Below are 72,089 nucleotides of genomic sequence, written 5' to 3'. Positions count from 1 at the left end.
GAGGAATTCCTGTAGGAACTTTCGAAGGAATTCCTAGAGGAACTTCCGAAGGAATTCCTGGAGGAACTTCCGAAGGAATTCCTGGAGGAACTTCCGTAGGAATTCCTGGAGGAACTTCCGAAGGAATTCCTGGAGGAACTTCGGAAGGAATTCCTGGAGGAACTTCGGAAGGAATTCCTGGAGGAACTTCGAAAGGAATTCCTGGAGGAACTTCCGAAGGAATTCCTGGAGGAACTTCCGAAGGAATTCCTGGAGGAACTTCCGAAGGAATTTCTGGAGGAACTTCGGAAGGAATTCCTGGAGGAACTTCGGAAGGAATTCCTGGAGGAACTTCGAAAGGAATTCCTGGAGGAACTTCCGAAGGAATTCCTCCAGGAATGGCTTCGGAAGTTCCGCCAGGAATACCTTCGGAAGTTCCGCCAGGAATTCCTTCGGAAGTTCCGCCAGGAATTCCTTCGGAAGTTCCTCCAGGAATTCCTTCGGAAGTTCTTCCAGGAATTCCTTCGGAAGTTCCTCCAGGAATTCCTTCGGAAGTTCCTCCAGGAATTCCTTCGGAAGTTCCTCCAGGAATTCCTTCGGAAGTTCCTCCAGAATTTCATTCGGAAGTTCCTCCAGGAATTCCTTCCGAAGTTCCTCCAGGAATTCCTTCCGAAGTTCCTCCAGAAATTCCTTCGGAAGTTCCTCCAGGAATTCCTTCGGAAGTTCCTCCAGGAATTCCTTTCGAAGTTCCTCCAGGAATTCCTTCCGAAGTTCCTCCAGGAATTCCTTCCGAAGTTCCTCCAGGAATTCCTTCGGAAGTTCCTCCAGGAATTCCTACGGAAGTTCCTCCAGGAATTCCTTCGGAAGTTCCTCCAGGAATTCCTTCGGAAGTTCCTCTAGGAATTCCTTCGAAAGTTCCTACAGGAATTCCTCCGGAAGTTCCTCCAGGAATTCTTTCAGAAATTCCTCCGCAAGTTCCTCCATGAATTCCTCCGGAAGTTCCTCCAGGAAATACTTCGGAAGTTCCTCCAGAAATTCTTTCGGAAGTTCCTCCACAAATTCCTTCGGAAGTTCCTTTACGAATTTCTTTTAGAGTTCCTCCACGAATTCCTTCGGAAGTTTCTTCTGGAATTCCTTCAGAAGTTTTTCCTGGAATTCCTTTGAAAGTTTCTCCTGGAATTCCTTCGTAAGTTCCTCCAGAAATTCCTTCAGAAGTTCCTCCAGGAATTCTTTCGGTAGTTCCTCCAGGAATTTCTCCGGAAGTTCCTTCAGGAATTCCTTCTGAAGTTCCTCCAAAAGTTCCTTAGGAAGTTCTTCCAGAATTCCTCAGGAAGCTCCTCCAGGAATTCCTTCGGAAGTTTCTCCAGGAATTCCGCCTGAAGTTCCTCCAGGAATTCTTTCGGAAGTTTCTCCACAAATTCCTTCGAAAATTCCTCCACGAATTCCTTCTGAAGTTCCTCTACGAATTTCTTCGGAAGTTTCTCCTGGCATTCCTTCGGAAGTTTCTCCAGGAATTCATTCGAAAGTTCCTCCAGGAAGTCGTTCGGAAGTTCCTCCATGAATTCCTTCACAAGTTCCTCCAGGAATTTATTAGGAAGTTCCTCCAGGAAATCCTTCGGAAGTTCCTCTAAGAATTCCTTCGGAAGTTTCTCTAGAAATTCCTTCACAGGTTCCTCCAGGAATTTCTTAGGAAGTTCCTCCAAGAATTCATCAGGAAGTTCCTCCAAAAATTCATTAGAAAGTTCCTCCAGGAATCCCTTCGGGAGTTCCTCAAGAACTGGTGGAGAAACTACTGGAGGAATTTCCGGAGGGATTCTCAGAAAAACTTTAGGAGAACTAACTGGGGAAACTTCCGAAGGAATTCCTGGAGGAACTTCCGAAGGAGTTTCTGGATCAACTTCTGAAGGAATTCCTGGAGGAACATCCGAAGGAATGCCTGGAGGAACTTCAAAAGGAATTCGTTTCATAATTTAAAATTTTTAAATTTTAAATCATTAAATTTTTTAATTTTAAAATTATTAAATTTTTAAATTTTAAACATTTTAATTTTTTTGAATTTTAAAATTTTAAAATTTTAAAATTTTAAAATTGTAAAATTTTTAAATTTTAAAATTTTTAAATTTTTAAATTTTTAAATTTTTAAATCTTTAAATTTTTCAATTTTTAGATCTTTGAATTTTTTAATTTTAAAATTTCAAAATTTCTAAATTTTAATTTTTAAATTTTTAAATCTTTAAATTTTAAATTTTTGAATATTTAAATTTTTGAATTTTTAAATCTTTAAAATTTTAAATTTTTAAATTTTTAAATTTTTAAATTTTTAAATTTTTAAATTTTTAAATTTTTAATTTTTAAATTTTAAACCTTAAATTTTTAATTTTTTAATTTTTAAATTTTTAAATTTTAAATTTTAAATTTTAAAATTTTTATTTAAAATTTTCAAATTTTAAATTGTAAATTTCAAATTTTAAATTTTTAAATTTTAAATTTTAAATTTTAAATTTTAAATTTAAACCTTAAATTTTTAAATTTTTAAATTTTAAATTTTAAATTTTTAAATTTTAAATTTTAAATTTTTAAATTTTAAATTTAAAATTTAAAATTTAAAATTTTAAATTTTAAATTTTAAATTTTTAAATTTTAAATTTTAAATTTTAAATTTTTAAATTTTAAATTTTAAATTTTAAATTTTAAATTTTAAATTTTAGATTTTAAATTTTAAATTTTAAATTTTTTATCTTTTTATTTTAAATTTTCAAATTTTAATTTTTAAATTTTAAATCTTTAAATTTTCAAATTTTAAATTTTAAAATTTTAAATTTTTAAATTTTTAAATTTTTAAATTTTAAATTTTAAATTTTTAAATTTTTAAATTTTAATTTTTAAATTTCTTAAATTTTTAAATTATTAAATTTTAAATTTTAAATTTTAAATTTTAAATTTTTAAATTTTAGAATTTTTAAATTTTTAAATTTTAAATTTTAAATTTTAAATTTTAAATTTTTAAATTTTTAAATTTTTAAATTTTTAAATTTTCAAATTTTTTAAATTTTTAAATTTTTAAATCTTTAAATTTTTAAATTTTTAAATGTTTAAATTTTTAAAGTTTTCAAATTGTGATTTTTTTTTGTTTTTATTAAAAAATAGTAAACTTCCATATAAATTTAAATTATTAATTTTAGATTTCAAATTTTTAGTGCGTACGTGTTTTAATTGACAGAAAACTTGAATTTCGCCTGCTTCTCATATGCGGGTCCGGCGGAGCACTTCACTTGAAATAGGTTAACATCACAATATTCTTATTCATTTCGAAAATATCGGCAAATCGTTTACAACACGTAGGTATAAACTGAACAGTCTGAACAGCTGCTTAGATTTTGCATGACCATGTGAACAATTCAAAATAAACAAATACCTAGCACATTGATTTTAGATCATTTCAATTATTTCCTGCTATGAAGAAGTTACCCGTTAGTTGCTGGTTCGCATTGGCAATCCGATGGCTTTGTCTTCGTTTCATCTGCCTCACTGGGTCGGTTTACCCGTACTCAGTCCGTTTCCAACATTGTGGTTGGATTTCATTCCACTTCCTTCCTTGGAATTGGGATCGACAAATGATCTACAGCATAATTCCGCCGGATCATTGTCCTGCAACGAAAATGGAACCACCAGTTTGAAAATAACAAATTGTAAATTTGTAGGTGCTTCCGTACATCGAAGATAACTTACCTGATGGATTCTTTTGTACCGGAAGGGATTCTGATGTCTCGCTGAAATTATCGATCGAGTATCCATACAAAATAATCCAGTTGATAATCTTTTCCGCAATAACATTTTCTTTTTGCTTCCGGCGACCGAAATACTAACAATTAAAAGTGAGAACTTATCGCTTGACTGACTGACAGTTCTGATTCGGTTACGTAATATTACATATATTTTGCACAATATATCGCCTCTAATGTAATATTTTGTAAGTAAACAAGTAATATTACGCTAGTTTAGCGCAGACATAGAAACATTTTCACCAATCAGATTTTACGTTTGCGCGATGTATAAATGGATCAATTTGACGTAAAAATACGTTAAATCTAGTTTTACATAGAAATATTAGGTACATCTCGTGAAGTTACGTCACGGCATATTAATATTTTTTGCTGTGCTATATTTTAAACAGGTCGATAGACTTTTGGTTACGTGTATAGATCATATGGTCTGACTCCAGGGATTTCTTGGATGACTAAGGCCTTACTTCAAGGATTTCCTTATTCCTAGGATGCCCCAGAACATATGTTGTGATCACATTTTATTCTAAAAACCACAAAGGGCTTGAGTTACTTTTGAAACTAGTCGATACACCATTGGTAGCTCGTATAGACCCCAAGGCCTTACTCCAGGGATTTATTGTACAACTAAGGCTTTATCTGAGAGATGCCTTGAAAAGCGCAGGACATATGTGGTGATCACATTCTATTCTAAGGATCACAAAGAGCATGTACCACTTTTGAAATAAGTCGATAGACCTGTGGTTACGCGTGTAGACTTTAAGACCTTACTCCTAATATTTTTTGGATGACCCGGAACATATACTGTGAACGTATTCTATTCTAAGCGCCACGAAGAGCATGTTCCATTTTTGAATTTAGACGATAGAGCTCTGGTTACGCGAGTAGACCTTAAGGTTATAATTCAGGGATTTCTTGGATGACTAAGGCTTTATTTGAGTGATTTTCCAGATGACCCAGAACATATACCGTGAATGCCTTCTATTCTAAGGACAGTAAAGAGCATGTAGCATGTTTGAAAGTGGCTGAAAGGCCATTGATTATGCGTGTAGACTGTTAGGCCTTACTTCAAGGATTTCTTGGATAACCATAGACAACAGCTGTACACCTTCACAGTGAACAAAAAGTTTATGAGTTTCTGTTTCCAAAAAGGCCAAAATTATCTAAATCGGTGGAAAATTGCTGAAGTTATGGAAATATCAATTCCTGGGAACACGGGTACCCTGTCGGCCATCCACGTGTGTTTTTTTTTGTTGGCCGCATAAGGGTTAAGTAACACAGAGTGCCTGACAAATAAAGAAAGGAATAAAAACAACTTAAAAACAGAATTACAAATAAACAGCACGGATTTTTAAAGGTCGCTCAACCGCTACAAATTTAATAGAATTCATTGATTATGCTCTTCATGCGATGGATGATGGTAACTACGTGGAAGCTCTGTACACTGACTTTAGCAAGGCGTTTGATCGCATTGACATTCCATTGTTACTCTTCAAATTGCAAAAAATTGGAATTGAGCCAGGACTCCTTAGATGGCTTTAATCTTACCTCACAGACCGGCAACAAATAATTAAATTTAATAGAAAGAAATCCAATCCCATTCAAGTCACTTCAGGAGTTTCACAAGCCTCCCATCTTGGCCCTCTTTTATTTATATTGTATGTAAATAACATTTCCCTCATTCTCAAAAATATAAAGCTTTTAATTTATGCCGATGACATAAAGTTATTTATGGAAATAAAAAATGAAGGCGATCGTATTCCAAGAAAGAAGTGAAAGAGTTAGGGATTTTGGAGTGATTTTAGATTCAAAACTAACTCTTGTTGATCACTATAACACAATCATTCACAAAGCTAATAATATGCTAGGCTTTATCAAGCTCTTCTGTTTCAACTTTCAGGATCCCTACACAATCACAAAACTATATATTTTATATGTACGATCCATACTGGAGTATTGTAGCATTGTATGGTCGCCTTTACTTAACCACACATGAAGAAAGAATAGAATCAGTACAAAAACAATTTCTACTATACGCTCTTCGTAAATTAGGTTGGACGTCATTTCCTCTTCCATCTTATGAATCACGTTGCATGCTTATAAACATACAAACATTGAAACAGCGTCGAGAGTTTGCAACGGTTTCATTTGTTAACGATATAGTATCTCAACGTGTTGACTCAACTGAAATTTTGTCGAAATTAAATTTTTACATAGGGTCGGTGTACCAATTGACGCCATACATAAGAACAACTATTTTTTTTTTAAATAAGTAAAAGGCATGTGGGTGGACTTTATATATCAAGCGGAAGGTTTTACTTCCTGCTCCTTGGAACAGCTGTGAAAACCACAATAAAATTTGTTATAATCGTCAAAATTGATTAATCCATAATAGGAACGCATGCACCAGTTGTGGCACTATTCTTAATTTTGGTTCCTTATTTGGCCAATCCCATTGTTTTCTTATGGGACTGGCCAAATAGGGACCACTAGTGCGACAACTGGTGCAAAGGACGTCAAAAATTAAGCAAAATCAATTTTTACAATTATGCTTTGCTTGTTTTGGAGGAGATCAAAAGTTTTATCGTATCATATGAATATGCTTTATCGATATGAACTAGGTTTGTGGTGATTTGATTGGCCATTTGGCATATAAAGCACTAGTGCGACAACTGGTGCTATAGCCACAACTGGTACACCTAGCCTACCTTCTCGGCTACTTCGACATAGGACATTATTTTTCACTAACCACCGCCGAACAAATTATGCCAAATTTGGACCTCTTAACCGAATGATGGCTGTTTATAATCAACACTGCGAAGCTATTGACTTAACAATGTCTCGGCATAACATTAAACAATATTTTCAAAAAACAAACATAAGAAATTCAACAATTTAAATTCATAATTACAAACAACATTAGCAAAAAAAAAAATTTTTTTTATGTTTTTTTATTGTATTTCATAATCTACTATAGCATTACGAAAGAAAAAAAAACATGTATATGTATTTGTACTAGTCTACGTCGGTTGATGAAATAAATAAATAAATAAAAAAATAAAATAAATAAAACTGGCCATAACTCCGAAGCCCATAGTCCGACTGGGCCAGTTTTCGATACGAAACAATGGGACAAGATTCCGCGTCGAATGCAACTTGTTGCGAGCAAATCGGTTGAGGATAAATGCCTACGAAATGAAATGGTTAAGGATAAGTGCCTGAAAAATCAGTGAGATTATTTTGCGCACACACATACACACACAGACATCACTTTAATTCGTCGAGCTGAGTCGATCGGTATATAACACTATGGGTCTACGGGCCTCCTATTTTTGGAGCGAACATATAGCCTTTAAGTATACTTTGTATACAAGAAATGCAAAAAGAATTTTGGTCATAACTTCTAAGCCCATAGTCCGACCCGGTCAATTTTCAATAGGGAACAATAGGACAGGATTCTGCATCGAATGCAACTTGTTGCCAGCAAATCGGTTGAGAATAAGTGCTCAAAAGGTGAGCTAGCTCACCTAGCGTATACTTTGTATACGAGAAAGGCAAAAAACCTTTCAGAAATCCTAAAACAAATGTTACAGGAAGCCTTCTCAAATTATTAAGGGAAAATTCTTTTTATGAATTTCATTATGAGTTCCTTTGAATTTGCCTTAGGAATTCCAGCAGAAAATGCATCAGGAGCTCCTTCAAAAATTTTCAAGTGATTGAATCAGCATTAGACTGGCCCAGGAAACAAAAAGTTGTCTAATTCCACGGGGCACCCCCCAGGATTGTGTCTTTTGGTGAGAAAATCAATCTCTGAAAATTTCAGCTCAATCGCTTGTTGCATAAGCTGGCGCATTTGAATTGAAGTTTGTATGGGGATTTCAGCCAAAATGTATAGGAAAATACACCTCCGTCACTCATTCGATTTAGAAATTGGTTCTGATTGCTCGATTGAGCTCAGAACTGCATGAGCGGCAGTTGGTATGCTGCAGAACAATTTCACAGATTCTTGTACGATGGTTAAATGAACTTTTACATAGCTTTCGGCTGATACGATTCGATCAATAAATCCAAAAATACACAATTTGGCTCCTAATAAATCAGCCGAAAACTATATAAAAGTTCATTTAATCATCTTTACAATGTTCTGTGAGATTGTTCTGTAGCATATCAACTGCCGTTTTGCCATTCTGAGGTCAATCGAGCAATCAGAACCAATTTTCAGATCGAATGAGTGACGGAGGTGTATTTTCCTATACATTTTGGCTGAAATCCCCATACAAACTTCAATTCAAATGCGCCAGCTTATGCAACAAGCGATTGAGCTGAAATTTTCAGAGATTGATTTTCTCACCCAAAGACACAATTCTGGGGGGTGCCCCGTGGAATTCGACAACATTTTTTTCTCCCCATACTAAACTGGGCCAGTCTAATCAGCATATATTTCAGGATATTATCAAACAAATTCTTCAAGAAATCCCTTCCGAAACTCTAAAATGAAATTCTTGGAATTCCTTTAAAATTTTACTAACGATTTTCTTCTGGAAACATTCAGAAATTCTTTAAGGAATCCTTTGGAAATTACTTCAAGAGCTCCTTAGAAATATTCTTCTGGAAATTCCTTCGACATTTCCGTTAGAAACCTTCCGAAAATTCCTTTAATTCCTTTAAAATTCCTACCGTCGTTCGGGGTGACATTGGGTCTAGGGGGTAAGATTGGGCCAAAAACTGTTACGAATTTTGAAGAAAACTTCAAACGGTTCGAGATTATATTAAAATTCACGTCTAGGAAATCACAAAACAAATTCCAAGAACTAATTGTGCTCGTACGATAATGCTGGGAATTTGAATGTAAAACTATTGAGCGAATGAACCCGTATTAAAATAGTGTCAGTAATGCCCCATAAATCTATTACATAACTAGTTTTTAGATCGATGGATACCTGGTTATCATGTTACGATAATTTGTTGTTGTTGTTTTATCGAATTTCATTAATATTTATATAACGGTTCTGGTTTTTCGTAATAACGAGCAATGCACGCAAAAAAGGGGTGAGATTGGGCCAAGCCTTCAGTTGATTTGCCTTACATAGTGGGTAAGAGCCGTAATTATTTTGAATGAACGATTGAATCGTTTCATCGTCACCTATTTCATTTGGCCCAATGTCACCCCCTGTGCGGGGTGATAATGGGCCAATTTTAAACAACATATAACTTTTAAGAATTTCCATAATTCATTATTTTTTCCCCACACAGTGGTAAATTTATTATTTAAGCTTGTACCAAACTAATTAAAACATGATTCCAATGTTAACTACTAGAGCTTTGTAACATTTATTTGGAGCATACCACATTTTGGCCCAATGACACCCCGTTGGCGGTATCTCATTATTTAATAAATTAACGGGAAAAAATCTTTCAACAACATTTCCGAAATAATTCCGGCATGATTTTTTTATGGGTTTAAGGAATTTATGGATGAATTTACAAAGGCCCTTCATGAGAATTTTCTGAATAAATCTCAGGACGAAGGTCAAAAAATATTAACGGCGTAGTATACTAAATTGTCTGTGCAGGGAATTCATGAAGTGGAAAGAATGTCTAAAGGATTTTCAGAAGAAATTTTGGAAGGCATTTCAGAATGGAATTTGCGAAAGAATTCTTAGGGGAATTCACGATTGAATTGCCAGAGAAATACCTGTTTGAATGTCTAAATAAATTCCTAGATTTTTACGAAAATATCTCTAAGAATTCCTTCGGAAGTTTCTTCAGACTCAATTAAAAGTGTAGGACGGTTTTGGCGGATATAATTTAATTTCTGGGAAAAATTTGATTTGGTGGGGCCACCAATACCTCGAAGCCACCTATCCCTCCAACCTCAATTGCGCCCTACACTCGCCAAGTCGTTCTGTACCTGGTGAACCCACCTCGCTCGCTGCGCTCCATGCCTTCTTGTACCTGGCGGATCATTGCATGGATGCTGTCCGACATTCTTGCAACATGCCCTGCCCATCGTACCTTCTGGATACTGTGTTTGCCGTAGAGCTGGGCGAGCACCCATCTCTTGAATACTCCGAATGCTTGCAAGTCCTCCTCAAGCATGGTCCGTGTTTCATGTTCGAAGAGAACTACCGGTCTTATGTGCGTTTTGTGCATGACACATTTGGTGCGGGTGTTGGTGAGATATCGTAGAGGAGGCGAATATCGCCAATTGTTGCAGCTTTCTTCCCTTCGTCGGCCAGGGACTCCACCTACGCTAGCTTGTCCCGTCTGCAGCAGCGTTTAACTTCCTTTTCTAGAGCCGAATACCGTTCACGGGCTAAAACTTCGGCTCCTCTGTTTTTTGTTCGCTCTATGCCACGACGTCCCATGATACGCTCGTAGTATGTGTTGTCTTCGTATTGAATTCGCCAATATGGATCTTGATGCTGGAACTTTATACACGGTGGCATTCAGTTTACTGTTGAAATTCTCCTTGTCCTGTAACTCGGCAACATCGATCGTCGCATAACATTGAATAATCGTGAGGTTACTCACCCATGTTCTGAATCTGGAAATGATTTTTCTCTCATTAATTGTTTTCCACTTGATAAGCAGCTCAAGTGCCTCTGGACGTTAGGCAGGACACCAACTCCTGCCTCTGGGCGTTGTTCCCTCGAAATTCGGAATATAGCAATACCTGTCCCGACGGTAGTTAGTGTTTGGCCAATGGCTTCACTCAGTCCCAGGATTACGAGCTTCACGCGTCGTGCTTCGCTGGCGAGTTTTGCCAGCTTACCTTTCAGAGCTAACGTTAAAACATCCCATGTTCCAATTCGTGTCTTTTTTGTTTCATGCCAAAAGTCGTCACCGTTCAATCAGTTCTCATTTTTTTCTTGTTGATCAAACCAAGCGACTAGCTAACCAGAAATAACTATTTATTTAGGTATTCATATGTTTCCCAGTCAATAAACGATCGTGTATATGATATCATATAAAATTCTAAAGTGGACGCGATATAGATTACCTAATTTTTTTTTTTTATTCCTTTCTTTATTTGGTAGGCACTCTGTGTAACTTAACCGCTACTGTGCCGAAATCTACTGTGGTATTCTGCTGCCAGAATCCACACAGAATCTATTTTTAGATTTTCCATTATTCATTGTTGTTGTCGATGCTGGTCCATCTCACCGTGAGTCCATTGTGTCCATTTGTCCGTGTCGTGAATTCAATGATCGTTGCGCATTGTTCGGTTGCCATTTATCCAGGTACTGTGGAGGAATGCCTCCGAGAAGAACAAGTTGTCAGTCGTCATCAGGCAGTCGTAACGGTATGGGCGCTCCCCAATACGCCACCGTATAGGCTGCGTATCCGACGACTGACGAGGGTTTGGTGGAGGGGCTGGGAATCGAACCCATGACCATTCGCTTGTAAGGCGAACGTGTAGCCAACTACGCTACGGGACCCCCATTACCTAAATTTAAAAATATATAAAATAAGACAAATTTAGTATGAACCTTCCAAATGAATGAGAGTTAAAAAAAGACAAATTGATCAAAACTGTTTAAAAAATGTTTAGGAAATTATAAATACATACTCCCTCGGAATGAAACTTTTACCAAAAAATCCGAAGTATAGAGGACATATTTTTAAAGAATATTCATACCCATACTTTACCTTGATTTCTTATGGGCTACAGAATGACGTATCTTTCTGCACTGGAAACGATCCTGGGCCAATCCATTCTAGGTAACCGCCCTGGACGTTAAGCGTCCTTAGGTCCTCCTCGTACTGCAATTGGCCATCGTGAGCATCGTGACGCGACCCGCAACAAATTTATTTTACGCTTGGTAATCGATAATTTTTGTTCTCAAAATCTGGGACGAAATATCCGTGCAGACCGTGCGTGCCGTTTGTGATGCGTTCGAGAAACGTTTAAAGCTCGAGAAAAAGTTAAAAAAAAAGTGGCCACTCATGTGGAATGTTGTAATCGTTTCTTATAAACAATATTTGCAACAAATAGACATAGAAAAAGAAATAATTTATTCTCATTTTTCAAACATATGTATTTTTAAAAAGTATCCGACTTATTGAAGGTGTCCAAAACTGATAGTATTAACAATTATCTTTTACATTCCTAGAGAGGGCTAAAATAAAAAAAAACACTAAAACGCACTCCTTATTTAGTTCTGTTACCAACATCCGCATACTGATTTGGTGATCAGTGGTTGAATTAAAAGTGTTACAGCTAAGTTAGTTTAACTCCATCATATAATTATTCTACTTATTCCAACCCATTATTCCGTGTCACAGTCAGACCCAACTGGATGTACCACTAAAGCAAAAATCGAGGTCCTGAAAAAAAATCCTTTTGAGTTCTCCAACAAATGTATGTGTTTTGTAATGTTCTACCTATTCATGAAGCAATCTGCCTTTTTATTTCTTCATCTCAAAACAGTCCTACAGCAGCCCATATCATGTGTGTTTTTGCGATTATGCAGTTCCTCCCATCCTCTACTCTTCGGCAAATCTGTTCCAATTCATCTTACTTAGCCATGAAGCGACACAAGTCCTCCTAAAGGACATTCAGTCAGGGCCAGTGGGCGCGGAGACAGTTTCCTTTCCCGATTGCCCGTCCCCATATACAACGAAATAGAGTCGAGTTCGCATCACTCCCAGTTTCAGCATGTAATATCTTATTTATACAAATTGTCAACATAAAAGCAAGTACCTCAACTTCCATAAAAAAATAAACGAATTGGACGGCGAACAAAGATGAGCTCATATTATACGATTGAGCGAGAGCGAGGCGAAATCTAAAAGAAAATGTTTGAAATGAGGACATAGAGCCTTTTTTATCGAATTCCTTGTGCTGTCCAGTGCTTGGTATAACGAAATGCACTTCATTAGCGTTACAGCAAAGGAACCAAATTCAGCGTTGCAACAAAAAGTCCTTATTCGGGTATGAAAAACTCGCCCTGGAGGACATTTCCATTAAAATCCACCCTTTCACGATTTTATTTGATGTTCCCTGTATAGAGTATAAGCTGGAAGTTATTTGTGAATCACATAATTAGGCTAGTTAGGGTAATAAATTATCATTCGACAAGCCGGTTTTATGCTTGCTTCCGAAACTTTCCCTCAGGACAAACTCGTATGTAATATTCATCAGTCAAGAAAGGAAGTTGACGTCTTTTGAAGATCCATAAACTCATCACACCGCCAGTAAAACTGTCAAACGATAGCGGAACCGCTGATACATATTACCCTTTTGAATCCAAATGTGGATAAATTAATTGATTAGTAGGCTCAACCCGCTTGACTTAAGACGTTTTACGACCGTCCTCTCCTAAATACGAATATCCAAATAAGTTTCCCAAAACTACTTTCAATCTTCTCGTGGATATCAGTCCCCGATTTTCCACATCTACATGCCGCACTATAAAAATGATTGATTATCTTCAGAGTGTGACAGTTTGTCAGTGCCGCGCGGGTGAGGGTTCAAACAGTCGAACAAGTCAATAAAAATCGCACTGGAGACGGTGCTTTACGACGCTGAGACCCCCGAAACCACGGCAACCCGACTACCGCAGCGCTGGAATTCGGAATGCGCTGAGGCTGCTGCCGGTTGCGTTGCCGCTAGTTGCACATGTCACTCAACCCAGAGAAAACCAGAAGGCGAAATAAAATTAATGCAATTTCGTCATGCACTTAATCCGGCGAACAAATCAATTACGAAACGAACAAATGAGGGTAAAATAGTTTCTCATGTGCGTTTCTTCCACATTTGTGTCGCAGCGTAAGCATGCACCACCACCGCCGCCACCACTAAGAATACCTCTTGCTTGAGTTGTGCAACCTCTCGGGTGCATAAGGAGTTTGTTTGGTTCTCAGCTCAAGTGGATGCATGCATTATTCTTACGGGTTTGGTCTGGCGTACTGACTGACGCAGATGAGGAACATTTTCTTCGGATACTTCTTGTGCCATTTGTTTCAAAGGTCTCTGCTGCTGCGGTACTTGATGAATGATGAATGAATGATTGACAAAGGGTTTGTAGGTCAATGGGGTGTTACTTCATTTAGAATCAAAGCGATTGTGGCGTGAATTTTGGATATCTTGCTTAGCAACCCTGGGAAGAATTGTTCTGAATATTATCCACAAAAAACTTATGTTGGAAGTATTTTTACACGAAGTACACGCATCATGCACAGCGCCATCTTCTCCCGTCATGTGCAACGACCAACAAGGAAATTTGCTGACAGATAAAACCGATGTGGCTGCCAGGTGGAGCCAACACTTCGAGACTTTGTTGAATAGTGGAAGTGTAAAAGAGCTGAAAACAATAAGGCAGTGAGCAGCTTTATGAAGTTCTGCATATTATGTCGAAAATATGGGATGGCGAGGAAATGCCTGCTAGCTAGTTGGGCGGCCCCATTTGCCCTCTCTTTAAGAAAGGGCACATACTGGAGTACGCCAATTACCGAGGAAAGACTCTCCCTAATTCGCCGTACAAAATTACGTCCCGTATTTTGTTCAACAGATTGAGACCACTGGAAGAGTCTTTAGTCGGCGAAACCGAAGCAGGATTTCGTGAAGGCCGATCAACGATGGATCAAATATTTACCCTGAGACAAATCCTTGATGAATTCCTGGAGTACAACTCCTGGAGTACAAACAACACATCATCTGTTTATTGATTTCAAGGCGGCGTACGATTCAGTGGAACGGAATTAATTATGGCAAATTATGCTTGAGCATGGTTTTCCGACGAAACTGCTACAGCTGATTCATATAACGTTGGACGGATCGGGTTGCGGATGAAATATCGAAGTCATTTAATACCTCAGATGGATTTTTGCATGGTGATGCACTCTCGAATCTATAGTTAAATATTGCGCTCGAGGGAGCGATTAGGAGAGCTGGTGTACAAACAAGCGGTCCCTCCGGAAGTTCCTCCGGGAATTCTTCCGGAAGTTCCTCCGGGAATTCCTGCGGAAGTTCCTTCGGGAATTCCTGCGGAAGTTCCTCCGGGAATTCCTCCGGAAGTTCCTCCGGGAATTCCTCCGGAAGTTCCTCCGGAAGTTCCTCCGGGAATTCCTCCGGAAGTTCCTCCGGGAATTCCTCCGGAAGTTCCTCCAGGAATTCCTCCGGAAGTTCCTCCGGGAATTCCTCCGGAAGTTCCTCCGGGAATTCCTCCGGAAGTTCCTCCGGGAATTCCTCCGGAAGTTCCTCCGGAAGTTCCTCCGAGAATTCCTCCGGAAGTTCCTCCGAGAATTCCTCCAAAGTTCCTCCGGGAATTCCTCCGATAGTTCCTCCGGAAGTTCCTCCGGAAGTTCCTCCGGGAATTCCTCCGGAAGTTCCTCCGGGAATTCCTCCGGAAGTTCCTCCGAATTCCTCCGGAAGTTCCTCCAGGAATTCCTCCGAAGTTCCTCCGAATTCCTCCGGAAGTTCCTCCGAATTCCTCCGGAAGTTCCTCCGGGAATTCCTCCGGAAGTTCCTCCGGGAATTCCTCCGGAAGTTCCTCCGGGAATTCCTCCGGAAGTTCCTCCGGGAATTCCTCCGGAAGTTCCTCCGGGAATTCCTCCGGAAGTTCCTCCGGGAATTCCTCCGGAAGGTCCTCCGGGAATTCCTCCGGAAGTTCCTCCGGGAATTCCTCCGGAAGTTCCTCCGGGAATTCCTCCGGAAGTTCCTCCGGGTATTCCTCCGGCGGCGCCCCCCGGGATTCCTCCGCTAGCCCCTCCCGGAATTCCTCCGGAAGTTCCTCCGGGAATTCCTCCGGAAGTTCCTCCGGGAATTCCTCCGGAAGTTCCTCCGGGAATTCCTCCGGAAGTTCCTCCGGGAATTCCTCCGAAGTTCCTCCGGGAATTCCTCGGGAAGTTCCTCCGGGAATTCCTCCGCCAGTTCCTCCGGGAATTCCTCCGAAGTTCCTCCGGGAATTCCTCCGGAAGTTCCTCCGGAATTCCTCCGGAAGTTGCTCTGGGAATTCCTCCGGAAGTTCCTCCGGGAATTCTTCCGGAAGTTCCTCCGGGAATTCCTCCGGATGTTCCTCCGGGAATTCCTCCGAAGTTCCTCCGGGAATTCCTCCGGAAGTTCCTCCGAATTCCTCCGAAGTTCCTCCGGAATTCCTCCGGAAGTTCCTCCGGGAATTCCTCCGAAGTTCCTCCGGGAATTCCTCCGGAAGTTCCTCCGGGAATTCCTCCGGAAGTTCCTCCGGGAATTCCTCCGGAAGTTCCTCCGAATTCCTCCGAAGTTCCTCCGGGAATTCCTCCGGAAGTTCCTCCGGGAATTCCTCCGGAAGTTCCTCCGAATTCCTCCGGAAGTTCCTCCGAATTCCTCCGGAAGTTCCTCCGAATTCCTCCGAAGTTCCTCCGGGAATTCCTCCGGAAGTTCCTCCGAGAATTCCTCCGAAGTTCCTCCGGGAATTCCTCCGAAGTTCCTCCGGGAATTCCTCCGGAAGTTCCTCCGAATTCCTCCGAAGTTCCTCCGGGAATTCCTCCGAAGTTCCTCCGAATTCCTCCGGAAGTTCCTCCGAATTCCTCCGGAAGTTCCTCCGAATTCCTCCGGAAGTTCCTCCGGGAATTCCTCCGAAGTTCCTCCGGGAATTCCTCCGAAGTTCCTCCGAATTCCTCCGGAAGTTCCTCCGGGAATTCCTCCGAAGTTCCTCCGGGAATTCCTCCGGAAGTTCCTCCGGGAATTCCTCCGGAAGTTCCTCCGAATTCCTCCGGAAGTTCCTCCGGGAATTCCTCCGGAAGTTCCTCCGGGAATTCCTCCGGAAGTTCCTCCGGGAATTCCTCCGGAAGTTCCTCCGAATTCCTCCGGAAGTTCCTCCGGGAATTCCTCCGGAAGTTCCTCCGGAATTCCTCCGGAAGTTCCTCCGGGAATTCCTCCGGAAGTTCCTCCGGGAATTCCTCCGGAAGTTCCTCCAGGAATTCCTCCGAAGTTCCTCCGAATTCCTCCGGAAGTTCCTCCGGGAATTCCTCCGAAGTTCCTCCGGGAATTCCTCCGAAGTTCCTCCGGGAATTCCTCCGGAAGTTCCTCCGAATTCCTCCGGAAGTTCCTCCGGGAATTCCTCCGAAGTTCCTCCGGAATTCCTCCGGAAGTTCCTCCGGGAATTCCTCCGGAAGTTCCTCCGAATTCCTCCGAAAGTTCCTCCGAAATTCCTCCGGAAGTTCCTCCGGAATTCCTCCGGAAGTTCCTCCGAATTCCTCCGGAAGTTCCTCCGGGAATTCCTCCGGAAGTTCCTCCGGGAATTCCTCCGGGAATTCCTCCGGAAGTTCCTCCGGGAATTCCTCCGGAAGTTCCTCCGGGAATTCCTCCGGAAGTTCCTCCGGGAATTCCTCCGGAAGTTCCTCCAGGAATTCCTCCAGGAATTCCTCCGGAAGTTCCTCCAGGAATTCCTCCGGAAGTTCCTCCAGGAATTCCTCCGGAAGTTCCTCCAGGAATTCCTCCGGAAGTTCCTCCAGGAATTCCTCCGGAAGTTCCTCCAGGAATTCCTCCGGAAGCTCCTCCAGGAATTCCTCCGGAAGTTCCTCCAGGAATTCCTCCGGAAGTTCCTCTAGGAATTCCTCCGGAAGTTCCTCCAGGAATTCCTCCGGAAGTTCCCCCAGGAATTCCTCCGGAAGTTCCTCCGGAAGATTCTCCGGAAGTTCCTCCGGAAGTTCCTCCGGAAGTTTCTCCGGAAGTTCCTCCGGAAGTTCCTCCGGGAATTCCGGAAATTTCTCCACGAGTTCCTCCTTAAGTTCAGACCATTCAGTTATTTGTTGAAAGTCTGTGTTAATATTCTCAGCGATATCTGCAACTGACTTTTTCGAACCTTTAATGTAATGTCAATTTGTAAAATATCTGTGCATCATTCGCAAACAGATGAATTTTGCAGTACGTCACTATGGATGCGGAACCGTTTTTGCATTCAATTTGAGATTCTTCACCACGGAACTAAATTCGACAACCATCAATGTACAACGTAATGGTAGCATTTGTACATCTATTTTAGTAATTCTATGGCTGATAAACATAGGACAGCGAGGAAGCCGACATATCGAGCATTGGCATTCATGTCGTCCCATCAGTAGATGACACAGGAGCAGGAGTCATAGAAGCCAGGAAACTATAACACTATCAAGTTTTTTTTCTGTAGCCCTTTATGCTCGTTCACTGTTTTTGTTTAGTTGTTTAGCTTTCATTCTCGACAGTTTCCCCCTCTCGCATTTCCCTAAAAGAATAACCGTGAAACGTTTTCCCTTGATTGGATAGATCCACTCAACGTGGCTGTGATTTTTGCTTCCTCCTTCCACAAACACGCGATCTGTGCCATTCTATAGTTGTGGAGATGTTCCTTCACATATCTCTAATGACAAGTGCTCGAATCACATTTTGCCTCAAAGTGAAGGGAAGCCACAAAAGTAAGTCATCTAATGAATAAATATTCCTCCTCTCGTGTACGCGCGAGCGGTTGGCCCCCTCATCCAACCGTGCCGAATTCCTATAAAGGGTGAAGTCCCGTGAATTGGTTGTTTTTACAACTGTCAACTGTCAGTGGCAAGGGGTGGACAGTTAGCTGACTTCCGGGGAAAATCCAATCAAATCTAGTGACGGCGATGACGACGACAACGGTTGCGATGATGCTCACATATTCGACCGTAATTTGATTATCGACACACGTTGGTCTTCCGAAGAATGGCAAAATAATCGAATCATTCGGCTGTTTTAATCAGGAGCTCATTTTGGGACGCACTTTACCGAGCTACAGATCTGTCAACGTACATGGTGCATTTAAAAATTGATATTAATAGTCCTGTACACGATGGGATTGTGATGCCAACATTGGCACCACCCCTTCGTCATGATTGAAGCGGCAAGGCATTCCATTCCAAGAATGATAGGTGATAATTGAATTAAATATCCATTTAACGTGCACTTACATTATCCGTGAAAGAAGGGAATGGAGGTTGCAGTGTTTCTCAATTGAATGGCAAAAAGAATAGATTCTACTTGTTCTACTCGCCCTACGTTTTCTGCTGGTTGTATTCACATCAGTAGTTCTCCGATTTCGTTCAAATATTGTTCAAACCATTGGGAATACTCTGGTTGGCTTTCTCCCGAATACATTTCGCTAAATTGATCGAGAACCATCATGAGTCATTAAAAACCTCCAAGCACGCGTTTTTTCGTCACTATGTTTTTTCCCGTGTGGGAGCTCATTTCAATCTTTTTACAAGAAAGCTTAATCCTCTTCGACGTAACAGCAGTGGAGGCGTAAATTTGTAATTAATGATCTACCCCCTATTCGGTATACATTTTTCCCGTTTCCTTCGTGGATCCTTTTAGAATGCAGTGAGCTGTAAATTTGCCTTCTTTGTTTTTTAAGGACAAAAATCCGGATTGATGCCAAGCGAAAAAAAATGCGGGAGCGCTAAAAAAAAATCAACCTATCAGCCAGTATCAATTTCAGAAAGCCGTCCGTCTTCTCGGCTATTGATGGGGAACTAATCGAGAGCTGAGTGTCGAGGGAACGCTGAGGAGAGAAAAAAAAAACAGTTACGCTAAGAACCGTCGGCTATGACAATGGAAGCATCAATTTTCTCCTTCATTTAGCGATCAAATTGAAATATTAAAAAGTAATTTACGGATCTCTGTTTGAGATTGCAGTGCGGAAAGGTCAAGCAAGCGGTATCTGGCATGAGCAGTTCATTTTCTGACGAGCGCGGCACCCCTTTTCTTAGTAACTGCCAGTCAGTTTCGTGGCGCTAATGGATTTGTATTTCATCGAATGATTAAGGGAAAAAAAATATTTTATGTAAGACATGACAGTTCAAATCTATTTGATGAGAATTCGCTCATAGTCAACCTCATTCAAATCGTAAGTGTAATATAGGGGTAAATATGAAGGAATGTGGATTTCTATGAAGATTTATGATGCGCTGACTATGACTTTTGATGAGAATTGTGCTCACAAAACCTGTAGTTGATAAGCAAATTAAGACAAAAAAAATCATGGGGGTTGTGTACAAAATACGACCACTCGACGTAAACTACGTAAAACATTAGAAACATCCTTTGATATTCAAATGTCAAAAAAACTGAAAACAGGATAAACGTTCACCATGCGAAAACCATTTGCAATACATGTCATATATAACACACAACTCACGCCGTATCCAAAGCGGAATATTTTGAAACTTCAATCCTCATCGAGTTTTTCTTCAACGAAAGTTAGGTTACATTCCAAACTTTCGAATAAGCGTTGTTTCAAAATACAGATACTCGATATTGAAGGGACCATCGAGATAGGGAGGTATCGAGATTTTGCTTATTCACTTATTCACTAGTGAGAAGTGAGATGTTCGAAGTGAGTACAGAGTAGTGAGAAGTGAGTACTGTGAAACGGAAGTGAGTAGTGAGTAGTGCGATGTGTGCAGTATCATGTAAGTAGTGGGAGGTGAGACATGAGAAGTGATTAGCAAGAGGTGAGCAATGAGAGATGATAATTGGGTAGTGAGAAGTGAGATGTTGAGTAATGAGAAGTGAGTGTAGGGATATAAGACATAAAAAAGGAAGAAGAAGGAAGATGATAAAAAAAGAAATAGAAAAAAATCTCGTTTCTTACTTCTCGTTCCTAGCCTGTCATTTTTCACTTCTTACTACTCCCTTCTCACTCCTCATTTCTCCCTACTCACTTCTTACTTCTCTCTTCTCACCTCCCTCTTCCCAATATTCACTTCTCACTTCGCACTTCTCGCTATTATTTTCTCACTTCTCACTTAACACATCTCACTTGTCACTACTACTTCGCACAACAAATGTCGAACTTCTAACTTCTCATTTCTCATTTCCCACTATTCACTTCTTATTTCGAATTTCTCTCTGCTCACTTTTAACCTCTAACTTTTCAGTTCTCAGTATTCATTTCTCACTTCACACATCTCACTTCTCACACCAAACTTCTAATAATTCACGTTTCACTTCTTACTTATACCTTCTTATATCTCAGTTCTGATTTCTCATTTCTCACTTAATACTTTTACTTCTAACTTCTTCCCACTTCGAATTTCTCGCTTCTAACTTTTTCCTTCCCATTTCTCAATTGCTACTACTCACTTCTCACTTCTTACTTCGCACTTTTCACTTTCTTATTTCTTACTTCTTACTTTTTACTTTCAACTTCTCATTTCTCACTTCTTACTTTCAACTTCTCATTTCTCACTTCTTACTTCTAATTTCACACTGATCACCTTAAACTTTTCACTTCTCATTTCTCACTATTCATTTCTCACTTCTCACTTCACACATCTCACTTCGTACTTCTTATTTTTCCCTTTCCTCTTCTCACTTATATCTTCTTATAACTCACTTCTGACTTCTCATTTCTCATTTTTCACTTTTCACTTCTAACTTCTAACTTTTTCGCTTAACTCGCTTCGATTTTTTCACTTCCCATTTCTCAATTGCCACTAATCACTTTTTACTTCTTACTTCGCACTTCTCACTCCTAATTTCTCAATTCTCATTTCTCACTTCTCATTTCTCATTTCTAACTTCTTATTTCTCACTTCTCACTTCTTCGCTTATTACTTTTCTCACTTCTTCGCTTATTACTTTTTACTTCGAACTTTTTACTATATCGCGCATATGTAACTATTTCAGATAACATCGAGTTAGCGAAGTAAAAATACATTGGAAAATTACTTCGACTCTAGAGAATATCGAGTAAGGGAGATATCGACTTACGGATGGAACACAGTATGGTAGATTCAAGGGGCTTTGAATTTCATCGAGTAAGGGAAAATATCGAGTTACAGAACATCGAGTTAGGGAGAATTCTCTGTATTCTATCGGGAAAAAAATGGAATAAAATTGATTTGAATTTTTTGACCATTTTTGCATTAATATTTCCCCCAATGCAACACATTATGTAGCATATATAATATTAAATAAGTTTTTTCGGCTTTCAGTCACATGAAAATGTTGATAATTTTAAATCATTGCCAACGTTTCGATCCGGAAAATGGATCTTCATCAGGGCCTGTCATTTCATTGACGGTACGGTAAATAATTCACCCAACCGGCGGTTGTTAGAATTTCTAACAATTCTGTATAAGAATCTACCAAAACCTGTATAAGAATTGGGCATATACGAAATTGTTAGATTCTTATACAAAAAATGTAAGAAAACCTTACAAAATTGTTAGATTTTGTTAGAAAATGATTAGATTCGAAGGACAGGGTTCGGTGGCGACATTCGCGAGATGTTTCACCAAGTGAGAATACGTCCTGAGGATCGTCAAGCGCAGCGGTTTCTATTTGGAGGAGAAGTGTACGTGATGGACTGTGCCATTTTTGGAGCATCATGCTCACCAAGTCAAGCGTTGTGCAAAAGAACGCGAAGGAGTATCCAAGAGCAGTAGAAGCAGTAGTGAAGAAGCATTACGTCGACGACTATTTCGACAGTGCAGATACCGTAGAGGAAGCAGTCAAGCAAGCTGAAGACGTTAGAGATATCCACTCCCGTGGAGGATTCCAAATTAGAAACTGGGTTTCAAATACGGAAGAAATACTGGTGAAGTTGGGAGAACGTCGAACAAGTCAGAGATCTACTTCCATCGAGATAGAGAGACGGAGTTTGAGCGAGTACTGGAACTTGTGTGGAATACCAGATAAGATGCGTTCACGTTCTCAACGCAAATCAGAGAAGACCTGCAGCCATTCTTGACCGGTGGCCATCGGCCGACAAAACGGATTGTGTTAAGTTGTGTGATGAGCTTTTTTGATTCCCTTGAATTGCTAGCCTTATTGGGTGGAAGCGGGTGCAATTGGGATGACACGATCGACGAAGAGGCGATGGCAAGGTGGATTCGATGGACGGCGTGTCTTAACGATGTGGCAGCAGTTCGTATTCCTCGATATTACTTCGTAAATGGTGCATTGCTGGATTACGACTCACTTCAACTTCACATTTTTGTGAATGCGAGTGAGAACGCGTACGGTTATTTCCGAATATCGGCAGCTGGGGTTCCTCGTTGTTCGCTAGTTCAAGCCCGTTCCAAGGTTGCTCCAATTAAGCCGCATTCTATTCCACGTTTGGAACTGATGGCTGCGGTGTTAGGAGCCCGGCTTAAGGATACAATACTGACAAGTCACAATCTACAGGTAAAAAGACTATTCTTCTGGACTGACTCACGAACTGTACGTTCGTGGATAACGTCTGATGCACGAAAGTATCTTCAGTTCGTCGCATTCCGTATTGGCGACATCGTCTCGCGAACAAAGGTCCCTGATTGGAGGTGGATACCGACGAAACTTAAGTTGCCGATAAGCTGGCGAAGTGGTCTAAAGAATCGCTCCTACAGACGAGTACCGTATGGCAAAGAGGACCAGCATTCTTGTATCGCCCCGGGAGCGAGTGGCCCAGTGACGCAGTAGTAGAACCGAACATCCCAGAAGAGTTTCGAGCCGCTTGCTTGTTCCATATTACGGAAACGGAATTCCAATTCATCAATGTGTCCAGGATCTCAAAGTGGAATGTGATAGTACGAACTGTAGCGTTAGTCATACGGTTTGTGGCTAACCTACGCAGAAGACTGCAGAATCAAGAAATACTAATGGTTCGATCTCTGCGGAACTTCAATTACCAACATAAGGTGAATGCGGTACGAATAGGCCTGCAGAGAGAAGAGTTCCAGCGCGCGGAGGAGATATTGTGGCAACAAGTGCAATGGGAAGCATTCGCAGACGAAATATGCATTTTGGGCCGTTTGCGGGATAACATCGGTGAGTGCAACGCGAAGACCGAGAAGGAAGTCCTCTTTATAAGCTTTCACCAATCCTGAGCGATAAGGATGTAATTCGTGTAGATGGTCGAACAGCTCAAGCCGAGTTTCTTCCATTTGAAATGCGGTTTCCCATAATTCTGCCTAGGGGACACTTGATAACATCACGAGTGATCGAGGATTATCATCGGCAGTTGGGGCATGGACATCGAGAAGCCGTGGTAAATGAGCTGATGCAGAGATTCTGTATTCCAAAGATTAGAGTTGAGGTGGTGAAGGTAATGCGAAACTACGTATGGTGTAAGGTGTACAAATGCCATCCGGCCGTGCCAAAGATGGCACCACTACCAGTGCAAAGGGTGACACCGTTCCTGCGGCCCTTCACATACACGAGTGTGGACTATTTCGGTCCGATTACAGTCACTGTCGGTCGGCTCAGCAAAAAGTTCACTTGTTTCACGACCAGGGCAGTTCATTTAGAGGTTGTTAGAAGCAAGTTAGAAGAGCAAGGTTTAGTGCACGTAGGTGCTCTGGTGTATATGGCAGATGAGGCGAACAGAAGAAGCTGGATCCGGGGAATAGTGGAAGAAATTTTCAAAGGAGCTGATGGTAGAGTCCGTCAAGTGGCAGTTCGAGCCGGCGGAAAGCTGTATAGGCGAGCCGTGGCAAAAATTGCAGTGCCTGAGATAGGAGACGGAACATCTGTCTACACCAGCGGTTCTCAACCTTTTTCATAAGAGGTACCCCTTCCAACTTTTGCATACTTTGAGGTACCCCCCCTTTTTTGGTGTAAATGAAAATAAGTATAAATAAGGTATATGAAAAATGGACCTGAAAACTAACGGGATGTATAACTCTTCATAAAGTTGGTTGATATTTTCATTAGTACGTGAAATGATTTTTATTAGGTTTATACATTCCTACAGGACTTGTCTCCTAAAAGTAAGCTTCTGCGCATCTTGAAAAGAGCCTTCCGAGCTTCTTGAAGGAGGCTTCCGAAATGCGACTTTAAAGCCCTTGAAAGGGAGCTTCCGAGCATCTTGATGGGACCCTTCCGAAGAAGGCTTCCACGCCTCTTGAAAGGTGATTTTCGAGCCGCTTTCAAAATGCTTCTGAGCCTCATGAAAGTAGGCTTTCAGGTTTCCAGAAAGAAGAATTTCAAGTCTTTTAAAAAAGCTTTCAAGCCTCTAGAAAGGAGGCTTCCGAACCTCTTAAAAAGGGGTCTCCCGAGCCTCTTGAAGGAGCTTTCCGAGCATCATGAAAGAAGCTTTCCCAGTCTTCTGAAGTCTGAAGTCCGAGTCTTTTCGAAGGGAGGCTTCCGACCCACCTAAATAGAAGCTTCTGTGCAAGGACGCCACGGAGCCTCTTCAAAGTAGGCTTCCGCGATTCTTAAAAAGAGGCTTTCGAGCCTCTTGATTTGAACCTTCCAACCCTAATAGCACCATATGGGTTACTGCAACTCATATGTGGCCAGATTTAGTCACACTGAAGTTGCTGCAACCATTTTTGTCTGACTGGTGCTGCTCGAGAAGCCTTTGAAAGGCGGCTTCCGATGTTTTGAAAAGAAGGCTTCTGATCAGCTTGAAAATACGCTTCTAAACCTTTTGAAAGGAAATTCCGAGCCTCGTGAAGGAAAGTTTCCAAAGCTTACGAGCCTCTTTAGAGGATCCTTCCGAGTATATTGAAAGGAGCCTTCCAAGCATTTTGGATGGAGCCTCCCGAACTTTTTGAAAGGAGGACTCCGAATCTCTTTGAAAGAGGACTCTCAGCCTCTTCAAATTAAGCTTCCGAACCTCTTGAAAAGAATCCCTAGAGTCTCTGGGAAGGTGGCTTTAAAAGAGGCTTCCGAGAATCGTAGAAGAATGCTTCCGATTCTCTTGCAACTAAGCAACTGAGCATTTCGGAAAAAAAATCCTTCATGCCTCTTCGTACCTTCAAACTCAAGATTTTAGTTACAAAGCATATATAACCCAATATTTTGTTTTTATGCAAGATTTGAAAATTTTCAAAATTTATTCAGTAGACGTTTTGTCCTTTTGATTTTTTGTCGCACTGCCCTTCATACACTGTGCTGGTTGTGGAGGGCAGGATTCAATAAGTTTCGATTTACTGATAGCCATGCATATTATGTACAAGACAAAGTTTAAATTACCCAATTATTAAAACTTAATCAGTAAGCTTTAAATGGAATTGTAATACATCCGTCATTACGCTTTTGTTGTTTGAGGTACCCTTGGGACCAGCGAAGGTACCCCAGGGTACATGTACCCAGGTTGAGAACCGCTGTTCTACACAGATAGAAAAATCCAATGAAACTAACGCCAAAAATCATGCACATAAATGGAACACCATTATTGTCATAAGTTCACACGGGATACAGCCTAAATGTATAGAATTTTTGACGTGAATCGTCAATATTGCACACAAGTTGTAAGCAATCTTGTTAGGAAGAGGACCATTTCAGCGAAGAATAGCGTAAATTTCCGCATGCCACGTTTTACGCGCTGTTTATTTTCTTATTTTTTTATGTGTACGTTTAAAGAACCCTTCGCCTGAGTTACGGAAGGCTGTTGCGGCACTTGGCAACACGGCGTGATAGTTGGTGAATTGGGTAAATCAATTTGGTAGGTGAATTCATGGAAGGTAAAAATAAAAACAAACAAGATTGGAGGCTGTTGATTTATTACGGCGATTTGTATATTGATGCTACTACGGTGAACTGCTGGGAAACCGGAAAAGGAAATAAATTGTTAATTCAGGGTGTCTACTCATCTGAGAAAACAAAATTCCCTGATTTTTCCAGGTTTTTTCCAGGTGTTTTACATTAATTTCCAGGAAAAAACAAACGTGCCATATATAGATTTTAGCAGTAAAATAATCAATTCAAAAAAGTTAATATTGCGAAAATATTATTTTAAAGAATATTTTGGAGGCTTCACAAAAACAATGTTGTAAATTACTTAAGAAATTCCTCCAGGAATTCCTTCGCAAGTTCACCCAGAAATTGCTTCAGCCATTCAATCAAAATTCCTTCAGGAATCACATAGGAAATTCCTCCAGGTATTCTTTTGAAAATTTCTCCATAGATTCCATCGGAAAATCCTTCGGATTTTAAGAATTGCTTCAAAACTTCCATCAGGATTTAATTTGAAATTTTTTTTTGCTAAATCTTTAGAAAACATCTCAAGGAATTGTTTCGGAAATTTCTTTAGAGATGCATTTGGCGGTTTCTTTACGATTTTAATTTTAATTCCTTTAGGTGTTTGTTCGAAAATGTCTTGTAAAAATCTTCGGAAATACCTTAATAAAATACTTTGCAGATTTCTTCAGATATTCTTCTGAATTTTTTTAAGGAATTTCTTTGGAAACTTGGTTAAGAATTCTATCGAAAATCTCTTTGAATTTTATTTCAGTTGTTTTTTTAAGAAACTTAAGAAAACTAGAAAACTACGGAAATATGTTTGAGAATTTCTTTAGGAAATCCTTCAGAACTTCTTATGAAAACTCCTTCAAGAAATGTGTAGATGCGAAAATATGAGATCGCTGGGTCCATGACGTTAGGCATAATACCTTCTTTATGTCGTAAGCTGTTTTGGGGCATTTTATGCTTAACATCCTTTATGCCTAACGTACTCATGCCTAACAGTAGATGCATAAGTATTAGATTGCTAATGTCGTTCCTGTTCGCTTGACTAACATCTCACTTTGATCTGGCAGCCAAAGTACCGGTACTACAAGTGTGACACCAATGTTGGTAATGAAACGAAACATGCACTACAACATAACATAACAAACCGACAACTTAGGCTTGTGAAAGCATATTTTGGCAAAATACTTTAATTTACTACAGCGCCACTAGCGTTCTAGTACTTATGCTTCTACTTGCCTAACGTTTTTATACCTGTTCGCGTGACCAACATCTAGTTTATTCTAGTTTGTGACCAACATCTAGTTAGCTTGGATCTAGCAGCCAAGGTACCGGTACTTTAAGTGTCAAACGGCCAAATTATAGCCTATTCAGATTACGCCATTTATGATCATAAATATCATGATGGACAACAACCTGATGCCATCACCATACATTCAATTTTCTTACTCCGTTTTAAAGCTATCAGTACACTGTTTGTCATAATGACAAATATTTGTCAAGTCAGCCTGATATCCATGTCGATTTCTAATCGGTTTGATAGATGTCCGGATCAACTTGCCAATATTTGTCATTATGACAAACAGTGGACTGCGGGCTTAACACGATATTTATTACGATAAATAATCTAATCGTAATCTGAATAGGCTATTAATCTTATTGGAGCATATTTTGGCAGAATAATTTTAATAGTTACAGCGCCACTAGCGTTCTATTACTGCTTTACTGTAAAAAACCTTCGGAAAATGCTTCGGATATTTTTTTAAATTCCTTTGGATTTTTTAAGAACTCATTCAGAAGTATCTTAAGGAAAACTTTAGAAAACACCTGGAGGAGATTTTCCGGATATTTTGCTTTTAAGAATTCTTTGAAACTACTTCGAGAATACCTTTAGAAACTCCTTTGAAAAATCCATTCGGGAATTCTTCGGCTATTCTTTCAAGAATTATCAAAAATCCTTCACAAATCACTCAACACTTTTTTTTTAATCCCTTCAGGTTCCCTTTCGGGAATTTCTTAAAGAAACCATACGAAAAATCGTCCGAAAATTCATTTTGAAATTCTTCCGGGAATTCTTCTCGATTTTTATCTTGTAAATTCCTCCAGAAATAATTTAGAAAATTACTAAACTGATCCCGAAATACTTTCGGAAGTTCCTCCAGGAATTGCTTTGAAAAATCCTTAATAATGTAGTATTTTTTAATATATTCCTAAAGAATTTCCGAGGGAATACTCAAAAGAATTTACAAAGCAATCCCAATTGATTTTCCGAATAAATTCCTAGATTCCACCAAGAATAGCTTCGGAAATTTTCCAGGAATTTCTTAGAAGATGGCAAAACGTTTTTTTTGGACCAACAATCACATAACGTTCACTACATTTTCAATAGATTTGATTGGTATATTTATTCAAATATTTTTTAAATCTTTTTATTTCTCACTCATGATCACCGGGTATTCAAATTTCCCTGATTATGTCAGGAATTCCCTGATAATTCCAGGTATTTTCCAGGTGGGGAGAAATTCCCTGATAATTTCAGGTTTTCCAGGTTTTTCCAGGTAGTAGACACCCTGTAATTAGAATTCGGATAAAGTGATTGAGTTGAATTAAATCGATTGTTGCTAGTAAATTGACGGAAGGTATTTTTAGAAAAGCTACTTATTTTTAATACAGTGTTGACCCGATTTTGTCACTCCCCGATTTTGTCTACCCTTGATTTTGTCACGTTTTCGACCCGATTTTGTCACCCCAAAACATTTTGTCATTCTCTTTATTTTCGTAAATGATACCACAAACAACATTGATTTTCATGAAATAACTTTCACCGCACAGAAAAAAATTAATCAAAAGTAAACAGCGCGTAAAATTTGTCATGCGGACATTTACGCTATTTTTCGCTGAAATGGTCTTCTTTCTAACAAGATTGCTTACAACTTGCTGCAATATAGACGATTCTCGTCGAATATTGTATACATTCAGGCTATATCCCGTGTGCAATTACGCTAGTATTGACCATTGCTTAAAATCTGATATTGTGAAATAAGTGATCTCATGAAAGTCACAACCATATAACCATTCAATAAAAGTACACACTTTCTATTTGCCATAATCCAAATCATTGTTGTTTCTCAACCGGTGTACCTTTTCTCTGGTAGCGTCAAAGCATTTAAACATCCGGTTTGTTCATCCACCGTCAACACAACTCTATTTCGTTTACATGGAGCGATGGCTGAATTCGTTTCTGCAACAAATTTATCATCCTAATGTAGATATTTGCATAAGTCCGACATCATCCGGCGAGCAGTTTACGGAGGACCTAAGCAAATGCTTCCCTGTGCAAATCGTCGCTGTTTGGCGAGAAGAAAGCAGCAAGCAACGTCGGAAGGAGGACGAAAAAAAACCTTCCCTGTTTCCCAGTCAACAAGGAACCTTCAATTTTTCTAATCTTTTAATTTACTAAATGCATACGAGTAGAGATTTGCCTGGGGCCTACGAACTCCTTTTATTCGTGCGCTCAGTTTATCCACGTTACAAACCGCGTTTTTTTTTCTCCAGCCAGCGCTGGTTCCTGGCTGGAATACCCTCATCGCACATGTGTGGTGTCATAAAATTATTACTTTCCATAAATCTTACTTACCCCCCACCGCTGTAGTCGTCTCCGGTTGAAATTGCCTCTTCGCTTCCTCCCCTGAGTGGCACCAGTCTTGGTGGGTTCAACCTTCGCCGAAGTCGTCGTTCCTATCATCATAATCCATTTCCGTGAGATTGAGCTGCTCACTTAAGGTTGACTTCAACTCTATTAGCCCCGCATGCCACTTTGGCATATTAGTAATAATCCCAAGTATACACATTTATCGTTTTTCACGACAACAACGTTGCTACGGAAGGAAGATAGTGGGAAGGGGCAATGAAACCTTCGCAGATGAATCCGGGCGGGTAACGGAGTTTTATTGTCCTGTACTGGTTATCGAGAGGGGTTGTTCAAATCTCGGCTTCGGTGCAATCTTTGCAATCGCAAGTTTGCAAACTGCCATTCGTCAACCCCTCTGCCGAGCACCAACCGGTTGAATGACATTCTCTTCCAGGATGCTATCACCCTCCTAGAAATCGGTCGCATTACCACAAATTTTGCTCACTTTCAGGCCATCAATAAACCAATGAAAGGATATTCCGATGATTCACCTCTCTTCGGTTATGCTTTCACTTCCAAGCGCCCAACTAGCGCTTCATGTGAGCGCTATCCGGTGGAAATTGATTTGATTGCCCAAATCACTATCCGTCCTATATGTGCGCGGGCTCTGTCTCCACGGTTCTGGCAGCGACGCGACGTCAAACGAGCTGTCATATGTGGGTGGATGGATATTGTCGGTGTGTTGTCGCACGGTTTGAGTTTGACATTAGTTGGAACGACACGCCAGCCTGGTAGTCAGTCGTCAATCGTTTGAACCCTTGTATGTAGCTCGCTACAAAAGTCGGGGCTTTCCTTCGCGCTGTCACGGACAGAGCGGTGCGGATTATGATGAAGACGATGACATGACGATGTAAATTTATTGAATTCACTTAGCGAAAATGAATTGTTTTGCACCCTATTCGGTTGGGCACAAGCGTGTTCGGCCGAGGAAGTATGATTTATCATAATTATGATGCCGATGAAACTGCGAAAGTGAAGGAAAAACGCGCTTTGAACACCGCGAGATGCTCATTATGACACTTTTCAATATTTGTGGAAAATTCTGATTGCTGGAAATTGTATTCTTCATAAATGTTACCTTACTTAAGTTTACTCGACAAGATTCAAAAAAGATTCATAAGCTCCACGGGAGAACTGTTTTTGATTGTATGAAAAGATATTCAGTTGATTTAAAATTAACATGGTTTTATTTTTTTTTGCGATTTGTTTTTGGTCGATAATGTCCATCAGCTGCATAAAACCATAATATGTGTTGACTCCATGAAAAAAATCACTAAGAAATATTTATTTTTCAGGAACCGATAATTGAGTTTCATCGCTTACAACTTTCTAATTATGTATTTGTTTTTCAAAAGTCGTTTGACCAGAAGACATTCCGCCGAAAGTCATCAAACCCAATAGGAGATTTGGCCGAAAATGTCGTTTAGCCGAAAGCGACAGACGACCGAAAGATGGTCGAGCTGGTCAATTGGCCAAACAGGTCATTGGGCCGAAAAAGTGGTTTGTCCTTAATAGTCATTTGGAAAAAAAAGCCTTTTGGCCGAATATTCAGTTCGGAGGAACAGGTAATATGATTCAAAATGTCATTTGACCGAACGGATCATACGACTAAAAATGTCGTTTACTGAACAGAAAGGTTCAGAAACCCAATAAAATAAAGTTCAGTTTATTATTTTACAATTATATGACTTCACTAGCTTTTCGTAAATTTTATCATCTGTCATCGTTCTAGATTTCATAGTTTTTGTTTCGCTTGGAGTGCGCATAGAAACTCGGTATTAGTATTTCTTCCTCCCAGCTGAAATTTCTGCTTCATAACACTGTAAAAATGGTGTCAGGCCATTTGATCGAGAAAAGAGAAGTGAGAAGTAATAATTGCGAAATGTGACGTGAAGAGTAAAGGATGACACTTTATATAGAACAAAAAGATGTGAGATGTTGGATGTGATTATTGAGGAAAGAGAAGTAAAAAGTTATATGTGACAAGTGGGATGTGAAAACTGAAAAGTGAATATAGAGAAGTTAGAGGTGCGAAATAAGAAAAATAAGAAATGAGTCGTGCAAAATGGGAAGTGAGAAGTAAAAACTACACGCTTAAAATCAATAACTCAGAGATGTGTTTAGCTTCACTGAAAACGGACCCTAATGCAGAACATCACCTAGATGAGCGACAGTTACACACAGTCACAAAAACGCTTCGTACGGTCGTGATAACGAGGTCCTTTTCAACATGTAAACGTTTGTACAGATTCCTTGTTTCATAGAGGAACCAAATACTGTTGAAAATATTGAAAATAAAAAGCTTCAATAAAACCACACGAGGCTATTTTGTGGCTGTGTAACTTGTCGCTTCATCTAAAATGCTGATATATTAAAATCCATTTAACAATGAAACAAAACCTCTCTATTGTGTTTTAAGCGTGTAATAAGTTATGAGTAAGAAATGAGAGCTAAGAAGAGAGAAGCGAAAAATGTATAGTACGAAATGAGAATTGAGAAGTGCGTATTGAGAAGTTAGAAGTGAGAAATCAGATGTGAGAAGTGACAAGTGAGAACTGAAAACTGAGAACTGAAAACTGTGAGTTGAAAACTGAGAACTGAGGACTGAAGAATGAGAACTGCGAACGAAGAAGTAGAAATTGAGAGCGAGAACTGAGAACTGAGAGCTACGAACTCAAACTGGGAACTGATAACTGAGAAAGGATTAATGTTAAATGACAAATAATGAGAACAATCAGAAATGAGAACCAAATGAGAACTGCGAAATAAAATTAAGTGGGAAGTGGGATTTGAAATAAGAAAAGCGCGAAATTAAAAATGAGTATTGAAAAGTGAGAGATTAATTCTTAATCCTTCCTTCTTCTTTTCCTCATCCTACCATTTTCCTTCTTCGTTATTCTTTCTTTCTTTGCTCTTTTTTCTAAATTCGTTCGTTCCTCTTATTTCTTCAATCTGGCGACGGCACAGTCGAAAGCAACCATCAAACTCCATTATGTCTTCATATTTCTTTCTCCTCTGTCCTTCTTTTCTTCTTTCTTCCTTCTTCTTCAAGTCTTCCTTATTCCTTCAACTAACTTGCCTTCTTTCTTCTTCCTCATCCCTTCTTCATTCTTTTTCTTCCTTCTGCCTTTTTCCTTCTTCCGAAATTTCTTTTTCCTCTTCTTTCTTTCTTCTGCATACTCCCTTCTTTTTTCTACCTTCTTCCACCTTCATTCTCCCTTTTTCCTTCTTCTCCCCTCCTTGTTTCATCTCCCTTCCTCCTTCTTTTATCTCTCCTCTTCGTTCAATCATCTCCCTTCTGCCTTGTTCCTTATTCCAATTTCCTTCTTCCTTTTTCCTTCTGCCTTATTTCTCCTTCCTGTACCTTCTTCCTTACTCATTCTTCCTTCTTCTTTTTTCTTGTCCTTTTTTTCTCTTTCTTCTTCCTTCTTACATCTTTCTTCTTTTGTATTCTTCCTTCTTCTTCCATCTTTCTTCTTCCTTCTCCAGCCGTAGGACAAAAGGTCGAAGGTCAAAAGGTCGAAGGACAAAAGGTCGAAGGTCAAAAGGTCGAAAGGACAAAGGGTCAAAAGGTTGAAGGGACAAAAGATCGAAACAAAAAAAACTGCGTCAAAGGATCAAAGGACAAAAGGTCGAAAGGGCGAAAGGTCTTTCATTTTTCTTCCTTCTTTCTTATTTCTTCTTCCCTTTCCTTGTTTTCTTTTCTTTCTTCCTTTTTCCTTCTTACTTCATATATTTCCTTCTTTTGATTATTTTTCCTCCTTTCTTCTTTATTACTTCTCTCTTCCTTCTTCATGCAATATTTAATCTTAATTATTTCTAACTTCTTTTTTTATCTTTTTCTACTTTTTTTGCTTCATCTTTTCACCTTTTTTCCTCCTTCTTTCCATTTTTTTCTCTTTTTCAATTTTTCTTCCTTCTTTCCACCTTTTTTCTTCCTTATTTCTTCCTTCTTTTTTCCTTCTTTATTCCTACTTGCTTACCTCTTTTTCATTTTTTTTTGTTCTGTTCTTCCTCCTTTCTTCCTTCTTTCTTCCTTATTTCTTCTCTCTTTCTTCTTTCTCTCTCTCCCCTTTTTTCTTCCTTTTTGTTTCCTGTTTTTTTTCTTCTTTCTTTTAACTTTTTCCTTTTTTCCTTCTTTACTCCTCGTTTTTGCTTCTCTTTTCCTTTTTTATTCCTTCTTTCATCCTTCTTTCTTCCTTCTTTTTTCCTTCTTTATTCCTACTTGCTTACCTCCTTTTTTCTTTTTTCTTCTTTTTTCCTCCTTTCTTCCTTCTTTCTTCCTTATTTCTTCTCTCTTTCTTCTTTCTCTCTCTTCCCTTTTTTCTTCCTTTTTGTTTCCTGTTTTTTTCCTTCTTTCTTTTTACTTTTTTCCTTTTTCCTTTTTTACTCCTCGTTTTTGCTTCTCTTTTCCTTTTTTTTTTTCCTTCTTTCATCTTTCTTTCTTCCTTTCTTCTCCCTTTCTTCCATTTTTCTTCTTTTTTTTTCTTACTTTCCTTTTCTTCTTCTTCCTTTTTTCCTTCTTTTTTTCCTTCTTTCCTTTTCCTTCTTTCTTTTTTTCCTTCTTTCTTTTTTCCTTCTTTCTTTTTCCTTCTTCCTTCATTTCTTTCTTTGTTCTTTATGCCTTTCTTCCATTGTTCTCTATTTCTTCTTTCTTCTTTCTTCTTTCTACTTTCTTCTTTCTTCTTTCTTCTTTGTTCTTCCTTCTTTCTTCTTTTTTCTTTCTGTTTTTTTTTCTTTCTTCTTTCTTCTTTCTTCTTTCTTCGTTCTTCTTTCTTCTTTCTTCTTTCCTCTTCTTCTTTCTTCTTTCTTTCTTTCTTCTTCTCCTTTCTTTCTTCTTTCTTCTTCTCCTTTCTTCAATCTTCCTTCTTCCTTTTCTTTCTTCCTTCTTCATTCTTCCTTATTCTTTATCTCTTCTTCCTTCTTCTTTCTTCCTTACTTTTCCTTCTTCTTCTTTCTTCCTTCTTCTGTCTTCCTTCCTTCTTTCTCCCTTATTTATCTCTTCTTTGTTCCTCATTTCTTCCATCTTTCTTCTCTTTTCCTGTTACTTGCTTCCTCCTTCTTTCTTTTGTTTTGCTTCATTGTGTCTTCTCTCTTTCTTCTTCCTTCCTTCTTCTATTTGCTTTTTTTCTTCCATCTTCTATTTTCTTTTATTCTTCCCTCTTTCTTTCTTCCTTCTTCCTTCTTTTTTCCTTCTTCCTTCTTTCTTTCTTTTTTATTGTTTTCTCATGTGTTCTATTTCTTTCTTACTATATATGTTTCCTCCTTTCTTCTTTCTTCCTTTTCACTTCTTATTTACATCTCACTTCTGACTTATTCGTTCCTCAGTTCTCACATCACATTTATCACTTGTCACTTCTTATTACTTCCTTTTCACTTATCACTTCTCACTTTTCGCTTCTCACTTCTCATTTATCTATGCTCACTACTTCTAACTGGCATCTCACTTAACACTACTCACAACTCCCATCTCATTTCTTGTTTTCTTGTTCTTTCGACCTTTTGACCTTCGACGTTATGACACATAATCGACCTTTTGACCGTTCGAACTTTTGTCCTTTCGACCTTTTGTCCTTTCGAACTTTTGACCCTTCGACCTTTTGTCCTTTCGACCTTTTGTCCTTCGACCTTTTGACCTTCGAACTTTTGACACAGATTCCTTCTTCCTCCTACCCGAGTAGCATATTTGTCACGTATCAGTCACTGTGACTCATATGCGACCAAATCAAGTCACATTGGAGTTGCTACAACCAAATCGAACAGAAGTGTGCGTCTAGGGTAGCTTTCTCCTTCTTAATTTTTTTCTTCCTTTTCCATTTTCTCTCTTAATCCTTTTTCTTTGTTTCTTGTTCTAACTTCCTTTTTTAACTTCATTCTACTTCCTTTTCCTCCTTCCTTCTTTCTTCTTCATTCTTGCTTCTTCCTTCTTCATTCTCGCTTCTTCCTTCTTCATTCTTCCTTGTTTCTTCTTTCTTCTTCCTTATTTCTTCTCCCTCCTTCCTTCTTTCTCTTTCCTTCTTCCTTCTTAATTCTCCCTACTTACTTTTTCCTTCTTCCTTCTTTCTTCTTCCTTCATCCTTCTTCTTACTTCTTTCTTCCTTCTTCCTTTTTTTGCTTCCTTCCATATTATTTTTTCTTCCTTCTTCCTTCTTTTTTTTCCTCTTCATTCTCTTCTTTTCTTCTTTCCATCTTCCTATATTCATCTTTCTTTTTGTTCTTTCTTCTTCGTTGTTCCCTCTTTCTTCTTCTTTGTTCCTTCTTCCATCTTAAGTTTTCCTTCTTCCTTCCTTCTTACTCTTCCTTTTTCTTTCTTCTTTCTTCCTTCTTCCTTCTTTCTTTTTCCTTCCTCCTTCTTCCTCCTTCCTTTTTCCTTTTTCCTCCTTCTTTTTTCCATCTTCCTTCTTCCAAATTCCTTCTCCTCCTTCTTCCTTCTTCCTTCTTCCTTCTTTTTTTCCTCTTCATTCTCTTCTCTTCTTCTTTCCATCTTCCTACACTCATCTTCCTTTTCGTTCTTTTCTTCTTTCTTTTTTTCTAATTTCTCTCTTCTTCCTTCTCTTTCGTTTTCCTTTATCATTCCTTCTTCTTTGTTTAATCTTCATTCTCATCTCTCGCTTCACATTGCTTGCTACTTGCTTCTCATGTATCACATCTTACTTCCCACCAATCACTTCACACTTCTCATTTCTCACTGGTCACTTCTCTTTTCTCACTTCCTTCTTTCTTTCTCTTCCTTTTTCCTTCTTCTTTCTTCCATTTCCGTCTTCCTTCTCCCTTCTTTTTTCTTCCTTCTTCCTTTTTCCTTCTTTCTTCTTCCTTCTTCCTGCTTCCTTCTTCCTTCTGTCTTCTTCCTTCCTCCATCATCCTTCCTCTTTTCTTCTTCCTCTTCAATTTCCTTTTTTCTTTTTCCACCTTTCTTCTTCATTACATTCTTTTCGGTTTTTCCATCTTCTTTCATCTTACTTCTTCGACCTTGCTTCCTCCACTTATCCCTTCTCATGTATTACATCTTACTTCCCACCAATCACTTCACACTACTCATTTCTTATTTCTCACTGGTTACTTCTCACAGCTCACTACTTACTTGGAACATCTTATTTCTCATTTCTACTTTTCACTATTCACTATATCACTTCTCACTATAAGTGTGTTATCGTCCAAAAATCTCTAAACCTTAAAAATTGGATTTTTATACTTTTAGAAAGAAAATACATATGTTGTGTCAAAGTTGTGCTCGGTATATTGTTATTCATTTTGTCCAATGCTGACCATAATTCCTCCTTCAAAAGTATGCAGTTTCACGGACTCAGGCGAAAAAATTGAATATTTATTCTCTAAAAGTACACATTTGCATTTTCCCGGAATAAGGCAAACAAATGGATAATCCCTTCTTTGGAATATCGCATTTGATGGAGTAAAGCGAAGAATTTATGATCCTTTTTTTAAACGTGCGCATTATTCCGGAGTAAGGCGAAAGAATCGTCGATACCTTTTTTAAAAATTTCCGTTTAACTGAAATGAGTCAAAAAGTAAATGATTCCTTATTTCCAGAATGCAATTGTCCAAAAAAGGCCAAACAAAGTAGGAACCCCTTTCTTAAAAATAACATATTACCCTTGTAACATTTTGGCTTTATGCTGGTTTTATAATACTCTTTTAGAGTAAATTATGGTCTTCAAGAGCGTTAGAAAACATAAAATGTTACTTTGGAAGTCTAGGGCAAGGAGAAGAGTATATGATACTCTCTTTAAATGTACGCATTTTCACAGAATAAGATAAAAGGAGTGATGATCTTTTCTTCAAAAGTACGCCTTTGCCCGGATTAAGGCAAAACAATGTGAATGATCCTTTCTTTCAGGTAAGGTAAGAAAAAAAGGTATGAAGGCTGATGATTCTTGAAATGCACGCGTTTGCCACGAAATTTTGTAATTATTATAATTTCTTTGCCAAATGGCCCTACACACTCAGTTTTTATTTCTGCAGCTCGGCAAAATCCGCACAGCCGTGGCACAGCATATTAAAAAAAACTGATATCCCGTCAGAAATGAGGTTTGCTAGCTGGGTCTCGACAAATTATTTGCTGATTTTCAGCAACTGACTGACAGATATCTCGGCAACTGACAGATATCTCGGCAAAAACCATGTTTGCTGGGGCTCGGCTGTGCGAATCTCGGTAAAGCCTCCCCCAGACCTAAGCGATTTCATCGCCGCGACGGCGACAACTAGTCGCCGCGATTCTATCGTTGGGTCGCTGCAGGCAATGTTCTATTAACCTTTAAGGTTCCCCCAAACACACGCGATGCGACAGTCGCGACGCGATTCTATCGCTTGGCGACAGCGATTCTGTCGCCGTTGGTATGGAAGCGTAAATAGAACATTGCCGGCAGCGACCGAACGATAGAATCACGGCGACTAGTTGTCGCCGTCGTGGCGATGAAATCGCTTAGGTCTGGAGGAGCCTTAAAAGTTGAACAAACAGCAATAGGCCACATGCCATATTTCCTCAGTTCAGGTAAATTTTCTTTCGGGTGTATGTCATTCGGGTGTATGTCATTCGGGTAAACGTTTATCGAGTATTTGTTATAAAATAAACTGAAAAAAGTAGTTTGACAAAAATAGTGAATGTGTAACTTGATTTGAAAAGTATGAAGTGATAAATGATAATTAAGAAGTTAGAATAAATGAAAAGTGATAAATTAGGAGTGAGAAGTAAGAGCTCTCAATTTTCAATTCTTACTGTGAAATGTAAGAAGTGAGAAATAGGAATTGAAAAATTAAAAGTGAGCATGGGGGGGGGGCGATACGTTACATTTCTCACTTCTCAATCCTCATTTCTCTTCTCGCATCTTTCACATCTCACTTTTCACAGTGTTAACTGAAAAGAAATGGGGAGTGAGTCTCAAACGCTTAACAAATGTTTTTTTTCTGATAGCTTCCAATTTGTTCAGCAAAACAACTAGTATATAATATCTTCAATCGAATGTTTAAAGCATGATTATAGCGAAATTCATACCCCATATGGTCAATCTTCTGCATCCCCTCTGCATCATTTGAATGTAAATCGTAAATTAAGACATTCTTCCTCTGTTTTTATTACGTTGCGTCCGTTTGACTTGGAACGTATGACAACGTGCGAAGGATAACCACAGGGAGTCTGCTTACTCATTACCGTCCGACGGTACGGAACTAAGAAGAGGTAGACCTTTCCGTAGTAAGTAACGGTAAATTTATGCACATATTTGAGTGAATTAAATTTAAGGTAAATTACTGACATCCCTCTCCCTTCCCGATTTTAGACAATGTCGGCGCGGTCCTCTCCCATGCTGACACCATGTGCCGTGAAATTGGTAATGGCGCCGATGTTTTTCGAAAAAAGGCAACCGTCCCTCCAGATTCGCAACACTTGTAAATCATCAATAAAACCATTAATTTTATCGCCAGAAGATCTCCTTGTACGCATCCGAGAGGATAGATCGGGTCTAAATCGTGTGTCTAGCCTCGCCTCGGATGACTCTCGGAGGAAAAGATGGCCTGCCATTCTTCGGCGGCAGCCGTGTGCCGATCCGGATGTCCTGCAATCGAAAGCAGTCGGAATTAAAATTCACTCGTGTCAGCGAAAAATCTGTCGCTACAATAGGGTGTGGAAAAAAAACTATATTTTTTTATTTCTATGACCTACTGAAAAAATGTAATGCTTTTCATGCAAGCTTTTATTTACTTCTGATATTTTCCAAATATCAAAGCTGTTTACAAAATAGGTATGTGAAGCTAAAAAAATGCAATATCCTTTATCGTTCGTTTTACAATCGTTCATCCAAAGCCACAGTGAGTTCATAAGCCATGATAATATTTTAATTATTTAACATTTTTGAAGCACCCTAATCGGCTGCCATCACCTTCCGAAAGCAGGAACAAATCGGCTGAGATTGGCCGTTCCCGATAGCGGGTAAATATTTATATTAATATTTCAGCGGACCGTGCCTGCGCGGTGGAGTATTGTTGCCATTACGTAGAACCTCTCTCTCGACACAATAGAGACCTGAATGGTGCAACGGTTCGACGTTGGGACACGTGTCGACATAGCGATTTCTGGTGTGTAGTCGCTTGCCCTTTCGGATTGATTTTGATCTTGTCCAATCGAATGTTTTCGGCGTGCATCCCATCGGTATCGTGCGACAAATACTCCGCGATGGGATGCTGCTGCGTTGGACAGGAACTGCCGGAAGGAAATCGCAATCGTACCATTCAATTTTCACGCTCGTGCTGTTGAACGGTTGATAAATCAATTACCTAGTCCAGTGACAACGTAGTAAAATGATTTTCACATTGAAAATTACAGCAGGACGTATATAGAGATGAGAGACGTTTAGCGCTCGCACACTAATGTGCAAATCGGCACGTGTAAATACATGGACGAGAACAGCTTCCCTGGGAAGCTTACCAGACTGATCAAAGCAACGGTGAATGGTGTGCAAAACTGTGTGAAGATTTCGGGCGAACACTCCAGTTCGTACGAATCGCGCCGGGGACTAAGACAAGGTGATGGACTCAGGCTTGCCAAAAACTCCTCGCCGAGTAGAAAATGAGCAAGAGCAAGAGTTTTTTTGAGGAGCAGAAATAAGCATCAAAACTCACAACATTGTGCATCATTAAACCCGAGCTTGTGCGCCGCAAAACAAGAGCGAGTCTATCTGTTCATCTGTTTCTTGTGGTGCGTCACTCACTTACACTCACACTCAAAACAGCCTCCAAGATTTTTTCACATACAAAGCGTCGCTCCGGAGGCTCAATGAATGCTCTTTCGCCCGACGCCTCACTCACATGTGTTTTTATTTTGCTTTTCCTCACTCTGCGTTTTTGTACCTCTGCTTTTTTACGCTTCCACTCAATTGTGAGGATGCGAATGCAGCATTTTGCTGATGATGATTTTTTTTGACTCTAGCGAGGGTGAGGAGTTTTGTCAAGCCTGGATGGACTTTCGTGCCTGTTGTTCAACAATGCGCTAGAAGGTGTCATGCGGAGAGCCGGGTGTAACAGCCGGGGTACGATTTTCAACAGATCCAGTCAATTTATTTGTTTCGTGGATGACATGGACATTGTCGGCCGAACATTTGCAAAGGTGGCAGAGCTGTACACCCGCCTGAAACGTGAAGCAACAAAAGTTGGACTGGTGGTGAATGCGTCAAAGACAAAGTACATGCTTGTGGGCGGAACCGAGCGCGACAGGGCCCGCCTGGGAAGCAGTGTTACGATAGACGGGGATACCTTCGAGGTGGTCGAGGAATTCGTCTACCTCGGATCCTTGCTAACGGCTGACAACAACGTTAGTCGTGAAATACGAAGGCGCATCATCTGTGGAAGTCGGGCCTACTACGGGCTCCAGGAGAAACTGAGGTCGAAAAAGATTCGCCACCGCACCAAATGTGTCATGTACAAGACGCTCATAAGACCGGTTGTCCTCTACGGACATGAAACATGGACAATGCTCGAGGAGGACTTGCAAGCACTCGGAGTATTCGAGAGACGGGTGCTTAGGACCATCTTTGGCGGTGTGCAAGAAGACGGTGGCGGTGTGGCGGCGAAGAATGAATCATGAGCTCGCCCAACTCTACGGCGAACCCAGTATCCAGAAGATAGCTAAAGCCGGAAGGGTACGATGGGCAGGACATGTTGCAAGAATGCCGGACAGCAACCCTGCAAAGATGATGTTTGCTTCCGATCCGGCAGGCACGAGACGGCGTGGAGCGCAGCGAGCGAGATGGGCAGACCAGGTGCAAAACGACTTGGCAAGCGTGGGGCGTATCCGAGGATGGAGAGATGCGGCCTCGAACCGTGCATTGTGGCGTAGATTCAGTGTTATCTGTTTAGATGTTAACTAAATAAATGAATGAATGATAGGAAGCTTGCAACTGGAAATCGATGGAGAAATAACAACAGATTGTAATAGGATGCGAAACGAATTTTACAAGTATTACACATCGGTTTTCCAGCACAATAATCGTTCATCTACTGACTTTGAGTCATTCGAACATGTTACAAAAAGATTAAATATTGATGAAATAGAACATTTATCGAAACAGGTAGATCAAAGGGAACTGTTCAATGTATTATTAAATTCATCAAATAAAAAATCTCCCGGTTTTGATGGATTATCTTATGAGTTCTATCTAAAAAATTTTGATATTTTTAAGGATGATTCACTGAATTTATTCAATGGCTATCTTATTCAAGGGGTAATGGCACCAGACAACTTTGAAGATGGTATTGTTACGTTTATACCAGAAACTACAAGCACAACAGTAAAAGACTTCAGACCCATATCACTCTTGAATACAGATTACAAATTATATTCGAAGATTTTAGCAAATCGAGTCAAAACCGTTTTACCTTCTTTAATCGGACCATATCTAGAGTTTCCATTTCCCGGCCATTTTTGCTGTCCCGGGATTCGGGATGAAAATTCTTGTATATCCCGGGAAATCCCGGGATCCCGGGAATTTTCGATGTTTTTAAAAACATTATATTTTTGTTTTGAAAAAGTTATTTTCGAAGTTTAGGGGTAAAATTCATATTTTAGAAAGGCCAGATAATATAGAATTCAACTTAAAACTAAATTCAATTTCAATTTAAATCGATCCTTGGTTTGACTTCAAAAAGCAAATAGTATTTGGGTTTATATCGGAAAGTAGGGTTTCTGGAACAAATGTTCGCCGAGTTTGAAAAGACGCATTCGCTGTCGAAGTAGGCTTGATTGTTTTTTATTATATATTGGATTTAGACAATTTCTAAGTTTTCATTCAAGCAGCGTATTTTCTGTGGCAATACTAGGTAGGAAGTGTCAGACACCTCGCTGTAGACGGAAGATGCGCAGTGGAATCGTACTGGGATCATAAGCTCAGGAATGGTTCCAGATCTACAACTTAGTGTCGATAAACTAGTCCCAAAGACTATCAAAGACCAACTAATTAAGTAACTAATCTTTGACGTAATCGCAGAACGGGATCCATGAATCGGTTGTATATAAGTCGCGTGGCGCCGTGGGATCATGAATTGACTGCGTTAACCATGGGTAGCGTCGTACCGAATTTATCGGGGCAGGTCAGCAAAGTCTAAGAAGAGCTTTAATCCAAAACATTCAGAAGCTGGTCAGCAGGAGGGCCGAGAAGATTAACGAAGCGTACACAAATGATAAGGACTGTATCGAGAATAAGTTATCCACATTATTTTATTCGAATAAAATCGGATGGATTTTAAAAATTTATTAAAATTTGTCTAGCAATATATGTTAATTCTGTTTGTTAAGTTTTTTGAAAAAATATAATACTGAATAAATATCGCACTATTCCAATATTTATTCAAGCATTTTTCTTCCTGATCACAAATCGGCATAAAATTGCCTCGTTTTATAATATGATTACTTTCTGATCCGAATTCCGGCCACTTGATTTTGATTTTCTTCCTTTTCCGACAGGAAGGCAAACGTGTAGTATTCCCCCAGCTTGTTAACCATGAATTTTTACCTTTGGGGGTGGGTAGCGAAACGCTTGGTCAAAATATCCATCTCGATGCCCTTCTTACGGAGCCATGTGTCCAAAACTCGAATCTCAATATCACTTTCAATTTGCGATACATCGGAAACAACAGATTTTCAACAAACAAACAAATTATGATTTGAAACTTAACATACGAATACATCGAATGCAGGGTAAAACAAAACAATACCTTCATGAGCTTCTGAGTAGTAACACTTTGAAAGTGGATAACTTATTTTCGATACAGTCCTTAATTAAATTACGCGTACAATAGAATCGCAAAATAAAATAAAATAGAAAAGCAAATATAAACTTTATTTGATTTATTAAAACTATTTTCACATCAATCAATGAATTAAATCAATTTAGATTTAAAATTGAAACTTTTATTTTTGCGTCCTTTTTTTATGCTCCAAATATGTGCATCAAAATGAATGTAAATTTAAAAAATATTTCAGGCTGTGTAGAGTAATGCTGAAATATGTATCGGATAGTGTGCGACTCATCGTTGTAGACGGAAGATATACTATACACCAGTTATATGTATCTGCGCTTTTGTAATATCAAGTAATATTGTTAGCTAGCGATATATTGTAGATACTTGTTATATAAATATAAGAGAGCTGCAGTTACTGTCAGAAGTATCAGTCAATAGACTGCTATAGAGTAATGAAAACTCTAGTCTTGTGTTTTCTTTGTGAGGGAGTTCCCCTTGTCCGCCCTAAAAATTGTGAGCAATCACACTATTAGTAAGCCTGAAGTAAAAAAAGATTTTTTGTCCCGGGTATCCCGGGATTTTCGGGATATAAAAAATTATATCCCGGGAATCGGGAAATCCCGAATTTTCCTAAATCCCGGGATTTTCCGTCCCGGGATGTCCCGGGATGGAAACTCTACATATCAGTCAGCTTGTCACGAGGAAATGTCTTGTGTTGATAATTTAAAATTTTTACGGAATCTGTTTGCTTCAGCTAATAAAAAGAAAGCATTCCAAATTGCCTTTTTAAGTCTTGATCTTGAAAAGGCTTTTGATCACGTTGATGTAAATTTCTTGTGGGCTGTTTTGACGAAATTTGGCTTTCCAGGCAGATTCATCGATGCATTGAAACATTTGTACGAAGGAGTATATTCAAGATTACTCGTATCAGGAAAATTAACTAGTGCTATCAAGATAAAGTCATAAAACAAGTCAGTGCGGCAAGGCTGTCCCCTGCGCATGACCCTTTTCGTGTTGTACTAAGAGCCTTTAGTTATAATGATAGTCAATGCTATTCCAGGTATATTAGTCGATGCTAATTTTATAAAATTAGTTGTTTATGCAGATGATATTTGTATCATTATTAAAAATCAACAAGAGATTATGAAAGTATTCGAAGTTATGAGAATGTTTTCTAAGGATGCGAGAAATAGCTTAAACTTTGATAAGTCATCTTACATGTGTTTCAATGGCTTAGAAATCTATAGTAATAATATTAAGCAAGTGAATGAATTAAAAATGTTGGGTGTTCTATTCAAGAACACGTGGGATGAAACTATTTCGACAGTTTATGAAATTCTTTTGAATAATGTTAAAAAATCATTATTTGTGGCAAAATTTAGAAACCTGAATTTAATACAAAAATCTGGATACTTAATAATTTTATTTTATCTAAATTATGGCCCCGAATAAGTTTATTGCCGAGATTACTAAAATAGTAGGGAATTGTTTATGGATAGGTTATATTTTCAAAATCAGTAGGAACCAGCTGTATTTGGAAAATGAGAAGGGAGGATTAGGTCTAATTGACTTAGGTAATAAAATGAAAGCTACTTTTATGGGTAATATAGCATTAGCATGAGCATGAGCATGATTGACCGCCCACGGTTACTACTCCGTTATTGCCAGGTCAGCTGTAATTACACAGAGAATCAACAGATGACGTTTGGGACTAACAACTTCTTCAATGTGTAAGAACTGGTGACCCAAAAATAAGCAATACCAGCGCCGGCCGTGTCCGAATGCAGGTCAATTAAGGAATGCTTAGGAAAATGTTGGCATGAAACTCGCTTTGATAGAAGCCGACGAGTCATCTGCACTTCCACGATAAATCACTGGGATGTTGGATACATGGGGTAGGTATTGTGGCAGGGTTCGTTTTGGTAAACGGTATGCCGTGTATAGCGTGTAGTTTGATCATTTCAAAACATAATCGAACGAACACTAATTATTTTAATTACCGACCGCACTAAGCAGAACAAAATTGTCGATGACCACCCGTTCTCTCTGCTAACCACACAAAGCAGAACAACATTTTCGATGACCGGTCGATCGTTCTGCTAACTAACGCGAACTGAATCTTCACTTTCTAATTAATTTACTCACCCGCACAAAGCAGAACAACATTTCGATGATCGGGCGATCGTTCTGCTAACCGCACAAAGCAGAACAAATTATGTGATAACCGGCCGATCGTCCTGCCTACTAAATAAATCACGACTGTACGTGACCTCTGAATGCAGAACAACAATGAATGCAACAAACAAACATGATCTACTTTTTTCACTCCATTTCGACAGAAAATTTGATCTCCTAAATAATCATCTCTGAGGCATGTTTTCAAGTACAGCATTGCGATTAATAAAATCTATTCACATATTCACCGCACAAGCAGATCAAAAGCTTCTGATTCTCGCGAACAATCTGCAAAAAAAAGTTTTATTAGTTGGTACATAGATCGGAATGCACCATGGAAAGTGATGTGACCTATGCAACTACTATTCTACTAATTAGTTCCGATATTTCGAATATTGTTTAATTGTTCATCGTACGCGAGGATGAACAATCAATCGCTTGAAGTAATTTATTTATTTATTACCAGGCTAAAGCCGGAGTGGCCTGTGCTGCACATAAAAGTCTTCTCCATTCAGCTCGGTCCATGGCTGCACTTCGCCAACCACGCAGTCTGCGGAGGGTCCGCAAATCGTCCTCCACCTGATCGATCCACCTTGCCCGTTGTGCGCCTCGCCTTCTTGTTCCCGTCGGATCGTTGTCGAGAACCATTTTCACCGGATTACTGTCCGACATTCTGGCTACGTGCCCGGCCCACCGCAGTCTTCCGATTTTCGCGGTGTGAACGATGGATGGGATGGTTCTCCCAACAGCTGATGCAACTCGTGGTTCAATCGCCTCCTCCACGTACCGTCCGCCATCTGCACCCCACCATAGATGGTACGCAACACTTTCCTTTCAAAAACTCCAAGTGCGCATTGGTCCTCCACGAGCATCGTCCAGGTCTCGTGTCCGTAGAGAACTACCGGTCTTATAAGCGATTTGTAGATAGTCAGTTTGGTACGGCGGCGAACTCTATTCGATCGGAGCGTCTTACGAAGTCCAAAGTACGTACGATTTCCAGCCATTATGCGCCTCCGAATTTCTCTGCTGGTATCGTTATCGGCGGTCACCAGTGAGCCCAAGTACACGAATCAGCCACCTCGATTTATTCACCACCGATAGAAACTCGTGGTGGGTGGCTTACATTGACGTCTCTTGAGCTTCTTCCTATCATGTACTTCGTCTTCGACGTGTTGATGACTAGTCCAATCCGTTTAGCTTCGCTTTTCAGTCTGATGTAGGCTTCCTCCATCCTCTCAAAGTTACGTGCCATGATATCTATGTCGTCGGCAAAACCAAATAACTGGACGAACTTCGTGAAAATCGTACCACTCGTGTCAATCCCTGCCCTTCGTATTACTCCCTCCAAAGCGATGTTGAATAGCAGACACGAAAGACCATCACCTTGCCGTAACCCTCTGCGGGTTTCGAAGGGACTCGAGAATGCCCCTGAAACTCGAACTACGCACATCACCCGATCCATCGTCGCTTTGATCAACCGTGTCAGTTTATCCGGAAATCCGTGTTTGTGCATTAGCTGCCATAGCTGGTCCCGATCGATTGTATCATATGCGGCTTTGAAGTCGATGAATAGATGATGTGTGGGCACGTTGTATTCGCGGCATTTCTGCAGTACTTGGCGAATGGCGAACACCTGGTCCGTGGTGGAGCGTTCGCCCATAAAACCCGCCTGGTACTGCCCCACGAACTCTCGTGCAAGTGGTGCTAGTCGACGGCATAAAATTTGGGAGAGTACCTTGTAGGCGGCGTTCAGCAATGTGATTGCGCGGTAGTTGCTACAATCCAGCTTATCGCCCTTTTTGTAGATGGGACACACGACACCTTCCATCCACTCCTGCGGCAAAAGTTCCGCCTCCCAAATCTTGGTAATGACACAGTGCAGCGCTCTAGCCAGTGCCTCACCACCGTGTTTAAATAGCTCTCCTGGTAGTTAATCAACCCCAGGGGCTTTGTTGTTCTTCAGCCGGCCAATCTCCTCCTGGATTTCCTGGAGATCCGGAGCCGGTAGAATTATGTCCTGCGCGCGTTCCCCCAGGTCCATCACCATACCGCCATCTTCGTCTGCCACATCGCCATTCAGGTGCTCTTCGTAGTGCTGCCGCCACCTTTGGATCACCTCACGCTCGTTCGTAAGAAGGTTCACGTTTATGTCCTTACACATATCAGGCTGTGGCACATGGCCCTTACGTGAACGGTTCAACTTCTCATAGAACTTTCGTGCGTTATTAGCGCGGTACAGTTGCTCCGTCTCTTCACGGTCTCGATCTTCTTGCTGACGCTTTTTCCTTCGGAAAATCGAGTTTTGTCTGTTCCGCGCCTGTTTATATCGTGCCTCGTTCGCCCTCGTGCGGTGTTGCAGCAATCTCGCCCATGCTGCATTCTTCTCCTCAACTAACTGCTCACATTCGCCGTCATACCAGTCGTTTCTCTGATCCGGAGCCACCGTGCCTAGTGCAGCGGTTGCGGTGCTTCCAATGGAGGATCGAATATCTCTCCAGCTATCTTCAAGAGATGCTGCGCCTAGCTGCTCTTCCGTTGGGAGTGCCACTTCCAGCTGCTGCGCGTAGTCTTTGGCTAGTCTACCGTCTTGTAGCCGCCCAATGTTAAGTCGATTTCGACGCGTGTTGTACACCGTCGAGAGTTTTGAGCGCAGGCATACTGCAACGAGGTAGTGGTCGGATTCAATATGCGCACTGCGGTAAGTGCGGACGTTCGTGATGTCGGAGAAGAATTTACCGTCGATTAGAACGTGGTCGATTTGGTTTTCCGTTTCTTGGTTAGGTGATCTCCATGTGGCCTTGTGGATATTTTTCCGGGAAAAGAAAGTGCTTCAGACTACCATTTCGCGGGAAGCTTCAAAGTTTATGTATCGTTGCCGTTGTCGTTCGATACGATATGCAGACTATCCGGTCCAATGACCGGTTTATACATTTTCTCTTTTCCTACCTGTGCGTTAATGTTGCCGATGACGATTTTGACGTCCCGCAATGGGCATCCATCGAATGTCTGCTTCAGCTGTGCGTAGAACGCTTCTTTCTCGTTGTCGGGTCTCCCTTCGTGTGGGCAGTGCACGTTGATGACGCTATAGTTGTAGAAACGGCCTTTTATCCTCAGCTTGCACATCCTTGCGTTGATTGGCTGCCACCCAATCACGCGTTGGCGCATCTTACCCAGCACTATGAAGCCGGTTCCCAGCTCGTTGGTGGTGCCACAGCTTTGGTAGAAGGTAGCCGCTCGATGCCCGCTTTTCCACACTTTCTGTCCTGTCCAGCAAATCTCCTGCAGCGCCACGACGTCGAAGTTGCGGGGATGTAATTCATCGTAGATCATCCTGTCCCAACCTGCGAAACCTAGCGACTTGCAATTCCATGTTCCAAGCTTCCAATCGTGATCCTTTATTCGTCGCCTAGGTCTTTGCTGATTATATCGAGTCGTATTATCTCTTATATTGTTCGTAAGTATTGGTTTTCCAGACGGCTTATTGGGCCTGCGCAAACCTCCGTCGCGACACGACGCGTCGTGTCAGGGCTGTTTAGCATCCCACCTAACACCAGGCTAATACGCTTTGAGCGGCACACGGTCGCTTTGGTGGGGCCAAAATGGGGATGTAATGCCAATAAGAAGAAGAAGAAAACCAGTTAATTGGAACCCCATTCATAGTGACAATATGTCTGCTAGAAGGTTTCAAATAGGAAGCTCTCGGTTTATATGGGAAAATTATAAGCTGAGTTTTGGAAGCATTCGGGGAAATTTTCCAATTTTTACAAGTATGTGGAGAAAATATCCAAACTTTTCTGCAATCTACTACAAATGACACGAAGGCTTCGCCCTTTGGCTGAAAGGAATGATTTTTGACACCCTGGTGGTAAATCAGGTAAGTCAGGAGTGAAAATGTTAAACAATATGGGCCCCAGTATGCTGCCTTGGGGAACACCAGCTCTTACATGTAATCTATCAGATTTAGAATTCTTATAGTTTACCTGCAGTGAGCGATCTGATAAATAATTTTGGATCAGTTTAATAATGTGCAGAGGAAAATTAAAATTCGTCAATTTTACAATCAAACCTTCATGCCAAACATTATCAAATGCTTTCTCTATATCAAGAAGAGCAACTCCAGTCGAATATCCTTCAGATTTGTTGAGCCGAGTTAAATTCGTAACTCTTAATAACTGATGAGTGGTGAATGCCCATGGCGAAAACCAAATTGCTCATCGGCAAAAATAGAATTATAGGCCGGACTCGATTATCCGGAGTGTTGAAAAAAATTTCACTCCGGATAATCGAACCCTCCGGATACTCGAGTCATTTTTTGTTGTTGTTGAAAATTTAACTTTTGCTCAAATATTCTTTATTTTGGTTATATAACATCTAATAAAATATCCCGTTGGTTCCGTTCATGGATTCTGACTACCGTTAGAGGTCAACGCCGATCCGAAAATCGTCGGCGGCAACGTTTGTCATAATTTTGGACGAGGATGGCTTGGCGATTCTGTGGATTTCAACAGGAAATCCTTGAAAATTTACGCAAGCATTTTCCAGGTCAATTTCAAAAACAATCTTTTTAATTTACACGGGAAATTTCTGGAATTTGCATTGTGAGTGGCGTTAGTCGTCTAAGCGTATTTGTAAGCCATGGTGTGTAAGTTTGATTCCAGCCCTAGTAAGGAAAAAACATTCCGTCAAGCGGAAAACGCTCCACTTGTTCACTAGGTGCTGTGTGAATGTCCTGTCCGTTGTCTAATGCTAAGTGATAAGTACCTATTCAGTATGTGCGTGCTCTGGTCAAAGATGGTGTTCCTGTCTTTCTTGCTTTTAAATTCTACAAAAAGATCTTCCTATTTTTTAAGGAAATTTACTCAGAATTTCAACGGTAGTCTTTTCGAGATTTCAAAGGACATTCTTCAGAATTTTCATTAAAAGTTTTTTAGTTTTTACGAAAAGCTTTTTCGATATTTAAACGAAAAAATGTAAGGAATTTTCAAGAAAAATAGCCTTTTCACGATAAATCGTCTGAAGTTTCAACGGAATTGCCATAAACTGTTGGCGGCGATGGCGCACACCTTTAGCCACCGTGTGGTCCTCCGGGAAATCTGGAGGATCCCAAAAATGAAATCTTTCAAATTTTATCGTTAAGCACCAAGATTTTTCTGATGCATTTATTTTTGTATTATGAGTATGCACTTAATGTTGTGGCTCATACATGCTGTGGCCATCCGAAAATTTCGGAACATCCGTGAAATAAAACAAAAAATAATGAATTTCATTGAAAAGCACCATTTGACATTCTAACAACGGAATTTATTTCATTTGATTCATTCAAACTAAGGCCTCTGCAGTACATAAAATTCGTCTACATTCAGCTCGGTCAGTATTTGCACGTCGCCAACTTTGTAGTCCACAGAGGGACCTCAAATCGAATCACCTTGCTCTCTGCGCACCTCGCCTTCTTGTCCCCTGCGGATCGCTGTCAGGAACCATTTTCACCTGGTTATTGTCCGACATTCTGGGCATGACATTGTGTATGGTAAACCTTGGCCACCGAGTGATTCTTTTGAAAATGAAAATATTCAATTCATAATTAAGGGAAGATCCATTAATTACGTAACTCCCGCTTTGGAAAGGGGGGCTTCCATACAAATGAAACACAAATTTCTTCATACTCGAGATCTAAGCGAAACGAGTTCGTCGGGTCTGCTAGTGAAAAATATAATTTATGTTTGATAGTCTACTAATGACAATGACCACAGGCGCTGTCAAGACGATTATTTCTGTAAATAAAATAATTTGGATCTCTTTTGATGGAGAGTCCAGGTTTTAAATAGATTTCACTTATAATGGCAATGTGCACATTATGTACTGTTAGGAAATTGAATAATTCATCTTCATTACCCTTAAAAGAGCGGGCATTCCATTCCATTAAAACAAAGTCCAATAACAATTTTTTGAGTAAATTTGATACCAACCTGAACAGCTGCAGTTTTGGTATTTGCTTTGAACATTACATCAATCAAGTGATGCAATTGTTCAGTTAGATAAAAAATCAGAAGGGTTGTGTACAAGACACGACCGCTCGACGTAAACTACGTAACACCTCTTAGTGCAATGAGAATCGTAATATCATATGAACATTAGGTAATATCATATGAACAAAATTATTTTAAACTGTTTTCAGAACAAACATTTTTCTCAATCACCACCGACGACCATACAGATGTTAGTTGGACCGCTACCGGTGCAGCCATCGTCTCAAGTCAATTCAAAAAGCTGCTCTCACGCGCGCGTTTGCGGTTTTGCTTGAAATCATCGTGCGGTTGTCATCAGCATCGGCTGCGTTCAATATAATTTGTTTAAATTTTTTAGTAGAACAGGTTTGTCGACAGCGAGTTAAAATGAGGAGAAAATTGCATTTACACAATTCTGCTGTCACCGACGACAGCCTCTTAATGATTTTCCGCTTATTTGCTACATACGTCATCTTTGTGAATAATTTTCTGCAACAACTACCCGTTGACGGGTAGACAAGACACGTCGACGACAAGATACGACTATGCACAAGAAAAATGAAGCGGTGGGCCAAAAGGTGCGTGCGTTACAGCAATCTGATGTTCGTGTTGGGGATGCATGAACGGAGTTGGTTAGTTCTGAATCTTTTACCAGACGTAAAAGAACTAAAATTTTCAATAGTTTTACGATGATAAACAATTAACGAATTGGTGGAAAGTTTCCGAAACTATTGATAATAAAATCTCAAAAATTTATCGAAAGATATAGTCGCTATTAACTTTTGAAATCTTACATGATTTCGTGACGGTCCCCAATTTGTAAATTTTCATTTGGCACCCTGTATCCGAGGCTTCCCCTTAGACGTAGTTTACGTCAAAATGCTGGCAAATTAATTATTTTGTGTAAAATGGTGATTCTGAAAATCATAATCTTGAGAGAAAATTTCACTTGGCAACAACTGACGCCATCCATACGAATACATATTTGCAGCACCTACGATGCGCGCCCGTAATTGTACTGCTGTAATAACAAAACCGAATAAGAATTTCACTGCCACTGAAGCCATCTCCCTCCTATACGCGCTCGTGATTCTACTACGGACGGCAGGCAACTTTATGGCGTCGCCAAGCGGTTAATTTTCACTTTGAATAAAATTCGCCTCGCCTCAATCTTCCTTTGTGTATGGTGGCCCTGAGAAGAACCGATTAATTCCAAATATGTCGACGACGACCACATGATCCACGACACGAGCTGGAATTCGCTCGGCAACTCTGCCGATGATGGAACCGCTCTCCGTGACATTTCAAATGAAATGCCTCGCGCGCGCGGGAGAGCAGTTTTCTTAAAATCAATAAAGATGGCTCATAAGTCCCGCCTCTTTGTTGTCCGGTATGAATGCAAATATTGTTTAACCGTCACACACTCACCAAAGAGGCGTTTAAAATACGTTTAAAACCAAATATGCTGAAATAAAAATGAATTTAAGTTAAAAAAAAAGCCAAAGAGGCGTGTCTACAGGTTCAACTTTATTGATTACAAGAAAGCAGCTCTTTCGCGCGCTCGTTTGAGATGTCGCGAAGAGCAGACCGTGGTACCACCTTTGGCATCGGCGAAGCACCTACCGGAAATTTTATTCCCGGCGATGGTGTGGGTCGTCGCGCGGTCGTCGTTATTAACATTAGCAGCGCTCAGTTTAAATTTTCTTGTATGAAGTAGGGGGAATGACGGCTTTGGCAGGTTTTGTTCTATTGTCAGGGGGTTTTTGTTGGCCAAATTTTATGAAATTTGGCCACAATATTTTTTGATATGCAAAGAATGTTTTGGCCAAATTTGAGCATAATTAGTTACAGAAAACCACCTGACAATAATAGAACAAAACCTGCCAAAGCCGTAATTTCCCCTACTAACGATTGGCTACCATCAATGAAAGTAGCTCTTATGTCACAACTTGAGGCGAGATGAATTTTGATCAAAGTAAAACTTAATTGCTTGGTGATGGCAGATTGTTTTCCGTTGGTAGTAGAATCGCGAGGCACGATTCAGAGAAAGACTTATAATTTTGGTAGATAGTCATCCATGCGAAAACATTTTTGCAGCTACTCCGTTTGACGCGTGCTCGTGATTCTGCATACATACAGAAAACATACGATGATTCAACTCATCCATGAGTTGTTAGGTGCTAAAATGCCACGCGCGCGGTAGAGCAGTTTTCTTATAATCAATAAAGATGACTCATTAGTCCCGCTTCTATGTTGCCGGTATGGCTGCAAATATTGTGTAACCGTCACACACCCCCTAAAGGGGCATGGCTACAGGTTCAACTTTATTGATTACAAGAAAGCAGCTCTTTCGCGCGCGCGAGCCATTTCGTTCGAGATGTCGCGGAGAGCAGACCGTGGTACCACCTTCGGCATCGGCGGAGCTCCTAACGGAAATTTTATTCCCGGCGATGGTGTGGGTCGCGCGGTCGTCGTCATTAACATTAGCAGCGCTCAGTTTAAATTTTCTTGTATGATGTAGGAGGAATGACGGCTTTGGCAGGTTTTGATCTATTATTGTCAGGGGGTTTTTTTTGACCAAATTTTATGAAATTTGGCCACAATATTCTTTGATATGCTATGATATGATATGATATTTGATATGAAGTACTAACGATCGGCTACCATCAATGAAAGTGGCTCTTGGGAGCGTCCACAAATTACGTAACGCTTAGAGGGGGGAGGGGGGCTTGGGCGAAGTGTGACGATCCATACATAATTTTTAGATGCTTCATACAAAAAGTGTGACATAGGGGGAGGGGGGGGTTGAAAATGCCCAATTGTTGCGTTACGTAATTAAAGGATCTTCCCTTAAGGTGACTCGGGGAGGCACTACACACCGTGTTATTTTTCCTATCTTTTGTCTCTTTCTAACATTGTCACCTCGTAATTTTGGAGTGGCGTATTTCGGTTTTCAGTTGTTTGATGTAACTGTAAATGTATCAGCATGTAGATTGCGAGTAAGCACGCGCCGGTGATACTTTTTCAAAATCATATTTGTTGTAGAAAAAACTTAAGCATTAATGATAATCAATAGTATCAATAGAATTGGCAAATTGCTAAAGGGTTTCCGAATCGATTGATAAGCAAATGTCGAAAATCCATCGAAAGATAAAGACGCTATTAGCGTTTGAAATCTATCCTAATTTTTGTGACAGTCTCGAATTTGGAAATTTCCGTTTTAAACCTTGTATCTGAGTCTTCCCCTTAGACGAAGTTTACGTCAAAAAATCTGTAGCAAACATCAATACTGACGCCAAACAATTTTCTTCAGTCATAATGCGAATCAATTGTTTGCATGGTCTCCTTCCGATACTTGCTTGGGATTCAACTACCGACGTTAGCGTTGCGCTTTGAATAAAGTTCATCTCGGAACCGATTTATTTTTCAATCATCTACAGAAAAAAATACAAAATTAGAGTCTCGCTGGAAAATTTCTTGTTGTGCCGACAACATCAAATCGTTGTAAACGCCACATTAGTGAATAAATTGCTGTAGCAATCTTCCGATGACAGCCTATGCTCGGACCGGCACTAATGCTATGATTCCGCTACCGATGCCAAACAATTATGCTTTTTTCTATGAAGAAAGTTCGCCTAATATCAACATTCTCAATCACTAAAATCATATAACTCCGAATTACGCTAGAAAATTTCACCGAAGAATTTTCCAGTTCCTAACGGTTGCACTTTAGGAAAATTATTTCAACTTAACCTTCCTCCCAAATATAATGATGGTCCTGAAAAGAACTGATTAATTGCCACTTATGTGCCTTATTAACAGCAGCCATTGGGCTGCGTGACCGCCATCCGATGGTTCGGCTCAACGAACGCCGTCGATTGCCAGATCCGCCGAAGATGGGACACGGATGAAAATGATGTGCTGCTGCTTCCACGACCGCCACCACCACCGACCGAAAAAATTTCATCCGCACCACCACACCGCTGAGACAGTCGTTGTTACTGGGACCGCTTCTGGACGCCCTCTGGACGCCCGCTCGCCGTGACATCCAGAATGAAAATGACGCGCGCACGTAAGTAGTAAAATTCTTCTTTATTTACACATTTTTTGTTCTACAATTATTTTTAACATGTACAGTGATCGGCCGGCTTGGCCCTCCAACTTCAATTTTAATTATCATTATTATTATTATTTTATGTTTCTACTTAATTTTTAAAATATAATGTATCATGACGGCCTTCAGGAGGCGCTAGTGTGTTTTTTTAAAATTTGATAACCTAACTACTATGTACACTTAACGCGCACACGCGAAACACGGGGCTTTTTATACACAGGGAAAACGAAGCAGTGGATCAAAAGGCCCGTACCTTACTGCAATCTGATGTCCGTGTTGGGGATTTATGAACGGAATTGAATTTTTCACCCGGTTTGGAAAGAAACAACATTTTCAATAGTTTAACGTTGATAATCAATAGTATCAATAGAATTGGCAAATTGCTGGAGAGTTTCTGAATCGATTGATAAGAAAATGTCGAAAATCCATCGAAAGATAAAGACGCTATTAGCGTTTGAAATCTATCCTATTTTCGTGACGGTCTCGAATTTGGAAATTTCGGTTTTACACCCTGTATCTGAGTCTTCCCCTTAGACGTAGTTTACGTCAAAAAGGGCTCTACGTTTATTACGTACATCAAGAAGGCTCCGTTTCTACTTTCGGCTGAAGCAGATGTGGTCAATTTGGTTTTCTGTAAACGCCACGGGAAATCTACGTGATCTTGTGAACCAGTCGATGGGGGAAGAGCGATCCCCCGATAACCATGCCGTTATTTCCACAGAATTCTGCGATCAACTCTCCGTTTTCGCTCACTTCTCGGAGACCATGGCGTCCCATGATGCGCTCATGGTTCGAGTTGTCGGATATGATCCTTGCATTGAAGTCGCTTAAACAGATCTTGATATCACCCTTCGGAATTCTATCGAATTCATTGAGTCTTGCAGATCGGCAGCTGACGGGTACTACCCGTGTTCTTAATCTGGCAACAATTTATCTTTTTATTCAAAAGCGCAGAGTTCTCCTGGGTGCTAAGTAGGAAGCCAACTCCACGATACCGAGGAGCGTGTTCTCATCGTGAGTGGACAATGAAACCTATCGACGAGTGACAACGGAAACCTCTATCGCATCATTAAAGTTTCGCACCGCCGCTCTCGATATTACATTATTTTTCGGGATTCGGAGGGACCAGGAACAGGAACCATATTTGGCTTTAGGGCAAAAAGTAGAGTACAGTAGAGCATTTTTTGTATTTTTGCCCAAATCAATAAAATAAACTATGAATCAGTTTAAAAAATATTTTTAAAATAAATATTTCTGTGCACTATAGCTTCTAAATGAGGGAACAATATCTTCATAACTAACACGATTGCATCCTACTCCACACATTCCGGAAAAGAAAAACTGGCACTGGTTTACCACATCAACTATTTTAATTGACTGCAGCTTCCGTTGATTGCAGTACCACCGTAGTATCAGGTTGCTGCCAGCAGTAGCATCGGATGAGAGATTTATGACAAAATTAGGTTAAAAGTTAAATCATCGGTAGATAAATTGCCATTTTAGCGTGACATAATGCTGGCGTTACAATGGAAAACCAACATCGGTGGAAACAACTCGTCGCCCTTAGCGCAGTGGAAAAGCCGAAAAAAAAGAGTTCCATGGCATGGCTCTGCTCCGTTACCCGGACACAGGGATATCCACCAGATTAACATGTCAAACCATTATGAAATATGCTTGAGCCAGCGCGCGAAGACAAAGGCGAAACGAAATCCGGACGGACTTGATCAAATCTAGCTTCCCCCTCACGACGATGACGACGACGGCGATGATACTGCGGTGGCATTCGCGGAACAAATCCGAAAAAGCGAATGGCGTGGCAGCGCCAGCAGCAGCGACGGTGGAAAATGGAAAATGATCCGGTCTCTGCACTGCCGTGTTCACAGTTGTTTGGCTTCGAGTGACAGTGTCCCACGAAACGACACGGAAACGTAACGAGATGCTCGCTGATGCCTGCTGAATCCAATCTTTCGCAGGGCACTTTTGGTAACAACATGAGGACATGCACGGGAACAAATCCGGGAGAAAATATGCAGGTTTTGATTTATATTCAGTGCGTACCCGGATTCATAAATTATCTCATTGGTGAAACGTTCAGGAAGGAAAACCCGGTAAAAGCGCCCAGAAAAGTTTCCCATAAAGTATCATTAGCCGGGAGATGTGGATGGATAAATTCGATGCTTTGAGTCGAGTGCTGATGGGGAGGATTCAATTGGATTTTGTAACTTTTACCGTGACTTGTTGTCAGAGGCAGTGCCGCGGTGTCACGATGAGGTAACGGAACGAACTACAAGTCACGCGTTAAGTCGAAGGGATCGAGCGGCGAGGTCGTTGTGTTATGCTCCGTGATGACAGTTTTACTGTTGACATGATATTGGGGAGGAATTATCCGACGGTGGAAGGAGGATTCGAATCCATCTGCTATAGACGAATACCTACATTTCTTTGTCATGACATATTCGCAGATATGTATGTTCAATTACTTATCTTCATGTCATAATAAATAAAGATTGTTATAACTAAATATTATTGATAAATCGAATAGGTAGTGTTCAACTGTACGATAGTTTGACAATAACGCAAAACAAAAGAATTTTCTTTGCAAAAGGTTGAGTTGACTTTATGAAGGCATTATTATTATTTATTCAGTTTGCAGATGACACAGGTCTCTCAGCCAAAGGGCGTAGCCTTCGTGTCATTTGTAGTAGATTGCAAAAAAGTTTGGATATTTTCTCCACTTACTTGCAAAAATGGAAAATTTCCCCGAATGCTTCCAAAACTCAGCTTATAATTTTCCCACATAAGCCGAGAGCTTCTTATTTGAAACCTTCTAACAGACATATTGTCACTATGAATGGTCTAAGACGAATTAATTCCAATTAATTGGTCTAGCGAAGCTAAATATTTAGGACTTCTGCTAGATCAAAAATTAACTTTTAAAAATCACATTGAAGGCCTTCAAGCCAAATGTAACAAATATATTAAGTGTCTATATCCACTTATAAACAGAAAATCAAAACTTTGTCTTGAGCTTGCTTGAGCTTGATTGACTGCTCGTAGTTGCTACTCCATTATGACCAGATCAGCTGTTCTTGCACAGGGAACCAACAGATGTTTGCTTGGGACTAGCACACATCTTCAATGTACAAGTACTGGTGATCTCATTTGTTAGGTCATACTGGCGCCTGCCACGTCAGAATGCAAGTCAATGTAAGGAAGGGGAGGAAATGATGATGCAATCACTCGCCCACTGCAAGCCGAATATACCTCTGCACTTGCCACGAGTTCATGCGGAATTTGTTGGAATTTCTGGGTTAGGTTGGAGAGGCAGAGGTCCGTCTTGGTTAACGAGCTGCCAATGTGATAGATAGGAGAAGGTAACTGATGGAATTTCTAATTGGATGTAGGAAACGAGCTATAGTTCATTTCCAATTCTAGCAGATTACTGTTAGAATATTCAAATTGAAGGTATAGGATTTGAGATGGAAACGGTATGGAAGTCCATTTCCAGATCTAGCGATTGCTAGAACATGAGAAATAAAGAGAAAGATACAAAGTAGGAGAATGGAACGGACCTGGGATTGAACCCACGACCTCCTGCGTATGAGGCAGAAGCAGTAGCCATGTGACTACCAAGCCCGCTAAACAGAAAATCAAAACTTTGTCTTAAGAACAAACTTTTGATTTACAAACATGCTGTGCTGTGCCAATATGGACTAGTTGCTGCAATACCAGAAAGAAGGTACTTCAGAGGATTCAAAATAAAATTCTGAAAATGATTCTGAAGTTGCCTCCGTGGTATAGTACCAATGAACTTCATAGAATTTCTAATATTGAGACATTGCAACAAATGTCCAACAAAATAATTTCCAATTTTAGACAAAAATCGTTGCAATCTTCTATTGCAACGATCAACTCCTTGTACCCTTAGTATAAAATAGGTTAAGATTAGTTTAAGTTGAAAACATTGTAATTCCTACATGGTTCAATTCAACCAGAGGAAAAATTCTAACTGCCAGAGGCAATTGAAATGTATTAATAATAACTAAAACTATAACATAGCAAATAAGGATGATAGTGTTAAGAAAACACGGAACACCTAGTCTAAGAGATGAATGCATGTATTAGATAATTAGCAAATAAAATTAGTTAAAAAAAATAAAATAAAAAAAAATATTTATTCAGACTAGGGCCGAAGTGGCCTGTGCGGTATATAAGAGTCTTCTCCATTCGGCTCGGTCCATGGCTACACGTCGCCAACCACGCAGTCTAAGGGGCCGTACACATATTACGTAAGCACTTATGGGGGGATCAATATCTTACGCGCCAAATAAATAAAAAATCTTTTGTATGGGAAAAATCTTACATGGGGGGAGGGGGGTCGAAAAACCTGTAACCAAGTGTTACAAGGTTTTTAGTTTTTAAAATGTGCTAAATGTATTTTATTATTGTCACGTTTCTAAGGTTGTTAAGTGTTGGGTTAGTAATGTTAATAAAATCAAAAATCAAAATTATTGTTAGTAGCGTTAGTGTTTTTTTGTAAATTTGAATTGTATAACAGTAGTGTGGGTACAAAGAGGAGACATGTTGAACATTAGTGGGTGCAACAACACGACATGCAGGCGCGCGCAAATCGAGGAACAAAAGGGGGTGGTAATAAAAGAAAAATCCCATCTTGGGAGTGATTGAGGCGCAATCAGATTCCGCCATCCCTCACTTTAGTTCTGGCGTTCGTGTGCTTCGGATCGGTTTAGTGCAACCCGACTTAAATTAACTTAAATCTAACGTAAAACTAATGACTAGTTGCGTTCAGTACGGCATTTGATGAAAGCTTTCCCGTTACCCTCACAGGACCTTTTGTAGTACCTCACGGTACGAAGCCATTTTGTGTGCCAACCTACGGTTGGCGAAGCACACGATCGGCCTAGCTGGCCACTACGCCTAATTCGTAAAAGACCATACGCTCTAGCCGTGCGCGGTTATAATTTACCAAGGAGCGATTCCTCGGGCCCGAACCGGTGCCCTAACCGTAAAAGAGGACCCCTCTCGGCAGAGTCATTCCGGTATCGTCCTGGGCTCTGTCGATGTAAGCCAAAGAGGGAAGACGCCAGCGTGAGAAGCAGATCGCACCGTAAAGCCAAGACGATCTGCTATCCGATCCACCAGATTCTCCTTCCGACTACTACCACCACCCCGCCGGAGGCCCAACCAGACGGCTACAAGATCTTCGGCGAGCGCTCGTCCATCGTCTTCGAGAACACCAGCAACGCGACTTCAACAGCAGCAGTACCGGTACGTCCCTCATCCCACAATTTCCAATAAACCACCCACAACACATTGAAAATCAATAGTTTTTCCAAATTAATTTCCACCCACACTTCAGAAATAGTATATTTAATAAATCCATAGTTTTCTTCTACAATAGAATTCATTTTCAACTAACACGAGAAAGGTGACAATAAACTGCACGTTGTTCGCGAAGCCCCTCCGATTGCCCAGTAGTAAGCCGACCTTGAGACCCAGTTCGAGGGGTCACTTGCTATTGAAAAGTTTACCACGAGCTAGAGAAGGGTTAAAAACCCAGAAAAAATGCTTACGTAATAAGTGTACGGCCCCGGAGGGTCCGCAAGTCATCTTCCACCTGATCGATCCACCTTGCCTGCTGCGCACCTCGCCTTCTTGTGCCCGCCGGATCGTTGTCGAGAACCATTTTCACCGGGTTACTGTCCGACATTCTGGCTACGTGCTCGGCCCACCGCAGTCGTCCGATTTTCGCGGTGTGAACGACGGATGGTTCTCCCAGCAGCTGATGCAACTCGTGGTTCATTCGCCTCCTCCACGTACCGTCCGCCATCTGCAGCCCACCATAGATGGTACGCAGCACTTTCCTTTCGAAAACTCCAAGTGCCCGTTGGTCCTCCACGAGCATCGTCCAGGTCTCGTGTCCGTAGAGGACTACCGTTCTAATGAGCGTTTTGTAGATTATCAAGGCGGTACGGCGGCGAACTCTATTCGATCTTGCGGAGCCCAAAGTACGTACGATTTCCAGCCATTATGCGTCTCCGAATTTCTCTGCTGGTATCATTTTCGGCAGTCACCAGTGAGCCCAAGTACACAAATTCTTCTACCACCTCGATTTCGTCACCACCGATGCAAACTCGCGGTGGGTGGCTCACATTGTCTTCTCTTTAACCTCTTCCTATCATGTACTTTGTCTTCGACGTGTTAATGACTAGTCCGATCCGCTTGGCTTCCCTCTTCAGTCTGATGTAGGCTTCCTCCATCTTCTCAAAGTTCTTCTTCTTATTATTGGCATTACATCCCCACACTGGGACAGAGCCGCCTCGCAGCTTAGTGTTCATTAAGCACTTCCACAGTCATTAACTGCGAGGTTTCTAAGCCAAGTTACCATTTTTGCATTCGTATATCATGAGGCTAACACGATGATACTTTTATGCCCAGGGAAGTCGAGATAATTTCTCATCCAAAAATTGCCTAGACCGGCACCGGGAATCGAACCCAGCCACCCTCAGCATGGTCTTGCTTTGTAGCCGCGCGTCTTACCGCACAGCTAAGGAGTTACGTGCCATAATATCTATGTCGTCGGCGAAGCCAAATAGCTGGACGGACTTATTGAAAATTGTACCACTCGTGTTGGGCTGCAAAATGGTGGGTTGACATCGAGGAAGGAGCGCGCAACAGAGCTCTGGTCCCCACAAGTACCTATCTCATGGTTCCACGGGTCGTCCGATGACAAAAGACCGCCAGCTAAGGGTTGTGTACTTAGCTGGTAGTGCAGCCTGGGCACTGTTGTCCTTCTGACATCAGCTAGAGTGAGAAGGTACGCCTCGAGCGACTGTTCACCAGGAGGTGCGGCTCAAACAGCGTCTGCCTGGTACCCAGCGGCTGATTAACGAAATGCTGTATCGCGTCAGCTATACCCAAGATGGGAGCCCCATCATCGCGATGTAGGTAACGCGGTAAGGTAGCTTACTGAAGCCTCTCAAATACCACGAAAAATGGAGATAGAAGAAAAAGAGAAAGTTATTTTTGGCAATCGACCCCGCAACGAAATAAGGACTATGATTGGAAACTCGGTACCTGGAATGTGAACCTGGACGAGTTGGCCTTCTGGCTCGTGAACTGCAGAGGGTTGGAGTGAACGTGGCCGCTATTCAAGAAGTCCGATGGCCTGGATCCGGAGAACGTGAATTCCGAGCCGTGGACCCCACGACCAACACTGCATTCAAATATAACATCAATCACAGCGGCGGCGGAAAAGTAGAGCATGGAGTTGGTTTCGTAGTGATAGGCAAGCAGATGAAGCGAGTGATGCGGTAGAAACCCATTAGTGAACGAATTTGTGTGTTGAGGATACGGGGCAAATTCTTCGATTACAGCATAATCAACGTTTACGCACCGACAAACGATAAATCCGACGACGTGGAGGACACGTTTTATGAATGTCTTGATAAAGCCTATGGAGAGTGCCTAAAGCATGACGTGAAAATTGTTATCGGAGACGCTAACGCTCAGGTCGGTAGAGAGGACTTTTTCCGTCCCATAATCGGTAGGGAGAGCCTTCACTTCGCTACCAATGACAACGGCCTACGGCTAGTAAATTTTGCTACTGCCAGAGGGATGGCCATCAGTAGCACCTACTTTGCACGAAAGAACATCCGAAAGCACACCTGGAGACACCCAAATGGCGAAACTTGCAACCAGATAGACCATGTTCTGGTGGATGGGCACCATTTCTCGGATGTTATCGATGTGCGGACATTCAGAGGTCCGAACATTAACTCTGATCACTACCTCGTTGTCAGTAAAAATCGATCACGGTTGTATCGAACGAAAGATCACAGCGAACGATGCGTTACAATATCCAGCGATTGTCGGCGGAAGGAGTATCGGCTGAGTACCGCCAGAAGCTCGACGAACGGATAAGTGCAATCAACGTTAGCGACAACATCAACGATCTATGGGAATCGATCCATGGAGCGGTGAGCACAACAGCACGAGAAGTGGTAGGCACTGCACAGAGGCGACCCAGGACGGGTTGGTTCGATGTGGAGTGTCAGAGAGTGACAGACGAGAAGAACGTTGCCAGAAGCCGGATGTTGGTGTCGGCTACCCGATCGAATAGAGATCGGCACAAGGAAGCAAGAGCAGCCGAAAAACGAACCCACCGCAGAAGGAAGAAACAATATGAAGAACAAGTGATTAGCGAGGCGCAGGAAAAAAAATGGAGCAGAACGATATGCGGAAGTTCTATCAGTCTGTCAATAGCATGCGGAGAACGACAGCGCCATCTCCCGTCATGTGCAACGACCAACAAGGGAATTTGCTGACAGATAAAACCGAAGTGGCTGCCAGGTGGAAGCAACACTTCGAGACTTTGTTGAATAGTGGAAGTGACGGTGCATCGGTGAGCAGAATAAATATTAGCGACGATGGACAAGCTGTGGAGTCGCCTATACTAGATGAAGTTGAAAAAGCAGTTAAAGAGTTGAAAACAATAAGGCTGCGGGGAAGGACCAGCTCCCGGCTGAACTTCTCAAACATGGCAGTGAGCAGCTTTATGAGGTTCTGCACCATATTATTTCGAAAATATGGGAAGACGAGAAAATGCCTGCTAGCTGGTTGGACGGCCTCATTTGCCCTCTCTTTAAGAAAGGGCACAGACTGGAGTGCGCCAATTACCGAGGAATAACCCTCCTTAATTCGGCGTACGAAATTATGTCCCGTATTCTGTTCAACAGATTGAGACCGCTTGAAGAGTCCTTCGTCGGCGAATACCAAGCAGGTTTTCGTGAGGGCCGATCAACGACGGATCAAATGTTTACCCTGAGACAAATCCTCGATAAATTCCAGGAGTACAACTTGCAGACACATCATCTGTTTATTAATTTCAAGGCGGCATTCGATTCAGTGAAACGGAATGAATAATGGCAAATTATGCTTGAACATGGTTTTCCGGCGAAACTGATACGCCTGATTCTTATAACGTTGGACGGATCGAAATCAAGTGTAAGGGTTACGGATGAAATATCGACGTCATTTGTTACCTTAGATGGATTAAAGCAGGGTGATGCACTCTTGAATCTATCGGGATTGATCGTCGTGCCGTGGAAGGAGGAAGACAGCGAAGATTGGACTCTCGATCAATACCAGCAAAACGAAGTATATGGTCGCTGGCAATTAACGTGGGTTCATTAGTGGTGGTGGTGGTGGTAGCGAAATGGTGCTGGAAGGTGAGAAGTTTGAAGTGGTAGAAGAATTTGTGTATCTTGGAATATTAGTGACGTGTGATAATGATGTTACCCGCGAAGTGAAGAGGCGTATACGGACTTCGTAACCAGCTTAAGTCCCGGAGTCTGCAAACGAAAACAAAGCTCGCGCTGTATACTACTCTGATTCTTCCGGTGGCTTTATACGGCCATGAAACATGGACGTTAAAGGAGGTTGATCGGAGAGCTTTTGGAGTGTTTCAGCGTAAGGTGCTGCGGAGAATACTCGGCGGTAAACAGGAGAATGGTATCTGGCGGCGGCGCATGAATCACGAGTTGTAGCAGGTGTATAAAGGGCTGGATATTATTAAGCTCATTCAACACCAGACTACAGTGGGCTGGTCACGTTGTTCGTATGCCGGAAGAACGTCAAGCGAAGATAATATTTAGTAGAGAACCCGGAAGGGGCCGCAGGCTTCGTGGAAGGCCGCGTACACGATGGCTCTTTGCAGTTGAAGAGGACCTGAGGGCGCTCAATGTTCAGGGCGACTGGAAGCGATTGCCCCAGGATCGAGTCCAGTGAAGAAGGATACTCCATTCGGCGTAGGCTCATCGAAGAGCTGTAGCCCATCAAGTATCAAGTAAGTAATCCTACCCTTATTTAACCTCAAGTTGAAATTGAATAATAGTGGCCGATTATTTCGGAGAAGCAAAAAGTCAACTACGCCATAGCGCCGGTTAGCGCAGTAAGGGCTCAATACTGTGAAGAGTGCCCTGATGCTTCACAGGCTCCGTGACCGGTTGGGTTTTTATTTAACCCCTCTAACCATTCATTCGTAGGCACGGTAAGCATAAAGCCGCTTTACACCGCTTTTCACACTGGAACAGGCGTTATTCTTAGCCAGATAACTGGCTGCCGACACCACACCGCTATCTTGGCTATTCGGGGTGAGAAGTTGACATTGACTTTACGTCAATTCTCAATGTGCCCGAACAGCCACTGCACTATGGTCCAGGATACAGATTTACGCTAAAAGATGCATTTTACGCTAAAACTATATTTTTTAGAAAAAACTGTTGTTCTACAAAATTGTTCGTAACAGTAAGGCCATCATTATGGTGCAACTAAAAAAATAGGGTGGCCCATCACACATTTTTTTTTTTTATTTTTCGGTATATTGACATGATATGTTCTACAAAGTTGTAGCTCAGCTTATTTCAATCAATTTTACTAAAAAAAACTTTTTCTGTAGCTCTTAAGTTGGCTGATTTAGAGCAATTTTACTTAATTGGATTAGGGTGTACCTCACAACAACAGTATTTTTGATCTACTTTTTTTGTTTTAGATTTCTCGAAAAAGTCGTCTTCAGGTGACTTTTAGAGCTTAAAAAATGCAACTTTTGATGGGGGAATATGCTCAATATCTTTTACCGATCAAAAGTTATAATCGTTTTTCTGTCAAAATTACATTCTTTTCATAAGTTGATATCTCCGGTTAGGGCAGACAAAAAAAAATGTTTACACGGCATTTGGAAGAGAAATTCATACTCCTTATTATGTCAAAAAATTGGAGATATGTTATTTTTTTATCTCAAGTTCTACCAATTTTACTAAAATTATGTTTTTTCGAAAAAAATTGATATAACTCGACAATGGAAAAAGATACACCCAAATTTTTTTTTTACACGGTTTGGTTTTAGTCGTTTAAGACCTTAAGCGTCAATGAAACAATGAGTTAACCCCACGAAAATTCAGGTGGTATTTAAAAAGCCGTGAAAGTTCGGGTTAACCGAGAAATCAATTAATTCCAACCGCGTAAAAAAAAACCTGGGTGTACAGCAAAACTTATATCTCCTTCTGAAGACTTTAGGGGCTTTCCAAAACGCGTGTTTTGCTATAAGAATATCGTCTGTATCTTCTTCCATTGTCGAGTTATATCAATTTATTTAAAAAAACATGATTTTAGTAAAATTAGTAAAACTTGAGATAGAAAAATAACATATCTCCAATTTTTTGACATAATAAAGAATATGAATTTCTCTTTCTAATGCCGTGTAAACATATTTTTTTGGTCTGCCCTAACCGGAGATATCAACTTATGAAAAAAATGTAATTTTGACAGAAAAACGATTATAACTTTTGATCGGTAGAAGATATTGAACATATTCACCCATCAAAAGTTGCATTTTTTTGAGTTCTAAAAGTCACGTGAAGACGATTTTTTCGATAAATCCTAAATAAAAAAATAGATTAAAAATACTGTTTTTTTGAGGTACACCCTAATCCAATTAGGTAAAATGGCTCTAAATCAGCCAACTTAAGAGCTACAGAAAAAGTTTTTTTGCTATTGATTGGAATAAGCTGCGCTACAACTTTGTATAACATAACATGTCAATATTCAAAAAAAAAAAATGTTTTCTATTTTTTTAATATGTTGGGGCACCCTATATTTTGGTTGCACCATAATGATGGCCTTACTATTTCGAACAATTTTGTAGAACAACAGTTTTTTTTCTAAAAAATATAGTTTTGACGTAAAATTCATCTTTCCGCGTAAATCTGTATCCTGGACCATAGTGCACTGTATGTGAAAATCGTCTTCTATTAAGCACTCCAGAACAACATCATAAAAAATACACAGAGTCACACAAATCGTTTTATTCATCTTCATGAACCGATCAGACTTCGCACTTCGATACCAGCAGCAGATGTACGAGCACACCGCTCTAAGCTGTATGGGCAAGTAGTTCGGCGAAAACAAAATCAGCCGGTTGCGACTGCACGTGCCTACAAAACTCTATTCAATTGGCGCATACCGTCCGTCTGGAATATTAGGCTGGTTCAAAATTCATCCCGAATCTTGCATTAAACAGCCACTAAAACTTACCCCGCGGCTGGAGACGGCTTCGTCGGTGTACGGGATCTCATATTTCCGGAGCCGTGTTCCTAACAGTTCTAGAACAGATCTTCTTAATTCGACAGTGTTTTCTACACTTCTGAACCGGGTGACAATGATGTGGTCGATCGTGGAAGGAGGCATTAGCCAGCTTCTTGCTCCGTGCCAGAGGCAGCCGCAAAAGAGGCGCCTTTGCGGCCGATGGCCATCAGAACCCGATACCGGAAGGGAAGAATGCCGGCGTCAACGCATTCAGGTTCAGCGGGGGTGAACGGAAGCAGGCCAGAGGAAAATCGGACATGTAAGCAGGACACGCTAGCCCGAGAGCATAAAACAAGTGGCTGTCGATAGCAGCTTGTCCAACTTTTAGTCTGGTGGTTCTATTGTTAGTATGGTGTATTCTCGCAAGGGTTTTCATAAGACTGATGCGGGACTTGCAAGCTACTTTCACCGCCTGGAAATGCGGCACACACGTGAGTTTCCGGTCGATGTCGATTCCAAGCAAGTCATCCCCAACTGGAAGATTGTCTGGGTAACACATAACGATATTCCATCGTTATGTGTTACCCAGACAATCTTCCAGTTGGGGATGACTTTCGTGCCGAGCTTTATGGAAGGTCCTGCTGACTGGTGCCGGTCACTGCAGATGTGTCCCCGCAGACACGAATACGAATACGTACACATTCGCAGTTATAACGCTGAAAACCACCGTTACAGCTAGGACCGACCTTTGGACAACGCCGGTTCTTCGGGGAACTCGTCTGATGCTATGGCGCCAATGAGCACTTGAAAGATTCGTCGGGTGAGGAAATTTTTAACGAAAGCGAGCATTTTGCCTGTGATACAACACTCTTGTAGTTAACTAAGGACCAAGGGTGTCCAGCTTCTCCTAAAAGCCTTGGCAATATCAAGTGATACAAGATCAACAGACATCCCAGTCAAGTGGAGGCCATTATAGGTACTTCCACATACAATATGTACGAATATCATCTCCACTTTAGCATCATATACGATTTTGTGTTGACTGTGATGCTTCTCTCAAACGCTTTTTGAGCACACTGCCCAGGTTGGCAAATTATGTGCTGAAGCTATAGTCTGAGCGAAAAGCGTTATGATGGTGACCACACCTTCCACCGGCTTTCAACTTCTCCCTAAATTGTCGACGGTTTTGAATGCGCAAGATATTAGGGAGATTGGTCTAAGCTTGGATCCATCTCGACATGTTAAACTGCTCTCCGGGATGGGCACAACGAAATATTTCTTCCACTCGTCCGGGAACATGCGTGTAGTATTCAGAGTAAGCGGCTAATGATTTTAGTTTGTATAAGTGATTCTAGACTATGAATTGATTCTGCTATTGCGGATAGAACATTAAACATAAGCAACAATATACCAATCGTGAAATCACATATTTCGCGTGCCCCAATTTACCGTACAATGTTACAAGTTTTACATTAGACTTGATTCGAACTCTCAATTTTGCATCTGCACTAATCACGATAGAGAAAGAATCTGTGCATGATTGTGCAGTGTGAGATGGTGTTGGTAGCGCCATCGGGTTGAGTAGCAACGACGAAGATTGCACCGTCAGTTTGTTGTCGAATTTTAAAACGAACAGTCGCACGCTCTTCTACGGCAGATTCCATTCAGCCGTTTTCGGCCTGAATACGACATGTCGCAGTCGGTAGTGTTTGGTTTTATATTTGTAACTAGCGCATGAAAATGGTGCTTGCCACATCCATTAATGTGCTAGTTACTAAATGGTAAGTATGCTCTCATGTTGTGGATTTCGGAGCGAGCAGGTCTCCGAAATCATAGAAAAAAAATACCGAAGCGAGCAGGTCTTCGAGTGTTGAATAAAACATGATCCCGGAGCGAGCAGGTCTCCCGAGGTTAGAATAAAAGATACCGGAGCGAGAAGGTCTCCGAGGCATTTTTTTTTGTTTATTCCGGAGCGAGCAGGTCTCCGAGGCATTTTTTTTTTGTTTATTCCGGAGCGAGCAGGTCTCCGAGGCATTTTATTTTGTGAATGCAATTAGAACTCCCAGGCATTTTTTTGTGAATGTGAGTAAAACTCCGAGGCATGTTGACGTCGAACTACTTCTGTGACCACTTTGCAAATGCGAAGCTGGATTCCAAGACATTTTGTGTTCATTCCGTAGACATAGGACTTCGGCTGTGTATTCTATAGAGGAGTACACTTTGCGAATGTGAAGGACTCCAAGGCATTTTTTTTTTATTCCGGAGCGAGTAGAACTCCAAGGCATGTTGGAGTAGGGGTTCGTCTGTGTATTCAAAAGAAGAGTACACTTTGAAAATGCAAAGCAGGACTCCAAGGCATTTTGTGTTCATTTCTGTGCGAGTAAACATAAGAGACATTTTGACGTAGGACTGCATCTGGGTATTCTATAGAGGAGTACACTTTGCGAATGCAGACTCCGAGGCATTTTTTTTGTGAATGTGAGTAAAACTCCGAGGCATGTTGACGTCGAACTACGTCTGTGACCACTTTGCAAATGCGAAGCTGGATTCCAAGACATTGTGTGTTCATTCCGTAGACATAGGACTTCGGCTGTGTATTCTATAGAGGAGTACACTTTGCGAATGTGAAGGACTCCGAGGCATTTTTTTGTTGATTCCGGAGCGAGTGGAAATCCGAGGCATTTTTATGTAGGACTACGTCTGGGTTTTCTATAGAGGACCACACTTTGCGAATACAGAGCAGGTGTCCGAGACTTTTTTTGTTCATTCCGGAGCTAGTAGAACTCCTAGACATGTTGACATAGGATTCCGTCTGTGGCTTCTATGAAGGAATACATTTTGCAAATGGGCTCCGAGGCGTTTTTTATTTATTCCAGAGTGAGTAAAACCCCAAAGAATGTTGACGTAGGACTACGTTTGCAAGTTCTATGAAGGATTGCTCTTTGCGACTACCAAGCAGGACTCCGGGCATTTTTAGTGTATTCCGAATTGTGCAAGAGCAAGTAGAACTCCGAAAAAAAAATTAAAATGTGACCCACAATCATTATTAGTTTTAGCAAAAATATGACGGTAATTAACATATCAAGTTTGTTCTTCTTTGCATTAGATGTTGATGGTACTACAATATTTAGAATTGTTTTAATTTATTCTGAAGCAATTTGGATATGATTTTTCTTAATAATGAAATATTTATAAAATTGAAATCATATTCTTACAAAGTTCAAAGAGTAGGGAAGGAGAAAGATGTAGTATTCAGAGTAAGCGGCTAATGATTTTAATTTGTATAAGTGATTCTAGACTATGAATTGATTCTGCTATTGCGGATAGTATATTAAACATAAGCAACAATATACCAATCGTGAAATCACATATTTCGCGTGCCCCAATTTACCGTACAATGTTACAAGTTTTACATTAGACTTGATTCGAACTCTCAATTTTGCATCTGCACTAATCACGATAGAGAAAGAATCTGTGCATGATTGAGTGCATGATTGTGCAGTGTGAGATAGTGTTGGTAGCGCCATCGGGTTGAGTAGCAACGACGAAGATTGCACCGTCAGTTTGTTGTCGAATTTTAAAACGAACAGTCGCACGCTCTTCTATGGCGGATTCCATTCAGCCGTTTTCGGCCTGAATACGACAATGCGGTATTCCCAAAAATCGCTGACGAGCTTGAGAAAATGGTCCTTAGCGATCGGAGTAAAACCCCAACTTATCGACCCAGATGAGTGCCCGTTACACTTAGCAAGTCCGTGGGCCAACTCACCAGCTGAAAAAGGCTGGTTCAACATGCCGTTCGGGTTGGGGGGGAGGGGATCGTGGTGTTGGTTTTGCGGGAATAAGGATGTTTAGATGTGGACCACGAGAAGCAATGGTTCTTTGGAAATCAGCCGGGTACTGGGAACTGGCTACCAAGGAGGCAAAGTATTCACCGAGAGCGTTGGCAACCTGGGCAGGGTCGGAAATAATACGGTTGCCCAAATCGAGGTGAACGGGAACAACTAACTCTCGAGTACTGTCCCCCAAAACTTACTGAGGGACATGAACGCCCACCACCTGGTCTGTGGCGGATCTAGGACTGCTTCCGAGAAGTTGCATT

Source organism: Armigeres subalbatus, chromosome 1 (assembly GCF_024139115.2).
Source record: "Armigeres subalbatus isolate Guangzhou_Male chromosome 1, GZ_Asu_2, whole genome shotgun sequence".
NCBI classification, from domain to species: Eukaryota; Metazoa; Arthropoda; class Insecta; order Diptera; family Culicidae; genus Armigeres; species Armigeres subalbatus.
Note: the sequence above shows the minus strand (reverse complement) of the source record.